This window comes from Gastrolobium bilobum, unplaced genomic scaffold (genome assembly GCF_033153095.1).
Source record: "Gastrolobium bilobum isolate Gb01-03AN ecotype WA unplaced genomic scaffold, APGP_CSIRO_Gbil_v1 utg1240, whole genome shotgun sequence".
Taxonomy (NCBI): Eukaryota; Viridiplantae; Streptophyta; class Magnoliopsida; order Fabales; family Fabaceae; genus Gastrolobium; species Gastrolobium bilobum.
Genome location: NW_026898998.1, coordinates 390,462 through 456,933, shown reverse-complemented (window position 1 = coordinate 456,933; position 66,472 = coordinate 390,462). Strand labels below are relative to the sequence as shown.

Here is a 66,472-nt window from a genome sequence, read left to right as displayed (position 1 = left end):
GATATATATCAAATCCTTCACCTTCAACAATGACATTGTTTGCAAACCTTTTTCGTGATTATATGTAAGAGTAGGTTCTAATTATTTGGTATCCATGCTTTAATCATAGTAACTAAATGTGGCTCTTATTCCTCATGGTTATGCATTAATAAGGCAGCATGTGCCAATGAAATAAGTGTCTGTTCGGATTTTTATTTTTAAGCTAGAAGCTATTTATAAGCAAAAGTTAAGCTAAATAGGTTTTGAGAAAAATTCTTATAATGAAAAATTATTTTTTATATAATGAAAAAAAAAGTTAAAAGGCAAAAGCTCCTCGGAGGAGCTTTTTTTAAGTTCAATTTTTCTTAAATTGTGTATTTTTTTTTAAATGAAGAGCTATAGAGATAGAGAGAAAGATAATTTTTTTAAAAAATGTGCTTTTAAGCTAAATTTTTTATGTAATTACCAAACAACTTTTAGCTTTTTTTAAGCTCTTTTTTTTAGGTTTAGCTTATAAGTTCTTCTAATTTAAAAGAGAGATGATCCAAACAGGCTCTAAGAAAAGAGGTGATAAAGGGTGCAACTCGTTTTGTTCCTCCTTGCTGTATTTTTACCATGTCTTAAATTGGGACAAAATTATTTAAGCAGAATCAAGTATATACCACTTGAATCAATCTCCTTTATTAGCAATTGAGAGGATTCTAACCCGTAGAAAAGGCAACAAAATTATTATATTGTCAAACTCATAATTTCTTTTTCAGGCCAATGGTGGAAATGAGATTTTCATATTCATTATTAAAATGAAACAATTATATAAATAAAAAAATACCCACAATATATTAATCACACAACATAAATCAATACAATATAATATAATATAAATAAAAATACAAAAATTAATTGGATTAACTATAAAATAAATTAATTTTATTTATTATATATTGATACTAATATTTAGATAGATAATAAATATATTTGAGATTGACTAAAAATTAAAATAAATTTAATCATATTTAAATATATATTTTTATCCAATTTTCAAATCTTAATTCAATTACTCTCATCTTGTTTATTTAATTATTATATATTGATATTTAGATAGATATCAAATATATTTAAGATGGACAAAATATATCAAACAACTCTTGCTGATGTCAAGCGTGGTTGCTCAAGCTATGTAAGCAATACTAGTTATTGGGTTTGAAAAGTTAAGGGGACGCCACCAAATTCGTGGATCAATGCATTGTTTCAATTTAACCAATTGTGTCAAGTTTAAGTTCTAGGTATGCAGTTATTATAAAAATTTGATAAGTGGAGCATTGTTGCCCTTGTGATTCTTGTTGCGGACTTGGCAAGTGCATCGGCTGTACAAGTAATAAAATGCACGTGGTAAGAGTATTGTTCCGACAAAGAATGTATTTTCAAGCACTAGTTCGTTAATTTTACTTAAATTGGATAATTCAAATGACAGATTTGATTTAAAATTAATTAATAATTAAAATAAAGATAAGAACAAAATGAAATATAGAAAAGCGTAGTTATGGACTCAATTTTCCTCAATCTCCCTTTTATATTCTGAATTATAGGTAGACACACTGAATGAGAGAAGGAGCTTGGGTTGTGATTAGTTGAATTGGATGGAGCTAAGAAAGGGCATAATACACAAGAGAAAGAGGAGCGGCGGTGAATGGAGTGCCGAGAAAGAAAAGGAAGTAAACGAAGAAGAAAAATAAGAACAAAGGCAAGAGAGAGAGAGAGAGAATGCAGTCATTGTAATCCCTCCTGAACCACATAGCACACGCAGAATGAGTCGCGTCTAGGGGTGAAACTGGGTCGGGCCGGCCTACAGGGGCTCATGGCTCGGCCTATATCAGGCCATACTTGACCTAATATAATTTGTATAATAGGCCGGGCTTGAGTCATAGAAAAGCTTGTTTAATAAAAAGGTCGTAGGCCCACTTTCAAAAGGTCGGGCCTATAAGCCTACAGGCCGGCCTATATTGTACTATTTATTTTAAATAAAATAAAATAGAATAAGTATGCCTTGAAGAAAAAACAAAAGATATAAATTTAATCAATTGGAATTATTTATAACTTAATTATATTCGATTATATTTTAATAGAAATCTTACTTTATTTCTTATATAGGAGGAATCAACATCTCAACATGTTTGATTGTGTATATGAATATATTAAAAGATTTTTGGGAAATGTTATACTTACTACAAGCATCATGATGTGTTTGTTGAATTCATGTAGTTATTTTAATTTACATAGTATGGATTTGTTTGTTGGATCTGATGAAATATATATTATTTAGTTTGAGCATTTTATTTTTGAAAATGAATTAAATGCATATTGTATGAGTTTTGTTATGATTAATGATTCTGTTTGGACGTTGAAATTATGATTTTTTGTGTAGCAACAGAATTTGAGTACTTTGTAAAGTTGATTCATGGTTCTGCATGGAATATAAAAATTAACAGGTTAACGGGCTAAGTCAGGCCATTTATATTTTTATAAACGGGCAAAGCCAGGCTAACAGTTAGACTCATACTAGGCTTGGGTCAGGCCAAATTGAAATTTTTTAACGTATGCTTGGGCTTTTCGGGACAAAGCTTAGCCCAGCCCAGCCCAGCCCATTTTCACCTCTAGTCGCCTCTTTTTCAGGTTAGAGTGGTGTCGCCTATTTTAGGCAAGTTTGGTGATTGGGTCTTACCTAATTTGGACGAGAGTGGTCTCATATTTTTTGAACGAAATTGAGTGGAATATATCCGTAAATTGATTCAAAACAATTATATTTTCATGATTTCTTATTAAAATAATAATATATTAATTTTTTTACCGACTTCTAACACGATAATTACAGTGATAATATTCTAACAATGAATTATATAATACAATTAGCTTATTTGATGATCAAATCTAAATAGTTATAGTACATTTTGCCATTTTGGTGTTTGCATCTAAGTCGGACGAGTTAGTAATTTTTACCAAATTGAAAACACTTTTTGAATTTTTAAAAGAATTACACAGTAGTTATATATACTTAGCAATAAGGGCTTTGACCCTTTTGCCCCTTATTAATTAATTAATGATCATTTTGCCCCTTACTCAGAATTATCTATCAATATGCCCCTCTTTAATCGATTAAATGGTCAAAACTGAAAAAAAAAATGGTTGACTTGAAGATTTAATCGATTAAATCTCCCTCTTAATTTATTTAATCGATTAAAACTTATATTTAATCGATTAAATATCTCAAATGAGCGTGAAAGCATCGATACCAACTCGTAAAATGGCAACTCTTAATAAAACGCAATCAGTTTTTATTAAATACAAAACACAATCAACTCCTATTATTAAATACAAAACACAATCAACTCCTATTATTAAATACAAAACGCAATCAGCTCCTATTAAATACAAAACACAATCAGCTCCAATTAAATACAAAACGCAATCAGCTCATATCAAATCGCAACAGGAACAAATGTCAAATCTCCTCCATAAACAAAAGGAGTTGATTGCGAGTCTTGAATTTAATGTAATACTTAGCAGAATCTTCAATCAGTTTTCCGTGTATTGGATGTTATTTGAATTTTGAATTTAATGTAATAGGAGTTGATTGCGATTTGTAATTAATAGGAGTTGATTGCGTTTTGTATTTAATAGGAGGTGATTGTGTTTTGTATTTAATAATAGAAGTTGATTGTGTTTTGTATTTAATAAGAGCTGATTGCGTTTTATTAAGAGTTGCTATTTTACGAGTTGGTATCAATGCTTTCACGCTCATTTGAGATATTTAATCGATTAAATATAAGTTTTAATCGATTAAATAAATTAAGAGGGAGATTTAATCGATTAACTTGAAGATTTAATGATTAAATCTTCAAGTCAACCATTTTTTTCAGTTTTGACCATTTAATCGATTAAATCTTTAATTTAATCGATTAAAGAGGGACAGATTGGTAGATAGTTCTGAATAAGGGGCAAAATAATTATTAATTAATTAATAAAGGACAAAAGGGTCAAATAACCTAGCAATAAGTCACAAGTAAATAATTATTTCGAGAATTTTTTTCTATTTTTTTTTTTAAATAAAATTTTCTTAACATTAAAAAATTAATATAAATACGCAATTAAACTTAAACTTTTTTGAAATTTAAATTGTTTCAGTCTTTCTGTTGAGGGTACATATAACTGATTAAAATAGGACAGACAAAGCAAATTAAATCAAAAGATTACGAGTCATGTAATTTAAAGCCGAGAGCTGACCCTTATCACTGGTATTTACATTTTTTCATAAGTTGTGCACATCTAATTGGCCGTGTTGTTGCAATCGTGTTTGAGACAATAAATAAAAGAAAAGAAATATATATATGCATGAATTAAGAATAAAATACGTCTTTTTCCTTCCCAATTCCCATCCATATATTCTTTACTTCATATATATATATATATATATATATATATATCACTGCATCATAACTATATATTCTAAGAATACATAATTATAATATTAAAGTTGTATTTTTTTCAATTTTCACCTTAACAGACAAGTTTATGAAGAGAGAAAAAAAAAAGTACAACTTTTAACAGTAGGAATATATTATTCTGCCTACTCCTATTTTGTCTATTTTTACTTACCTCCCTTAACACCGTTAGATTATAATATCATCTAACGATAGATATCGCTGATGTGGAAGAAGACGTTACTTGCACAACCCTTACGACTTCTCCGTTAACATGTCCCATTCTAAAAGTATAACATTTATAAATTATTTATATTAATTTTTTTATTTAATTTATCGTCATCAGGATTTGTTTGAACATTGATATGTGTTTTGCAAACTTACTCTCGATTCAGGTTAATTATAACCTAATTGGTCTTTGGATCTCAATAATGTGGACCTACGACTCACATTTGATGGGAGATATTAAGGAATTTAAGTATGAGTGAGTAAAGTCTCACATTGGTTAAAAATAAATTAAGCGAGCACCATGCACTTAATATCTTAAGATTTTAGATTTTATTGTGGTCTTCTGAGCTCATTTAATGTTGCTGCTCATTTGACCTATGGTTGACGGTATCTCCTTGCCATGAGCTCTCCGTGCACGGCCCAACACATTTGTCATCTTTATCTTAAAAAAACTATAAATATTTATTTTCTCTAACTATGAATTAAGGATTTTGCTATTAATGATGGCTTTTAAGTTTTACCCAATAGGTCAACTTTCTTAGTTTGTTCTTAATGCATTGAACCGAAGCACATATTGTGTGACTCGGAAATGGATCGTTTCGTGTTTTAATTAACATAATAATGTCATGCAAATGAATTATAATTATACAAAGTAAATTTACGATCATGATTTTGTAACTACTTATCTCAATATGTTTTCTATCTTGTATTATTCCTTTGTCATCGTTGATGCACCTTTGTATAATCATAATTTTTCATATAACATAATCATATTTATTAACACATGAGAGGATCCCCTCCCGTATAACTCATAAGTTATAAATTGGAAGGAGGCTAATTAATTAACAAAACAACTATTCCTTCGTAAATATTTTTTTTTAATATTAATTTGTAAAATAAAAGGAAAATTACCAGGTACATCGAAAGGAAATTAAATCCCAAAATGATACACGAAGTTGAACATGGCATATACCTATATCATGTGCGATAAATTTATTATTTTATTATTATTCTATTTTCACATTATAATAGTTATATAATTAAGGGGGTGTATTGGATTAAGATTTTAAAAGACTTTTTTTGTGATAAAAAATCCTACAGATTTTAAAAGATATTTTAGAATTGGAGAAACTTTATAGACTTTTTTAAAAGACTTTTTTTACAATCAAGATTTCATATGATTGAATTTTAAAGAATTTTAATAGAATTCATAAGATTTGAAAGGACAATATGAATTTATAAGATTTTAAAAGTTGTATGAATTTTTAACAAATATTCAAAATTACAAGAGTCAATAAAAACAAATAACAAAGAAATGCAAGGATATTAATAAAAAAATAAACTTTAACAACGAGTTGAAAATCATCTCAAAAATTACTAATATAATCTAATATAATTTTCTCAATGAGTTTGAGTTTGAGTTTGATTTGCGAAAATAATAACCATTAATTGATGGAAATCAACGGTTAAGATGTGGTTGTAAACAAAAATAGATTGTAAGTATAATATTTTCCATAAAAAAATAACAAAGAAATGCAATGAAATTAATAAAAAAAAGTAAAACCTAATATAATTTTCTCAATTAGTAAATCATAATATAATTTTTAACAAACATTCAAAATTACTAAACAATAGCTTTTCACATATCTAATGGTTTGAAAATTATCTTCTTCATTTGGTATCAAAGTTATGCATATATGATTATAAGACCCAATTTTTTAATTATAAAAATAATTCTAAATTTGCATATAGAACCTAAAGTTCATGATAAAATTTCGTTTGAAATTTTTTGCAATTGATCTTGAAAACCTTGGGGTTTTTGTTTTACGTGATGTGAGTTTTCTAACCATATATCATATGCATATTTTCATTGAATATTATAAGAAAGTTTTGAATCTGAAATTTTGGATTTAATTACATGAAAGTTTAGAAAATTTCTCAAAAATTTTCAGTCGATACATTGAAACCTTAAATTGCTTTGAGACTTTTGAGAAACAAGTTTTTAGTTATCTATTGACACAAAAATTATTTGAAATCGTTTCCTATAGAGAAGGAATTTCGTTCATGGATGTATTGTTACGAAATATAGGGTTCATATTATGAAAGTTTCAATCTTTCTTTAAATTGATATCGTTTCATTGATGTAAAACGAAAATTGGTTTGAGGATTTTAGTTCTCCTGTTATTTTTTTACTGTTTTATGTTATTTTTAATACAAAAATCACATTTTTTGTGCCCAAAAATGGCTAAAAAATATGTTATTTTTTAGATAGATTATATTAAAATCTCGTTGGTTTGTGGTTTCTGGGTTGTTTTGTGATGAAAATCGCTCAAAAATATTTATTTTTTTTAGTTTTGATGAAACTCCCATGGCGAAACCCAATTTTGAGCAGTCAACCTGCCAAAGGAAGAAAGAAATCCTAGGGATTAGGGTGAGATTGTGAGAAAGATATCCTATTTATTTTTCACTAAAAAGTCTCACGAAATCCACATAAATAAAAAATCCATTAAAACCGTCGAATTTTTGAATACCACGAGATTGTGATTCCATTGTTTAAAATCCTGATTGAATACCAACGGATTTGAACGGATTCTAAAATAATCCTTTAAAATCCTAATTGAATACCTCGTGACTTTTTTCAATCCATTAAAATCCTAATCGAATACCAACGGAATTTTTGTCCAAAAACAATCCATTAAAATTCTTTGAAATCTCAATCCAATACACCCCTAAGTTTAGATATTTACATTTTTGTCAACTATAATAATGGTACATTTTTTGGTTGGAAAACTAATGGCGTTTCTTTTTTTTCTCTCTTTTTTTTGGGGGGAGGGGGGATATTATTGGGATAATAATAATTATAAATACTAATAGAACAAAAATAAAATAAAATATGTAATAACAAATCAGATCCCATGCGTTCTAGTGTTGTTTCCAGCCTAGACATCCTACATTTGCAATTCATCAGTGGAAAAAAAAATAAAAAACAATTTTTAATTCGATTTAACAAACAAAAATTGCTCTGCATTTTCTTTCCTGTAGTCAAATTCCACTTCCAAAATCACTCTAGGACTCTTTTGGTGGACATAAAAAATAGGAATACATAAAATAAGAGGATAGATAGGTGTAGGATACGATATAGATCTAATAAGTTATATAATTTGTGTTCGATGTACATTGGATAAACATTATGACAGAATAGACTTATATCCTAAATAGATAAAATACCATTTTTTTAACGAAATTTCATATGATTTTTTAAAATTAATTTTTAAACTTTTTTTTACTTATTTACACATTAATTCTAATTTTAAATTATAAAAAAATTAAAATACAATTTTAAACAAAAATTATATCATCACCAAATTAATATTTAAATTGATTGTTAGTGATAGTTGATGATGATAGTTGGTAAGGTCGGTAGTCGATTGAATTCATGGAGGTGGTGGCGGTGAAAGCGTCGATAATAGCCGGTGAAAATTATGGTGGATGACTGATGGCGGTGGCTCGAGTTGTAGTGAAGGTAGATGAATGTGGTTGGTGGAAATAGTGATGGTGGCGGCGTCGATGCTGACTAGTGACAATTGTGATGATTGACTGATGGCGATTGTGGTGGTGGCTAGGGGCGGCGACGATGATTGGTGTGTGGTGACTGGGGGTGGTGGTAGCTGGTTGGCGGTGGTGGGAGTGGCCAATGACGATGACAACATGGTGGTGGTGGATAGTGCAATGGTGGTGGGCGGTAGCGATGGCATTGACGGTGACTGGTGATAATTGCGGGGGCTAATAGGTGATGGGGGTGGTCGTAGGCTTGTAGCAAGTGACAATAGTGGTGATCAATAGCTCATGGTAATGGCTGATGGATGGCATATAGATGGTGGTAGGGGTGTTCATCAACTGATTCAAATTGCGATGACTGAACCGAAAAACCGATAAACGAATAAATCGAAAACCGAAAAATCGAAAAAAAAATCGCAAATTTTAATTGGATTTGATCGATTTTCGGATGGGTTGATGAAAATCGATCCAATCCAAACCGATTCAATATATTAATTCTCCTCTACCTATTTGGGTCTTTCCTTAATCATAGCCCAAAAATTTCTAAACGCAAGACCCATTAACCCATCAACTAAACCCAAGAAAAAATCTAGTCACATCTCATCAACAAAATTTCATCTGTGTAAAGCTTTGTATCTCATTCCCAAAAAAAAATTATATTGTCGTTTTCTGATGCTTTTGTATTTCAAAAAATAATAATTTACAAAGCCTATTATACAAAAGATGTTATTTGCACAAGAACCATGAAGCAAATTTTAGGATTTTAAAAAAATCAAAAACCGATCCAATCCAAACCGAAAAAAAATGGATCGGATCCGATTTGAAAAAAAAATTCAAACCGAAGGAATTGGATCAGATGATTTTTGCTTTCAAAACCGATCCAATCCAGACCGCGAACACCCCTAGATAGTGGTGGTGATAATGGGTGATAGAGGTGTTGATGGCCGACACAGATAATAGTAGTGGTTGATCGGTGGCAAGGGCTGCCCCTCATATGTCAAGCAATGTTTGTAGAAGAAGAGCATATGATGTATGATTATATTTGGAATGAGAGGAATGTGACATTTGCTATCATATTTTGTTCATTTCTAACTCAAATTCCCCTCGGGATAGTTTAACCTACTAGAGATAAGATAAAATGGATCAATAGGATAAACTTATGATATCTTGTTGCTTCACCAACAATAGATGAGAACATGATATGATAATCTATTGTATCACATCCTCTCTATCCAGTCTGCCAAATGTGCCCTTAATATTAAGTGGTTATGATTCAGTCTAATTTAATTTGAGAACTCCTCCAAATCAAATTAAGTTTTTTTTTTTTTAAAAGAAAGAATTCTTAGTTCGGTTATTTTTTGTTTTCCAAGGATGTCCTCACTTATTTGGAAGAGATTAATTCTTTTTTTTTTTTTGGAGTTACCCAACCCTAATTACCTCTTTGAGGCGAGTTGGCTCCCTCCGGTATCCCCACGAGCTTCGACTCTTTGAGCCGGCTATGGGACTAATCCGAAGTGCGGGGATCAGTGATGGCTAAAGGTTCAGCCCCCTCCCCAAGAATGCATTCAGCAGGAATCGAACACATGTCCAACCCCACTAACTCAGTACCAAGTTACCAACTGAGCTGCACCCATTGGGTAAGAGATTAATTCTTTTGCGACAAAGTGTACATTTTTTTATCACTTGCCTAAAATGTTTTGCCTAAAAATTAAATAAGAAACCTTTTAGGCCTAATAATTCACTCCTTAGATACAACTTACTTATTAACGTCGATATTTAAGATCTGTTCGGATGAGCTTTTAAAAAAATGACCTTTTATGCATTCTTTTTTTAAAAGAACTTTTTCTAAAAGATAAAGTTATTTTACGTTTGGATGTATAATCTGAAAATCACTTTTACATAAAAAAGTTATTTGGATGTTAAAATTAAAAAAAATACTTTTTATATATAAACGTTTTAAACATATAAGTATAACCAATATTACAAAATATAAAAATTTAAATTAAAAGAGAAAAAAATTAAATTTTTCAAAAATATGTCTAATTAATACAAAAATATTCGATTATATTAAAAGCAATTCAATTCAATTCACCAAATATTTGATTTAGTAGAATACTTTTTGTATCAACTCATATTTATTCATTATAAATATGTTACAAATATAAAAAAATATGCACAATGAAAATAAAAGAATTTAAATAAAAAATAAAAAAATGACATTTTTCATTCTGAAAAAAAAACTTATTTAATCACTATAAAAATACGAGTTTTAATTTAATATATAAGAAAGAAATAAAACTTTCATTCTTTTGATGTAAGAGTAAAAAAAATACAATTTCCTATGTTGTAAATGAAAACTAGAAATTATTAATTGGAGAATGTGCACATCCTTCTATGCATGTTTTCCACTATTTTCTGCATCGAAAATTATTAAGCCTATTAATAATATTTTTTTAAGCTTATTAATAATATTTTTTTAAGCCTATTAATAATATTTATTATCATATAATTAAACTAATGAATGATCTTTTGATATTACCCAATTCAACTTCAACTATAAAATGTTTGATAGAATATTATTTATTATTATTTTTTAAATCTAATTGTAATAAATGAAAGTTTATTTCTGAGATAAAATATAAAAACCTAGACGCAACTATAAGAGCCTTTTTGTGTGGATAAATACAAAAACCTATTAAATGCTAATAGTTTGAGGTGGAAAACTGGGCTCGGCCTAATTAAATTAAAATTTCACCCTTCATCTTTTATAATTAAATTCCTAAATCTGATTTTAATTTTTATAAATACAAATTTGTAAATTTTCAAATACAAACGAGGCAAATCCTTGTAAAAAATAATTATTTATTATTATTTTTTAAATCTGATTGTAATAAACGAAAGTCCATCTCTGAGATAAAATATAAAAACCTGAATGTGATTATAAGAACATTTTTTGTAGATAAATATAAAAATCTATTGCATGCTGATAGTTAGAGGTGACAAACTGGGCTCGGTCCGGAAGGCCGGCCCACCAACACCTTTTTATAATTAATTAAAATTTAATCCTTCTTCTTTTATAATAAAAATCCTAAATCTGATTTTAATTTTTGTAAATACAAATTTGTAAAATTCAAAATACTAATGACATAAATTCTTGTAAAAAAATAATTTTTTACATAAAATGCTGATAGTTAAAGGTTGCAAACTGGGCTTGGCCCTGAGGGCCTGCCCGCCCTGCCTGCGAAAATGATTTTATAATTAAATTAAAATTTCACTATTCTTCTTTTATAATTAAATTCCTAATTCAGATTTCAATTTTTGTAAATACAAATTTATAAAATTCCAAATACTAACGACACAAATCATTGCAGAAAAATAAATATTTATTTATTTTCACCAAAAAATAAAAATAAAAATTTATTATTATTTTGTAAATTTAATTGTAATAAATGAAAGTTCATCTTTGAGATAAAATATAAAAACCTAGATGTAACTATAAGAGCCTTTTTGTGTGAATAAATATAAAAACCTATTAAATGCTAATAGTTAGAGGTGGCAAACTGGTCTCGGCCCAGAGGGCCGGCCTACCAACACATTTTTATAAATTAAAATACTAACGACACAAATCCTTGCAAAAATATAATTATTTATTATTATTTTATAAATCTGATTGTAATTATTTATTATTATTTTTTTTCTTCATGTATATTAATTGATTTTATTTTGTAGCAAATTTTGTGTACGGTTGAATCGATAAGACGGGATCATATTGAATAATAATGCAGAACAGAAGGTTCATTGGAAGTTAAAATTGAAGACTGAATTATTGAGTAAATAACTATATTCGATTTTTGAAATAATCAATGCCTCTGAATTGCAAAATTTTGTTTGTGGTTGATACTTACAAAGTTATGTGTGAATGTTGTAACCTTTTAAAGTTCAAAAATAGTAAGACAATTTTTTTTTATTTCAGATAATTCTCAAATAATAGTTTGTTTTTTTATTTTTTATTCCTTCATGTTTATACCTTTACCATAGTACTGTTCAGAGCTTGATAGCAAGATGAAAGTGTTAGATTTACCGGTACGATGATTAACCAACGACGGCGACAACAATTTTGTTATTTTTATCCCGGGCATCGCACGGATAATTTACTAGTGATATGATAATCTATTATATCACATCCTCTCTATCCAGTCTGCCAAATGTGCCCTTAATATTAAGTGGTTATGATTCAATCTAATTTAATTTGAGAATCTCCTCCAAATCAAATTAATTTTTTTTTTAAAAAAAGAAAGAATTCGTAGTTCGATTATTTTTTATTTTCCAAGGATGTCCTCACTTATTTGGAAGAAATTAATTCTTTTGCGACAAAGTGTACATTTTTTTATCACTTGCCTAAAAATTAAATAAGAAACCTTTTAGGCCTAATAATTCACTCCTTAGATACAACTTACTTATTAACGTCGATATTTAAGGCATCTTCGTATGAGCTTTTAAAAAAATGACCTTTTATACATTTTTTTTTAAAAGAACTTTTTTTAAAAGTTAAAGTTATTTTACGTTTGGATGTATAATCTGAAAATCACTTTTACATAAAAAAAGTTATTTGGATGTTAAAATTAAAAAAAATACTTTTTATATATAAAATTACAATAAAGGAGAGATAAAATAGCATGATCATAGTTGTTTACCAAAAAAAAAAAATAGCATGATCATGGGATAAGAAGAGATAAAACAAATATGATAAGATGATGTTAAAATTGTATTTTAAAAATTTATATTATCTTATTTCAAAATAATAAAATTATATTATCTTTTAATTTCGGATTTTTTCAAAAACAACCAACTACTAGTTAAAAAAATTAGCATTTTAATTTTAATTTTAAAATTTTGTTTTTTTTAAAAATTGTTATCCAAATATCTAAAAATTCTCAAAAGGATTTTTATTTAAAAAAAAACAATTTTTTTAGGAATAAAAACCCATCCAAAATAAAATAAAAGCATTCAAAATACATTATTCAAACAACAAAAGTATATAATTCGAAATTAAAAGAAAAAAAAAATAGCACACGAATGTATGTCCGAGAGACATACATTTATATATATCAAAATATATAGAGACAGTGTACCAAAAAAAAAATATAGAGAGACATGTATATAGTTTGATATGCCTGTTAACTAAACTATCATCGTACGGTAAAACACGAAGCTAACTGATTCACACGGATTGATTCAAGATTTTGAACATCATCGGCATATTCTATCTTTAATTTAAAACAGAATTATGCTCATAATAAATCAACTATCTATGATGATTTTCTTAATGGTGCATATATCCTCTTCATATCTTTTTAAATCCTTGACCACCAAGAACACAAAACCAAGGGTCTGTTTGACCTGGTAATACAAGGATTATCAATATGATTTTTTTTTTTTTGGGAGATAATATGTAATTTTAATATAAGGGAATAAAAAGGATTTCAAACGAACGGGTGTGATTGGGTCATATAGTATTGAAATCCATCAAATCAACGGTAGTGATTGAGCTCATTCCCACTTAAAAAACGACGTATCACCCGGGAAAAGAAAAAATAAAGAAAAAAAGAAAAAAGAAGAACGAAATGTATACGAAAGCACTCAAAGCGCATTTTAGCAAAGAGCCTTGAAGGCCAAACCGAACGTTAAAACCGCCCTCTTTCTCCTTTTCCCTCACTCATATAAAAACTTGCGTTTCCCGGCGAGTTTGCAGAACGAAACCATAATCTTCCCTTAAAGTTCTCCTCTTTCGTGTGGATTTTCCCGAGAAAATTCCCAGCTCGAGAAGCTCTCGGTAGGGCTTCTTGTTGAATACTTGGCGCGGTTGCCGGGTGTTCTTGGGTTCGTTGTTTTTTTGTTTTTCCGGTAAATGGTGTTTGCGGGTTCGGAAGAAGAGACTATGGCGATGGGACCCGAGAGATCGAAGCCTCTTCACAATTTCATGCTGCCGTGTTTGAAGTGGGGGAGTCAGCGTCACCTGAGGTGCATGAAAGTGAACCCCAACGGCGCCGACGCTTCCGACGCCGGAGATCCCCGGAAGAAGAGGGAATTGGAGCCGATGGTGAATAATGCGAGGGACTCTGAGAAGAGGATGAGGATGACGAAACCGCCAATTCACGGCGATGATGGGATCGATGCGGTGAGGGAGAAGCTGATGCTTGATCTGAAGACTGAGGCTGATAGGATCAAAGATGCGATTTTGAGGAAGGAGGTGGCGGCGGAGAATGATGATCATGAGGAGGCGGCGGCGGAGGAAGAAGTGAGGCCGGAGGCGGTGGCGGCTGCTGCCGGAGTGAGGCCGTGGAATCTGAGGACGAGGCGAGCTGCGTGTAAGGCTCCGGCCGCCGGAGATAGTGGAAAGGGGTTGAAGATTGAGGAGAAGAAACCCAACAACTCGTCATCGCCGTCGCCGTTGAGGACTAATAACGGTGCCGTGAAGTCGCCGAAATTGAGAGGCACTCCTGAGAAGACGAAGACGGAAAAGGTGAAATTTTCTTTGTCCTTGTCAAGGAAGGAGATTGAGGAAGATTTCATGCAGTTGCTGGGTCACCGTCCTCCCAGGAGGCCCAAGAAGAGGCCCAGAGTTGTCCAGAAACAATTGGATGTAAGCTGTTATGATTATGACTACCAATCTTTGGTTTTGGTTTTGGTTTCAGTTTTCCTTTTTCTTTTTTGTTGGTTTTCTTCCTGTATTGTACTACTACTGTGGAAGGTTGAATTGAATTGTTATTTGATTCTTGTGCAGACCCTTTTCCCTGGTATGTGGTTATCTGAGGTTACAGCTGATTCATACAAGGTTGAAGAAGCTCCTGAGAATGGCAAGGTATGTATATCATTTGGTTTGTTATTTGAGGTGGAAAAGAGGAACATAATTAAATTCTGGGATGTGTGTATGCGTTTTGATTTCTTCTGTAATTGCTTGTCCTGTTTGCTTTGATTTGAATTTTTATTTAATTGTTGTAAATTAAATGTTAAATGTGGTTTTTTTTTGCAGAGGTAGCATTGAGATTGGCAACACTGAAGGCACCTGTTGGCTGAATGCTGGTGATAACAGCTAATGAGTCTGATGTGGGATTTGATGGACGTGTTGGTTTTTCCCAGTAGCAGTTGATGTATGCCTTTGTTGCATTCAGATGCTATTTTTGATTCCTTAATGTTAGTTCATTCTTTTGTTTATAAGAATAATTCTCTGAACAGAGATGATTGTTCTAAATCCTATGATTGAGGAGAATACTGCAATTATCTGACTTTTTAGTCTTCTTTTAAAGAAGCTATCTAGTTTCAAGGACAAAGCTATAATATGACAATTTTAAACTTTCATTTCAATTCCTAGTATGGCACTTTTTCAGGCTTGGTATTCTAATCTCTTCTTTGTGTTAGTCTTGATAACTCTGGTGTTTATTTGACTTCATCTATCATTGAGTTTATGAGATTGCTGCATTGGACCCTTGTCACAGAATACTATTGCTCCTTATATTACTGCTCTCTCCTTTGCCCTCCAAAACCCTATGCATAAAAGGCTCTGTATGCTTCGGATGTGGTGCAGGTTTGCTATGAAGCACCGACTCCGACACGGCGTTTTCGATATATTCTCGATACGACCGTTAATTCGTCGATACGATACAATACGTTTCCGATACGTTTATCGGATACGCTGAAAAAAAAATTCGGAATATCGGTGCTTCATAACAGGTTTGGCACGAATCATGGAATAGGACCACTTTATATGTAGTCATATAGTTTCCTCTGCAGCCAGAAGCTATATAACCATGATTGCAGTTCATTCTATTGCTCACTTGAATTGCTATTCTCATCTGCAGCTATGTTAGTCTATAAAAGTCCGGTGTCCTGTTTACTTCCCTTGCTTAAGTCCTCCCGTTTTCTTCTGCTGTTATTAAATCACTAGGATGAACTAGTAGCTACGTGCATCTAAACTGATTTCGATTCATTATATGTATATTTTTATTTATTTATCAACTGAAAACCTTCTGCCTCTTGTCTAAGCTGGGGTTGAAAATTATATGCAAGAAAATCCTCCCCAATCCCTCCTCTTGCATGATCCTACAATTGCTCGAGATGGGAGTGGGCGTGGCCATCATGTCCATAAAGGTGTCGTTTAACGAAAGACACGGTGTCCAGTAGTTTAGCTAATGAGTGAATTGAAGTGTTCAAGGCCTTAGGAGGCCTATATGGTGGCCCAAGTGAAGTTATCACGCTTCTGTTCAACATCCATATAATGATTGCGTTTTATATTGCCCTCAACTCGACATATAACATCGATTTTTTCAAATACGGCGGCAAAATTCAGGGTGACTTGCTTTTATATAGTAAGAGCACAGAGGGATAGGCAAAAAATGAGCAACCTTTAAGCGCGTCTGCGTAAATATAAAACCAAGGAACGTTGGTTAATAGCGTAATAGAGTTTATTTTCCACATTGTTTATTGGCCAGAGGTTGAATCCGTTGTTTGAGAAATTTAAAATTTCCAAGAATTCGCCAAACTTAGAGATATTAAAATTTGCATGGACCAAGGAAGGGAGTGCACGTAAAGCCCAAAAACGTATCTGAATATTAAAGGTGTGCATTGACAACTTTTTCAAAATTAATTTTTTTTTTAATTTCTGTTTCCTGGAACAAAAATGGATAGGAAACTCGTTTGGTAAAAGCGGTTTATTTTTTTGTTCCCGAGATGAATCGATTTAATTTTTGTGCTAGGGAACAGAAAAAAGAATCAAAATATTTCTGTTTTTTTGTTCCCTGGCACAAAATGAGAAACATTTGTCTCTCTCAATTAATCTCCACCACAACCATCATATCGACACGACCACCACTACCATTGTCGTTGTTGTCGTCGTACCACCAATGTCGTTGTCACCACCCTCACGATTCCACCGCCACCATCACCACCACCACCACCTCCACCCATCACCATGTCACCACCACCATATCACCACAACCACCACCATGCCACCACTACCACCACCACCGCCACTATTGCTGCAGCCATTGCCGTCACCATCACCATCATGCCACCGCCGCAAATCACCTCCACCATCGTCACAGCCATTGCTGTCACCATCGCCAACTACCACCACCGTCGTCATGGCCACCGCCACCTTGTCATCACCATCACCACAACCATTGTCACCATCACCATAACCATTGTCGTCACCACCACCACTATCGCCACCACTACCACCACCGCCACTATTGCTCCAGCCACTGCCGTACCATCGCTACCATGCCACCGCCACCAACCACCACCACCATCGTCGTAACCACTGCCGCCACCACCGCCATCAACTACTACCATCATCGTCACAGCCACCACCATCATCACAGCAACTGTCGTCACCACCACCACTGCCGCCACCACCACCACCATCGTTGCAACCACTGTCGTCACCACCGCCACCAAATACCACCACCGTAGTCGTAGTCATTGTTGTCTCCAGCACCACCATGTCATTACCACTACCGCCGTCATCAACACCACAATCATTGCAGCCATTGTCGTCACCTCTACCACCTTGCCACCGCCGTCGTCGACACCACTATTGCTGCAGCCACTGCCGTCACCTCTACCACCATGCCACCGCCACTATCGTCGCAGCCACTGCCATCACCACCACCGCCACCAACTATCATCACTATCGTCGCAACCTCTGTTGTCTCCACCACTGCCACTATTACCACCACCACGCCGTCACTGTCGCAGCCACCACACTATATGGAAAAGAAAATGTTATATAAAAAAAATTATGCTTAACAGAAATTATATTTTATTGTATTATTTGTTGTGTTCTCAAACACAATTCTCATTCTCGGAATAAAAGTAGAACATGTTATCAAACACATTTTTTTTCTCAGAAACTGTTTCAAGGCACAGAAATAGAAAAGAATTGTTTCTTTTCAGAAACAGTGCCAAGGAACAGAATGATTGTCATGCACACCCTAAGTGACTCGCTTATTAATATCATATTAAAGGAGGTAACTTGTCTTATGCCATAGAGACAAAACATGAGGCCCGCTGTTTGTAAAAAAAAAAAGTGAACATCTTTTTATTTGTGTAGGAGATGGAACATTTTTTTTAACAACATGAGAAAAATATTTTCCCATAATAAAAATGCAAATCATCATTTGTACATATTTCAACATATTATATTTTTACTGAATAAAAAATCTTTCTTCCCACTCAATGGTGCAGGTCGTATTGATTAAAAGTAGTTGTTTGATCCCTAAGGATAAGAGTTCGATGTTTGGAAAAGCACCTTTGGGAATACCTTTGTCCTTCACCTTGTGTTGAGTCACAATTACATATACGAATTAGTCATTTTCACAAAATATAAAAACAACAATAGTCTTAGTCATCACTATTGTTATATTAAATCCTCTACTATCATTATTATCTTCTTCACATTATTGCTGGCTTATTGCCTATTTTGCCCTTGTTTTTTAATTTTTTTTATCACTTTGCCTCCTCCCCAAACAATATACTAATATGCCCCATTTTGACCAGCTGATTAACACTTACTTGAGTAAATGAGTTACTTGGGTACACGACTTCTGTACTCGAGTAACACACTTACTCAAGTAACACACTTACTCAAGTAAGTGCGGGAAAGTATATTGCTGAAGAGGCTTGTTTTAAAAAACCCATGGTTACACGAAAGGGATATTTTTTAGTGTCGCTCTTCTTCTCCTCTAAGTCAATTTGTCACCAATCGAAACAAATCTCTCCAAATTGTGTGAATTTGTGGCTGAATTGGTGTTAATCATCTTCAATCTCAAATTCTTACCTTGATTTGTCTCTGATTTTGGTTAGTATTTGGGCTCGGGGAAGATTCCTAAAATCGAAGTTGTTCTGTTTGAAAGACAGAGATGTCCAGCCGATGGCTGGTGTATTTTATGTAGGATCTAGGTGCCCTCTCAGGTATCTATGAATGAGATACCCTTGAGGGTAGGTTGATCACTGTGCACAACAATAATCGACATAGTCAAGGCGTGGGGTGTGTGCATAGTGACAAGCTAAGAGAGAGGGTTTATAGAGTGTTCGTACCTTATTGGTTTAACTCCTTATTTATAGATGGGTTACCTGAAGGAGTGTACTTCTGGGCCTCTTAGGAATATTGGGGGCCCAAATCCAACTACTTAGCTGTCTGGATAAGATTGTCATTAATAAGAGATTTTCCTTCCTTTTGTGCTATCCTTTATTGGTCCTTCTAGAATATGGGCTTTTTGTCAGGTCCATAACAGAAGCCTAACCCCAATCTAAGTTCATTGCATGTTTTCTTCCGAATTGTTGATTTTGTTCAAATTTTTGATGCGTTTTGGTTTTTGTTTACAGTTTTGTATTCATTCCACATGGTTGATGTATATGTGTCCCACTTCGAAGAGGCATTTCAAGAAAAAGCATGATGGGTTGTCATCATCTTGATCAATTGATCTAGAGTCGATTGACATGTCATATATATATTTGTTCCAAAATGATTCAATAGAGCATGTTCAGTCCTTATCGAAGTATTTGCGTTTAAGTATAGCCGAGCCAAAGTAATTGGATTCTATATTTTTCTTGATCGAGGGATTAGACAATGTTATACTTTTTGATCGTGCACACTTGAGGGTACTTGCAGAGATGTTATGCCCATATTCGGAGGTCACGATGAAGGTTTTCTACCAAAATTCACTACTGTGGTGTGGGGTTGTTGGCTTGCATAATACACACAATTTGGTGTGGGTTGACTATGGATGCACATATTTAGTTCTATATCATGAACCATATTATATTCTTGTGACCTCGTAATCGCAGGAAGATGGTGGAGACTGACCTAGTTATCATGTGGTCCATTCAACATAAAGTGCAGGTTAACTGGAGACACTACATCTGTTGCATTATGTAGTGTGCTGCTAGGAAGGGCGCACTTTCATATACCTTTCTTGTTAAGAGGATCTTGGAGCGCTTTAAGGTACCCATGGATGCTGAGACTTTCAACTTCAGGTTTGGGAAATGTGTCTTAAAGCAATGTGGAGGTGGCTGGTGATGGTGTTGCTGCTGCTGATGATGATGGTGTTGATGAGGAAATCCCTATGCTAGATGTGGATCCACCTCATTCTATTGGTGAGGTTGGATACACCCTTAATGATGTCATTTTTTGGCTCCCCTGATGTGATGTGACTTAATATTGGTGGAGGTGCAGGTGAGCGGACAAATTTTTCTTTGTGACCACAATATCGTTTCGTGCTCATATGTATCGACTGGATGGGTAAAGAAGATGATTGACCACAATCGACTTCAGCATATATCTCAATATATTTTTAACATATTAACCCAGATATGCATCGATCATACACTCTACTTCATCGTCATTGGCATCATTACCAAGGTATAGCACCCATTAGAAGTCTCATACCTAACTATCAAAGCGAGAAACACATTGGTTGCCTTAGAGCCTAATTTTTGTCGAACTCTCATCTTAAGATCACTATATGTAGTGTCCAGTTTAATTTGCATTATTTTTCTTTGACCTTCGAAAGTTAGACCATTGAGATCTTCGAATTGCCTACCATTGTGGTAGACAAATGCAACATATGTTTGGGAACTTAAGCTAATTTTTGTCACGGATTAGGGCTTGAAGATGTTCAAACTTTTGCACAAAAATTCAAAAATCTAAGGGTAATGATAATGATTCGATGAGGGTAAAGGTTTAGGATGTGAGATTAAGAATTCAATTGTTAGGTTGGAAGGAAAACGAGTGAGAGAAAGTGAAAAAAAAAATATGAAGACAAAAAAATGTAGGCAACGTCCCTATTATAAGCCTCTAACCGATAATCACTCAAGTATTTTAGTTAGTTACTCGAGTAATTGGCCTAGTTACTCGTAACTGAATGTCAACGACAGATTAAATGGGGGCAGATTGATATATAATTTAGAAAAAAAAGGAAAAATAATATATAATTTTTAAAGAGGAAAAGTGGTAAAAAAAAAATTAAAATGGGGACACAATGGTCAATCACCCCATTATAGTTTGTTTGTGTTTCAAATTATATTTGTGAAAGTATTTAATTACACCAATCCAATGAGAGCTTTAACTGTAATTAAGCCCTAACTTGGGATTAGTGTTATAGTGAAAAGCTTGTGAGAATATCCAGAGACTCGACTCGTCTCGAAAAAATAATTTGGATTAGTGTAAAATAAATAAATAAAAGGTACATATATATTAAGTGACATTTAATTTTGCAAAATGTAAAAATAACTATAACCATAATCATTGATATTACCATCACCATTATTATAAGGAAAAAGTGTGTGTCATTTTAAAAAATGTAAAGTTGTGTCATTTTAAAAAATGTAAATTTGTGTCATTTTAAATGAGAGAAAGAGATAAATAAATGTGGAGAGAGAGTGGACAAAATAAAAATAAAGATGTAGATTCCATCCCTTTGTGAGAGTGAAATGATATAAATTATATCATTTAAAAGGACAAATATTTTCTCCTTATTATAATCATCAGTGCACGTTACCTATACTTGTATTTTAAATTACATTTATTAATCGTTCTAATTTTAATAATTTGAATAGAGGTCTAATAGGTAAAACCCGAAAAGGTATGTATATATTAGGTGATATTTGATTTAGCATAAGGAAGATGTCTAATTGAAAAGAGAAAAAGAAAAAGAAAATGTATGTGGAGGGATGGAGTACAATTATGTTTAGTGACAATTATAGAAATGAATTAATTATTGCCTTGAGTAATCACCATTATTACCACTGCCACTCTGACTATTATCATACTGTCATGTATAAAGAAGGGATAGCAAAGTACATTTAATAGCAACTACGGAAATGAATTAATTATTTCCTTAAAGTGTTAAAGATAGTTAGCATGACCAGCTCATGACTGTTATCATGTTACCGTTGCTTGTATTTCAAATTTCATTCACTAAAATATTCAATTACTCAAGCTTTTCTACATAAAATGTTTATTTAGTATGATATATATAAAATTAGTTCCTCAATTATTTATCTCTAATTTTAATAAGGGAAATACATTTCTCAAATTGATAGAGAGAAGATTTTTTTTCTCTTGACCCATTAAAAAGTGTGTCATCAATTTTTTTTTTTTTAATTTTGGTGGATCCTATTGCTTTGAAATCTCAGAATAAGATAGAAAGTCCCTCTTATTAAAAGGGAACAGTGACCAAAGTGTCATATTTGGACAAAAAAATTATCAGACTGCCACGCCAACAATAAATTTTACCAAAATGCCACGCGGTGCCACGTCAGAACGCACAGAATCAAAAATGTCACATGTCAAATTTTGCAAAATTCGCTACCCTATGTAGCGAATTTTGCAAAATTTGACATATGACATTTTTGGTTCTGACGTGGCATATTTCGCTACACTGTGTAGCGAATTACTTGCATACATAATTCGCTACACTGTGTAGCGAATTATGCCGCGTGGCATTTTGGAAAAATTTACTGTTGGCGTGGCAGTCTGGTAATTTTCTTGTCCAAACGTGACAAAATGGTCACTCTCCCTATTAAAAGAGAGATATAAAGCCCTTTTAATAAATGAAAATTCATAATCATGTTGTAAGAAGAAAATTTTGGTTATGTTACAGATTCTAACTATGTACTATCCGTAGTACATAATTATAATATTAAAATTATTTTTTCTCTCTCTGCCACGTCAGCGGATTGCCTTATGCTTTATGAGGAGAGAAAAAAAAAGTTTTTAATATTATAATTATATACTACTCGTAGTATATATTTATAGTTTTTTGTAGTACCAAATTTCTTTTCAGCAACATAACATATTGAAATTCCTTTGATAAATACCAAAACTAACTTTTAATTGTTTTTCTTTTTTTGAAGATTAATAATTCAAGTAAAGAATTTTGAATATGAGCTATTAATTTCGCATGTGAGCTATTAGCTAATTCACCGCAAGATTTATTGGGAATTTTGCATCTAGAAATGCATCTTTGTTTTAGCCTTGTAGAGAGCAAAGCATTCATTATAAGATTTAGGGTTTATTTTTTCTGCAATAGATAAGTTATCTGTAGTGAGTCTAATACGATGTTGTTTTGGACGGAAATCGTGGTGTTTTTGTAATTTTAATTTATTTCAGGTTTATAATAGTCTTTATATTTATAATTTTTGAAGATTTCAATACAAAAACGACATTGTTTTGAGAATAAATGTAGATATCTTATCTGCAGTAACTGCAAAAATATTTTTCCGTAAAATTTATAATTCTTTTTCTTTCTTATTAGACCTTACTAATAAGGAAGGTCGTATTGCTCGCTTTGCTTAAGGGGATCTGGCTATGGGACTCAGGAGAAGAATTATAGTGCTCCTGGTCCATGGGATTTTAGATGCTCCCTCTCTCAAAATAGAGGGGCAAAATGGGAAAAGAAGAAAAATGAGAGGGACAAAAATGGGAGAAATTTTTTTCTTTTGTGAGAGGGACCACCAAATAATGAAGTGGGCCTGGACCACTTAATTATTTTTCGGGACTCAGGGAATGATAATGATGTATGTTATAGAATAATACGAATCGTTAAAAAGTTCTTCACGTAACACCTTAAAGTTTTGGGTTGAAATGGTTCTTTATATGTTATCAGAGCTTTAGTAATTATAAGGTTACGAATTCAATCCTTATCGCGGTCCACTTGTGGAATTAAATAAACATAAGATAAAACAAAAATAAAAATAAAAAATTGGGTCTATGCAATATCCACGTTTCAAGCCCAAAGGGCTCTTACATAAGAGGATGTGTTAGAGAATAATATAAACCATTAAAAAGGCCTTCACCTAATATCTTGACCAAGCCTGTTATCTGTTATGAATATAATTATCGGCCTATGGCTTGACTTATTTACAACAAATAAAAGCTTGGTTTAGCTTGTTATCCTGTTTAAAAAAAATAAGACAACAAAAATTTATCCAAACAGAATATACAATCAACAACACTAGTAATTCTATAAATATTTTTAATTTTATAAAAAATATAAAATAAATATTTATATACTAGGCCAGCCTGAGAGGCTCTAAGGCCGAGCTTCTAAATTAGAGCATGAGGCCTTTTTATTAAACGAGTTTTTATACAAGTCTAAGCCTGGTTCCAATAATCAATTTTAGACATGTAAGCTCAGGCTTTCACGAGCTGAGCCAAAGGCTCCTGATTCGTTTAGCACACTTACTGTCCCCCGCTTGTGGAATTAAATAAGCATAGTTTAAAACAAACAAAAAATTGGACCTATGCAATATCCACATTTCAAGTCCAGAAAGCTCTTACGTGAGGGAGTGTGTTAGAGAATAATACAAACCATTAAAAAAGCTTTCACCAACATCTTAAAATTCTTTACAATATCTGATTCAAATATCAAACCCTCCATCATAAACTTGCAAATAAATGTGTCAACCAAATAAATTAATCTTATAAAACATCACAATATTCATAGCTCTACTCCATGATGAGTAGTCCTACCTGTTAGATGGCATGAAACAATATAACTAACTAGAAGCGATGGAGGAGCCAAGGTTTTAACTTGGAAGTGCCAAATTAATTTCTCATGAATTCGCTAAACTCGAGGTAGAAAAAATGCTTGGACTAAGAAGGGTCTATAGGGTAAAGCTGAGAAACATTTTACCACAATACAAAAGTATACGAGTATGTTTGGAATAAAATATTTAGCAATGGTTAATAATAATTTTCGTCATATTATTGTTGCTTGTCTTTCAAATTGCATTTATGAAAATATTCAGTTCGACCAATTCACGAAGAGGACAATCAGCTAGGTAAAACAAAAAACACTTTACAACAATACCAAAAAGGTATGTATGTATATAACTAAGGTTATTGGTCCTGTGACGACTCTGTTAAATTTTAGGAATTGACCTATTCAATTGATAGTGAATTTGATTCCTCGAAGTCTCAAACCCGAAATTTTAGGATTTTGAATACTGTTTGGTATATATAAAAAAAGAAAAATGGGTAAATGACTTCTTCGGTCACTGAATATAAAATTATTTTTAGTGAATTCAAAACGATTGTATTTTAGGACAGAAAACAAGGTGTTTTTATAATTATAATATATTGCAGGATTACATTAGTTTTTGTCATTATAATTTTTTAATCTTATAATTTAAAATGAATAATTTTTATCTCATTGAAGATAATTTTATGTCAGGTAACTGAAAAAATACTTTTTCCATGTATATATTAAGCGACATCTGGTTTTGGAAAATGAGAGAATAACCAAACGTATAATTACATTAACTACAATCACTATCGTCTTGTTACCGTTACTAGTATTTCAAATTACATTTTTTGTAAAAATAAAATTGGCTAGAATTCAAGAAGCACCCTTCAACTATAAATCACATGATTTTTTGTTGTTTGTTTGAAACTCATCCAAACGACTTTTTAAATTTAACAAAATGTGATATATTGACATAAGGATTTCTTTTCATTCACAAGGAGGGTTCATATGCTTTGTTATGGTTATTTAATAAGGGAAAAAGAATTCTCGTTATAGGAGAAGTCTTTCTTCTACTAGTGATATATCATAATGTGTGCAACAACTTTTTTTATTTTTGTTTTTTAATAGGAGGTGAGACCTATCACATTTTGTGTCTATAGTAAAAGAAAAAATTATCCTACAACATGAGAAAAGAGAGACCCATTTAATAAAGTCGTGCTAATTTCAAAGTTATTTTAGTACGACTTAAAAAGTTTGAGGGGTCTATTTCGTAAAACTCAAAAACACTTTTTTTTTTTTTTTTTGTAAATAAACTCAAAAACACTTTGCAATAATACAAAAAGCTATGTATATGTACTTAAGAAAAAATGTTTCTGCAGTTATTACAGATAAGTTATTTGTATTTATTTTCAAAATGACGTCGTTTTAGTATTTAAATCTTAAGAAATTATAAATATAAAGACTATTATAACTCTGAAATAAATTAAAAATTATAAAAATATCATTATTTCTGCTCCAAAACGATGTCGTATTAGGCTTACTGTAGATAGCTTATCTGCAGTAACTGCAGAAAAAGCAAACCCATGTAATTATGAATCATTTTGGTTCTCAATAGAATGAAAAAATATGTTTTATTCAAAGGAAGAAAAATGAGGGTGGAGGGATGTAGTAAAAGTCTGTTTAGTAGTAATTATGAAAATGGATCACTAATTTCCTCAAAATGTGAGAACACTACATTCCACAATCACAATGATTGCGCTCATGAAAAATTTCAATCAATGATATTAAAATGAAGATACTGCTTATTTAGGTTCAGCTATTTAAATTGACTAGTGGAACTAAATTATGTCATAAGAATAATTTGTATGGCAAAAAAATTAAAATATTATATTTTTAATAATTAATTACGAATAGGTAGTAGTTTGAAAACAATATTCAAATTTATTGCAGTTATTCACGCTCAAATTAGGCGTGACTATTCACGCCTAAGATAGGCGTGACTCCCTAGGCATTCACGCCTAATTTAGGCATGAATCATCTAGTGTTGACACGTGACAAAAAAAAGTCAACTTACAAACTATAAAACTTTGAAAAGTCATAACGTTTGACTTGGGTATCCGAATGAGGTAATTATTTTTTTGATTCCACATAACTTTTCGAGATCTACGCAATGACATCTCATTTGATATATTTTATCTTTCACAAACACAATTCAAATTTGCAATAATTGTATTATATAGTGTATTATCAAAAAAAAATTAAAATATTATTATTAATAAGAAAAACAAAATAAAGATTTAATTTGTGATTTAAACTCAAAAATCAATTTGAAAAATCTGTATTAATAAAGAAAATAATTAAATAAATATTCTAAACACTTGTTTTTTTAATAAATAATTACAAATAAGTTGATTGCATTTTATATTTAATAGGAGTTGATTGTGTTTTGTATTTAATAGGAGTTGATTGCGTTGTAATTTTATAAGTTGGTTATAGATTGTCGCCAATTCAAATAAATTTGCTAGTGGTTATTTGAATTTTGAATTTAATGTTATAGGAGTTGATTGCGTTTTGTATTTAATAGGAGTTTATTGCGTTTTGTATTTAATAGGAAATTTGGTGCCATCTTATTTATAGATGAGTTAATCCACTTTGGTGCCATCTTTATAGTATTATTGTTGTAAATTTGAATTATGTTTGTGAGAGATAAAATATATCAAATGAGATTTCATTGCGTAGATTTCGAAAAGTTACTTGGAATCAAAAAAAGAATTACCTCATTCGAATACCCGAGTTAAAAGTTATGGCATTATAAAGTTTTACGGTTAAACTATTAATTTTTTGTGCCACGTGTCAACATGAGACGAGTCACACCTAATTTAGGCGTGAATGCCTTGAGCGTGAATGACTGCAATAAATTTGAATATAGTTTCCAAACTGCTACCTATTAGTAATTAATTATTAAAAGTGTAATATTTTAATTTTTTTTGTCCAGTAATTAATTATTAAAAGTGTAATATATTAAAAATGTTAGATTCAACATATTATAAGTTTTAATGAAAACAATCAATTGATATCATGTTTCTTTACAGTTTGTTTTGAGTGCTTCGCGGGATTGGTTCAAGCAGATTTGAGGAAATATCTTGATAAACAAATTGATGAAGAAGCTTTTTATTGGAGCAAAATATTAAGGGGTGTTTGGTTCAGGAAATTTTTTTTTTAGTAGAAAAATGTAATTACAAGGAAAAACATAGGAAATTAAGTTTGGTAGGAAAGTTTAAAAAAAATTATTTGGTACCGCAAAATATTACGAGAAAAATTGTATTAAATATGCTGAGTGTATGTTTGGTTGAAAATAAAAATTTGATGAGAAAATAGATAAAAATTACGAAAGTAACTTTTTTATAAAATTTTGAATGTTACATGTGGTTAAGAAGAGGGGTATTCTTGTCTTGATCTTCATCCACTTTTTCAATATCTCCAGTTTTTCAAAAAATACCATGTTGTGCACATATTTTACACACATTTGCACTTACATGGGCAAGTGTATTTGATGGATAAATGTCATGAAATCTTCAACCAAACAAGAAAAACAGAAATTGCGACATGCACTTAGATGAAAAAATATTGAGAACTCCTGAACCAATGGTGATGTTTGGATGGCTTTTTTCTAAGTCAAAAGTTGGTTTTTTTTTTTTAAATGCTTCTGGAATTTTTGTGATGTTTGGATGGTAGTTTAAAAACACACACACCAAGAATCAATAAAAATATCAAAATCTAACTTTTAAAAAAATATTGACTTTTGAAAAAAAAAAAGAACAAGCCAAAAACAATTGAAACACCTAGACATAGTTTACGGTTCTTTGACTCATTGGGATTTTTTGAGATTATAATTTATCAATATGATATTTGATTTAGGGTATTTATCAACAACGGTCGTTAGGTGACGTGAGAGGAATTCAGCGTAACTGAGTGACACTACCCTCTCTCTCGCGTCACTCACACAATCTTTTTTTTCTTTTTTCTTTTTCAATTTGCAACAATAGTTTCGAAAATAGAATATGTCAAATGAGATGTCATTGCCATTACGTATATCTCAAAAAAATTGTGAAATGAAAAAAGGGCTTACAATCTCTCATGTTGCATGAGAAATTCAAGTTTTTCTACAAAGAGAGAAAGGGGTGGGGCTCTCACCTTAAAGAAAAAAAATAAAAAAATGATTGACACAGATATCGAAGTGAGAGTGGTAGGAGAAAAGAAAATATCGTAAATTAAATAAAAAATTGAGAAAACTAAAGGGGTAAAAATCATAAAAGCTGTGAGAGAGCCCACATTTTACCCCTCAATTCCTTCGACATCTTTCTTCAATACTCTCCTTCTGCTTCGTTTTCATCTTTCACTTTGATTGATTCTCAAGAATAGTGGATTTGAAACAATGTGGCTACACAAACCTACAGATCTATTAACTTTGGAAATTAGAGAAATATAGAACAAAAGGAGATAACCATGTTGCTTCTCGTTGATTCGCTTGCGATGAAGATGAGCCACAACCTCCTCCTTCTTCGACCCAACACCTCCTCGCTTTCTGTTCATGCCTCACCTCAATCATACACTGCTCTCGGTGGCGTTGCCTAGGGTTATCTTCTCAAATCTCAATTCAAAATAAGTGTGTGTTAGATTGTGTTATATACTGGTTTGTGTCTTGTTCTCAAACAACGACAACGACAACGACAAGGACTCTCTCTCTCTCTCTCTCTCAAAGCACTTTCACGTTGTCCTTTTTGGTAATTTTATTCTTAATTTTTTTTAATATCTAAATAACATTTTTACTTGAAAATATTTTTTAAATATTACATCCAAATAAGTCTTTTTCAAATGTTCATCGAAACCAGCCTTTCTACTGATAAGGGATCAATTTTGAAACATTAAATTTAAATTAGATACTGGTTGAAAATTAAATGTTATGTGTTGTTTTGAGAGAAGATAAGATGCTAAGGGTGGATCAAGATATTGAAAAGATGGAAAAACAAAATTGAGAGTAAGACTAGGAGCATTTGGTAGAAGAGAAATTTTTTGTATCCGTAAATTATGATTTTCGAGAATATGATGGAAAATTTTCTTTCTCGTAAATGTTACCAAAAAATTATTTGTTAAGCCAAACTTTTATCGGGAATATTGAGTTAATTCTTCTAATGCTATGTTTAGTTGATTATAATATATGTTTGGTATGACTCATATTTCGCATGCTGATGAGGGCTTTTGTTGTCGGGGTCAGCAGAAAGACAACTAGGGTCTCGCTCCCAGGTGAGTGGGGGTCTGGGGGGCAGCGCTCCCTGGCTCATAGAGACTTGGTACTGTTGTGAATCTCTAATTTATTGTAAATTTTTTTAGTAGTTTGGGCTTGGGTCTATGAATATCTGTTGTTAGGACTTTTTAATCTTATTTATATTCTCCTTATAAACTGAGTGACCAATAACGAGTGATGGTGAGGTGAATATAGTACAAGCAAACTGGATGTAGCCTAAATTGGGTCAACAGGGTAAATCATTGTGTCTATTATCTTCTTTCTTTTTTTCGTTTGCGATTTGTGTAGTTATCGATTTTAAATAAAATATTGCCGGAAATTTCGATCAAAATTACAAAATTACCCTTGTGCCACCGCTCTCCCTCCACACAGGTGGAATAGAGGAGCTATGAGTTTCATTTCCCTGAGATTCTTCCTGAGTACGAGATGTCTCAATTTCGTTAATGTCATCACTTTGTTTAACACTAATCCTCTTTGCTTTTGCAGATTCATCCAACTACCATTTATAATGATAAATATAAATATAAAATTAAAAAAAAATATATAAAATACAAGCATTAGAAATGAATAACATAATTAACCTCCGACTAACCAATTTGTCTGGAGCAAAAGGTAGAGCTAGGATGGTGAAGAAAGTGGAGTTGAGAACAATTGCAAGGTGAAGGCAGGGTCATGAGAATGAGAGAGAGAGCGAGCATGAGGAGGAAAGAGACAGGGTCATCGGCGAAGAGAGCAGAACAAAGATTGGTGAATATAGCAGTGCTTAACCCTACAAACCCTTTGAGAATGCCCGAAACCGGACCTCTGTTACTCCCAAAGTTGCGTATGCAAGTAACCAAAACCGCAGTGTTCATCCGCGTTGTGCTATTGCCTCCCATACACAGAAACACGCACATCTGTAATTGGATTGATTGATTTACCTTTCAATTGGTTTTTATAACCAAATCAAAGAAATCAGAAAGAAAAAAAAAGCAATATTGATTGTATGGAAGGGGTTCGATTCTCTGGCTAACAATGAGCCCACTGAACACCATAGCCGATGAGGCCTTCAACGGAGCCAAGGATGAAGAGGGTGCCAGAGAGAGTATTTTGGTCCGAGAAATGTGTGAAAACTTTCCCATCGCATGGGAAAAAAAATACCATGCCTTGCATGGTATTTCTGGATAGACATCAGCTATGTAAAATAAAATCATGGAAAAAAAAAATTATGGGAAAATTTTCATGATTCTTCCTACCAAACCTGAGAAAATTATTTTTCCCAACCAATTTCCCAGTATTTAAAATAAGATCCTTGTACCAAACAGCACCTAAAGAAAGCAATATGCATGGGATCGGTTGGCAAAAGCCTATATTAAAATAAGAAAGAAAAGAGAGAGAGAGTAGAGGAAATTCTGAAAAAGGAAAAATTCAGAGGAGTACTGGAGAAAATATCAAACTATACATAAAGAGTCTATAATGCTATATATTATTCAAGATAAACGAATTAAATTTTGTGATCATTGATTCTCGGACAAGGCTTTAAACTGTTTTCAGGCTTTGATTTTCTCGTATTATTTGAGAAAATATGTTGTGAACTAAGTAGTCCATATTTATTAAAATAAAAAAGTTTTGCAGCAAATCCAAAGGTCACAATATGAGAAAATACTTCTCACATGAAGTGTTTTTTCCTTTAATCAATACTACTCTAATGATTTTATTTGCACCTTTTTACTTAATTTGAGAAGTTTGTAAGGTAATTTTAATTTTGGATTTTCTTCTAATGTGTTACGTGGTGTAGAGTTGCATCGAGTGGTTTGACCTATTATTAGAGTTAATAATAAGGGAGTAATTATCTTTTAATAATTAGGGACTTAATCTGGGCTTTAGGCTTAAGTGGGTACATCAAAATGTAGAATAAACTTTATTTATTTGAGGTTTTTGACTCTACTTTTAGTGGATTTGAGTTTGCTAACTGGAAGAGATATCCAATTGAATCAGTGATTTTTTTTTCTGCCGTCAAGCCAACAAAATTTTCCACATTAAGTTTTGTTTCTTGCTTTCCGCTTATCATTTTTATTTATGAAAAATTATAAAAAAAATAAGAGTTCGTTTTTTCTGCAGTTACTGCATATAAGTTATCTGCAGTAAGTCCAATACGACGTCGTTTTAGGGCGAAAATCATGATGTTTTTGTAATTTTAATTTATTTCAGAGTTATAATAGTCTTTATATTTATAATTTTTTAAGATTTCAAATAAAAATACAGGGTTCATTTTTTCTGCAGTAAATACAGATAAGTTATCTGCATTGAGCCCAAAACGATATCATTTTGGGTGCGAAAATCAAGGTATTTTTGTAATTTTAATTTATTTCAGGGTATAATAGTCTTTATAACTATAATTTTTTAATATTTCAACGTCACTTTGTGAGTAAATGCAGATAACTTATCTGCAGTAACTGCAGAAATATTTTTCTGAAAAATATATTATGTTGTATCTTTCTCTCACTTAAAATGAAACAACTTTATGTTCTTTAAAAGGACAAATATTTTTTTATTTTAAAAATGGAAAAAATATATGAACTATTTGATTATATTGTTATTATTATTTAAATTTTTTATAAGTTGGCACAAAGAATAAAAATCATATATAATTATAATTGAATGGTTGAATTAATAAAAATCATTTTATATATTATTTGGTGATATAAAAATATAAAATTTTGTACCAGGGCCAATTAATATCTCTCTCCATATCTATTTTTTTTTAAAGTGATTTCAGCCAAAGTAAACAATCCAACAAAGTCGTAATCTCTGGAATCAACTTCAATAATCAAGACTTGTTTTTTATTTTGAGATCGTTTTGCGACTAGTCCGATTTGGAGCGAGTTCCGGAATTAAGGTTTTAAACTCCCCCAAAAACTGTACTAGTAAGGATCGCACACATGCTCTACTCCCATCTGCTGGTACCAACTGGATACCATCATTTGATATAATTAAGATTTATTAATTACAAAAGTCTAATCGAGAAATTAATTCTGTAAAAATTCATAAAAAAGGAAGAAATATTAATTTGATAAGTAATAAAAGACGTATAATAATGTTACAATTTGGCCTTCGATGAGCGGCCGCTGTATCTAAAGAATGTGAAGATAGAAGAGAAGTGGGAAATTAAGAAACAGCTAGCTAAAGCCTTAAACTTAAAGGTCATTAAGAAGTGTAAGGAGGTAGACGAAGAGGTTGATAATATCACCATAGATGGAGATAGCAGCCCAGATGTAATCATCGTAGCTGTAATTTTTGATGAGGTTAGAAGTGTCATATACGATGAAACCACACATAATTAGTGCACCCAGGCCAGCATAAATCATTCGCCCCGTTGGTCCAAGAGGGAAAAATAACTGTTCAATGATAGATAAATTAAGAGTCACATTTAGATCCAAATGATCTTAATTATAAGACAAAATTAAATGAAAAGTACTGAGAGTTAATTAGTGAGATGAAATGCTTACTTGAATGAGTCCGAACATTAACATCACCATAAGGGAAGCAAAAAGGAACGGCCCTAGGAAACTGAAATCACTGCCTCTTTTAACAGCCCAAAATGTGTAGAGTGTCAGGCTAGCAACCACCACACCCGTCAGAAATGCAGCCTCTGCCACCACCATTGCTGTTGCAAAATTCACATAATTCAAATCTCTGCCATGCATGTCTAATAACATATTTATGAAAATTCTATTTACAGATTATTATCATTATTACACTTTTTTTTAAAAAATACCTCTAAACACACTAGCTTTTTCATTTTTCATTTTTCATAAACACGGTCATGTAAATTCTTATATTTAATTTTTTAGGTTTTTATTATGTATGTGTCTTCCTTTTTATGAAAAAAATGAAAGACGATTTATTGTATGAAGATTAAGATTAGAAAGGTGATCCATACCGTTGGCAAAAGCACAAGCGAATCCAACTGTAACAGACATGCCGAGAGTATAGAGGCCAAGAAGAAAGAGATTCACCGGGTGTTTATTGTAATATTTGCTCAACACAAACAAAACTGCATGTCCAAAACATGAAGCATGTGACAATATTAAGTTTCAACTCCAAGGATATGATTAAACTAAAACCTATAATATGAGTTTTAGTAAAAAAAAGAAGGAAAAAATGAAAAGCCTTGAATATTGAGAGGGTTTAACGTACGTATGAATGTTAAAATTACGGCTCCGAAGAAGACAAATAAGCGATAATCATTGTAGCGAGCGAAATCCTTTGCAGGTGGAAAGAAGATGAAGAAGGCGGCGAAACCAGCAGTGAAAAGCAGCTGAATAGAAACAATCACGTAAACCTTGCGGATGAATCCCCACCGTAACTCAGGTGACTCTATCATCGATGGATAGAGGCTGTTGCTATTGTTATTGTTACCCTGCACTTGGGATAACCCAGCCTCAATGTCACCCTTACCCATGGCGGTGATAAGAGAAACGCACACAACAAATTCAGAACACAAAGTTATATGTAATGGCTCTTCCAAGTTTGGTTTAGGTAAACTAACAAGAACAAGAAGAACAAGAAGATGGTGATAGGATGTTATTTTAATGGTTTTTTTTTTTTTTTTTTTTCGTTGCAACTCTGTTTTGGTTTAAACCGAAGCCCATATTGTAACGCATGCATATATAGAAATGTTTTGGTTTAATTTTGGCATTGGGCGTGAAGATGACACATGCAACTTGGTGTGTGGTTCTTTAGTGCATTTATAGGTTTTCCTTGCTGTCTTCAAACTATACATACTATTATTATGAGTATTGCTATTAAATGATTACCGATGGGCAATTTTGTAATTCTGAAAGTTTCGTATGACGGAAGCGCGATTTCATGCAAAAATTGATTCAGAAGTTTTGATTATGAGACTATTCAAAAACATTTAATCAATTAGGTAGTCATTGGAATACTATGTAAATCTTATTTTATTAATAATGTTGTTTGGGACAATTGGATATTGGTCGTAATTTCTTCAACTGATATAAGTATCATCAACTAGAAACATGAAAAAAAAAATTAATTTATTGTTTTTTAAATAAAAAATTACGAATTTATGACAGTTTTAAAAATAATTATACATTTATTATATAATATCACGTTCAATTTGGGCGACATCAATAATCACGCTTAAATTGGGCGTCACTCAAGAGGAAATCACGCCTAATTTAGGCGTCACTCATCAGGTGTTGACACGTGTCACATTTTTTATTTTTTTCAAAAAAAAAATTAACAATTTAATCGTAAAATTTCTGAAGGCCATAACTTTTGACTCAAGTATCCAAATCAGGTGATTCTTTTTTTGATTCCGCATAAATTTTCGAGATCTACGGAATGACTTCTCATTTGACATATTTTAATTCTCACAAACACAATTTAAATTTACAAGAATGGTATTATAAGAGCGGTTAAACCCAGAAGCCTCTGAGTTCTGAGTTTATGATTTAATATAAAAAAATAAATAAATATTTGATTTGTGATTTAAATTAAACATAAAAATATAAGTTATTATTAATAAGGAAACAAAATAAAGATTTGATTTGTGATTTAAACTCAAAAATCAATTTGAAAAATCTGTATTAATAAAAGAAATAATTAAATAAATATTCTAAATCTCAAAGGAAGAAGGATTTTATTTTTTTTAAACATTCATAAGCCATCATTAATTTCAGACCACGAATAATAACCCAGAAGCTTATAGCATTAATCATTAATTTCAAAAGTAATATCATTAATAATAATTTTTATTTTTAATTTTAATTTAAATCACAATCCAAATTTTTTTTTGTAATAAAAATAAAAAAATTTATTATTTTTTAATTTAAATCACAAATCAAATATTTATTTATTTTTTATATTAAATCACAAACCCATAACTTAGAGGCTTTTGGATTTAACCGCTCTTATAATACCATTTTTGCAAATTTAAATTATGTTTATGAGAAATAAAATATATCAAACGACATGTCATTGCGTAGATTTCGAAAAGTTATGTGGAATCAAAAAAAGAATTACCTGATTTGGATACCCGAGTCAAAAGTTATGGCCTTCAAAAGTTTTATGATGAAATTATTAATTTATTTTTTTGGAAAAAAATGTGACACGTGTCAACACCGGATGAGTGACGCCTGAATTAGGCGTGATTGCCTCTTAAGTGACGCCCAATTTAGGCGTGATTGGTGACGTCCAAATTAGACGTGATATTATACAATAAAAGTGTAATTATTTTTAAAACTGTCATAAATTCGTAATTTTTTATTTAAAAAACAATATATCCATTTTTTTGCCCTACAAACATATATATATATATATATATATATATAGTGTTGCTCAATAATGGAATATAACACAAATACCTATTGCATACGAGACATTAGACATCAATTTTAGTTTTCAAGTATACGGTGACCTAATTTAAGAGGAATGAAGTAATAGCACTGATAGTCAGAAAGACATCTACTTATTTAGCATAAGTTGGGAGAGGCTTCGGGCTTTAGAAGGAATAACAGTTTGGGTGAATGGGGCCTCTCTACTTGAAATTGAATTGTTCTAAACAATTTATATAAGTTCATATACCACACTGTGGATTGGTCGTTTTTATGGACCCACAAGTCCATTTAGGGATGCTGTTGAACATATGGTTGATGACCATCTTGAATGATCCAAAACATCTTTTGATGGAAATGGACAATCTTTCAGTTCCTCATTGTACTGTAAGACAGCTTCATTAAGCCAAAATTTCACTTCCTCTTTCTTTTCTTTCCTTTGTTGTTTCTTGACATAAATCAGGCTTCAATGTAACACTATTTACCATGGACAAATGTTGTAGGTCCTGTTTGTTCTTATAATGGACCGTAGTTTAGCTGTTTAGGACTAAATGCAAGCAAATATACACGCATAGACTCTTTTAATTGATTCTATTTAATTCTTTTGTTCTTAGCTTCTATCATATTTCTTGTTTAAAGGTTGTGAAGGTTTACGATTCTGTTTAAGGGGACCTCCAGGGGAGTTATGTCATGAACCCCATTCCCAGGCAAGGAAAAAGAAAACAAGTCATTAAAATAGTCTGATATTCCATAAAGTCATTCATTGACGAATTGTGTATTCAAAGAATGGGCCATGTTGAAAATAAAACAGAGAAAATAGTATAACCGTCTGTGAATTCATTAATTGGTTAAGACTATTTTCCAAGAATGGGCCATGTTAGGGTGGTTATGACTTGTGAACGATCGATCAGCTATATAAAAGAGATGCAAAAAATTAAAAAAGAACTATCAATGTAGATTGGCAAGCTAAAAGATAGAGGGGTATCTTAATTAATGATTTCTTTTTCTAACCTATTCTTTTTGACTGAACTGTTCTGTCCTGATAGCATAATAAAACCAAAAAAAACAAAATTAGGGGGGGCCCATTGGAAAGTTGATTTATAATATCTATAAGCCTACCAAAAGAAAGAAAAAAAATGGAGCCCTTAAAAAAGTCTTCAATCAGTGTTGAAATGAACAAAAGGCAGTCACATGTAATTATGAACAGAAAATTTCAAAAAGGATAGAAGGGGGAAACAGCATGGAAGAGACCATCAAAGAAGGATTCCTTGTTTATTTGTCTCCTTGGCCCTAAACATAGTGATATGCATGAATTATTTTTGTCCATTTCTATCCCCTCAACTGTAGTTTTCACTTTCCAAAATTACAATTGACACCCCTTATAATAATTTTATACAATGTAGTAAATAATCTTTTTGTTCCTTTTTTTTTCTCTCCTGAATTTACAGTTAGGCTCACATGATAGTACATGAATCAAAACCATATACAGGGTAGCAGAACCTATCTGCCATTAAGGAGAAATTAAAAAAAAAAAAAAAAATTTATTATGTCTTCTATTTCTTCTTTCTTTTAATCTTTCCATTACAGAATAGTGAACCAAATCCAAAGAATCTTGCAGTAGCTTTGGGAATATATGCATGTGGTAGATTTAAAACAGGACTAATTCTAACACCATTACCAGAAGATCCACAATTTTTCTTCATTGAAGGTTTTTGAGATGAACTAAAAAAATAAAATGTACTTGAACTTGAAGAGGATGATGATGATGACCTTCTACTTGAAGCAGAGGACTGTTTCTGAAACCTCTGCTTCTGGGTTTCTGTTTGCTTTGGATTTGGAACTGAACCAGTTGAGTTGCTTCGTGATAGGAACTGTAGCGATCGAATCAAGCTAATCCCACGAGTGGTATCAAAATTCAAACTGCTACTGCGTTTGAATTGCCAGAAGTACTTGGATGATGGCTTCTCATCTTCGTTATCTGCATCATCAGAGGCTGCAGAGAGGAACTCCTTGAGCCTCTTCTTTTCCGTACATCTTGTGCTCGAAGGTTGAGAGCGAGGACGTGCAGGCTTTGCAGGAAGATGGGGTTCATCTGTGGCATTGGAAACTCTCTTGATTTGCATTGGAACAATCTTGCCATTTGAGAAGAGTTCATCAGCTGAAGAGAGTTGTTGAGCTAACCCATTGGTGATACAGAAAACGAAGTCTGAGCTAGAATCCAAGAGGCACAAGTCTGATCGACGGTTATGATCTTCAATGGGGACTGAATCTTCTGTGTTCGTCAGATCATGTGAGAACGAGATGCGAGGGCTGATTCCTGTGATGGGTATCTCAGAGCACACTTCTATTGCCATGGCTTTTTCTGAACAGGGGAACTCTGTTTCTAGTTAACAGAGAGAGAGAGAGAGAGAGAGAGAGAGAGAGAGAGAGAGAGAGAGAGAATGTCTCAAAATGTTGGTTTTGATAGTTGGATTTGAGGGTAGCCGCGAAAAGTTTCAAAATTTACGAGGTGGGAGTGACGGTGTTGGTTGAAATGGTAATGGGTTTGGAGTCAAAGGAAGTGAAAGAGACACAGTATGTGTGTTTGTGTGTGTGTGTGTGTGTGTGGAATTATGGGGTTGAGAAGTCAGAAATTGCAGCTTTTGTTTTTGTTTGGGTGTTGTGTCTGAGTTCCAAAAGGGAAGGAACAATTATGCAGGATGAGGAAGATTAACATTAAAGCTGGATTGGACTAGATCCTTTTCTTTACAATCTGTTCATGAAAGGGTAAAAGGAAAAGCAGTTGAAACCAATCACCGAAAGGTTATAAAAGGATAACTCTTTTGGAGGGTTTCCAAAGAAGCTTTAGGAACAGAAGAGTGCCATGACAGAGAAAGAGAGGGAGAGAGAAGGGGGAATTGACATGCACCTCGAGATTTATTATAGGAGGGGAGAGGAGTTTAGCGAAAATATTACATACTATTATGCTCGATGGTAATGGTAGTATTAACTATTTAACAATAAGTTAGTCACAGTGAAGATTACTTATAAATTATTACATATAAAGTGGAATCTTTGCTAAGAAAGTAAAGAAGCAATCACTTACAAAGTTAAGAATAACAAAATGATACAATAAAGGGGTATAGCATGTATATACAACCGTACACGCTGTTCTTGATTTTTGATTTCTACCTTATCCTTCGAAAATTGCAGACTAAAACAGTTATTATGCTTTAAAATTATTATATTTATTTTGTCAAAAAGATCTAATAATATATATTTTTAAATAAAAAATAGTATCGTGAGACAATGATAATGAATAAGTGGAGGTAGAAGTTGTAAACAGTAGTAATAAAACTGATACTAACTGAGAGGTATTCTAGGTCAGCAAGAAAAAGTTTTTTGTTTTGTAAATTTTTCATACTTTTTTTTTAAAAGAAGTCACTAAATAACTTTAATTATAAAAAAATATATAATTGTATTTTCTAAATTATTCTATTAAAATACTTAAAAATTTATCATTGAACTAATATTTTCTCTAGTTTTCTAACTGCATTTTTCCAACATTAGAAAAACACAATTATTAATTGCTACTATAAGAATTCGGGGAATATATTTAGATAAGAATTCTGCATAACAGGAAAATTCTTGTGTCATCCTTGAAGAAGGAATTTTCTTCCTCCAAGAAAATCATAATATATCATTAAAACCATATTCGGACATGTATAAGAAGTGGGACTCCAAAATGGATGGTTTTGATTTTTAACGGAAGAATAAATTCATCCTTCAATAGGTGGAAATAATTTCTCCTGCGAAACAAACGTTACCGTCAACTTGCAATAGGAGGAAAATCTTTTGACTTTGCAAGTACGTATTAATGATTACACTAACGTTAGTTTAAACTCAATTATTTTAACTGTGCTTAAAACACAGAGTGCACGAGCTGGCTACGTTAATGGTCGATCTGATTAGTGATTACCATTAATCTCAATTTCGGATCTGGGCAGTCATCATCGTTAAGATACTTTTCTGCTGCAATTTTTGTTTTAATTTCCTAAAGTTTGTGAACAATTCCAACATTTTGATGTATAACTTAACTGAGGGCATTGATGTTGTCCTGAGTGGTGGAAACATTAGGTGCTTAGTTAGAATTATGTGGCACGCGATGTAGGGTCCATTTTAGGACAACAGACATAGGCAAAAATGATCTTCGTTCATAGGAAATTATTGTAGCATGACTAGGCACTATCACAGGAGTACTTGTACCACACCTTTAGTACTTGTTCAAGCAATGCTAACATCATGACCAAGATTATGCTGATAACAGAATGCTTCTTTTAAGACAAGAAAATGAACCTTTTCTCAAATTTGAAATATACAATATGGCACGGGATACAATTTGTTTTCCTTTGCCAGTATGAACAACCAGAGCATGAGAAAATGGACTAGAACAAAGGACAATTATAGTGTTGATATGAGGTAGTGTGAACGTTCCATAATGGTTCACAAGCACACAAACCCCGAAAGTTAGGAAACTTTTTCTTTTTCCCCCTTGGCCCCTTAAGAAGGTCAACTGAAATTTTGCAACATATGAATAGTTAAAGAGTGACAAGAATGGTGAAATTGGATAGCATATGTCGTAGGCTGCATTATTTACTTATTCTGTATATATATTAAATGGTCATTGATCTTGAGCGTCAATTACAAATGCTTTTGTTTGACTGGATGGAATCTTTCAGCTTGCAATTCTGCTGTTGATGACATATGCTGAGTAACATATTCTAATTTAGCAGCTACTTGGTTGGAAAAGTTTGTTTATTGTATAATGTTCTTGCGTTTCAATTTTTTTATGCAGTAGAAGAAAATTTTCTCATAGTGTACATACATCTTACGTAAAACCCACATCTATTAAAAATTAAAAATAAAAAAAATGCACAAAAATTAAAAAATCATTAATAAGAAAAAACAATTTTTCTAGAACTAGAAAATGTTTTCCCTTATAACTCATATGAGAAGAAGAAAACAGAAAAGGGAATCTGTATGGTGGTGGTCTGATTTGAAGGCATCCCCATATGTTTGTCAGAGTGTCAGAGTACTTTGCCAGCATTGGATCATTCTTCCTCTGTTGGCACGTGGGTAATGACCATCCCGATCAGATCATGGTTCATGGTGGCTATTGGATTAGATGCATTTGGCATCTCCATCATGTCCTATGAATTATTGTTGTTTAGATCAATGACACGTTAAAATTGATTAAGGGAGTTTCGCGGAAGATAATTTTTTTGTTGTTTATCCGATAATTACGATTTTTAGGAATATATAAAAAAATATGTTTTCTTAAAAATATTATCAAAAAGTTATTTGATAAGTTAAAATATTTTTGAAAATGTTGGGTTAATTTTTTTTTTCTTTTTTGAATTTCGGTCCACCACTGCCGCCCCTCAAGCCCACGCCCTTGGGAATCTTGAGAGGATGTAAATTACGGGATGTGCATGCAGGGCAGGAATCGAACCCGGGCACTTTGGTGCATTGCTGCCACGAAGACCTTAGGGCTTCGACCCAGGAATCGAACCCGCGATGTTAGGTTAATTTTTTTGATGCTATGTTTAGTTGTGTTAAAATTTTTCTTATCATAGGAATCTTAAAATATCACCACTTATTACCAAGTGGTGATATTTTTGGATTATATTTTTAAAAAAATTTACACACAAAATAAAATCTCAAAAAAATCAGATTCTCAGAAAAATTTTAAAAATCTCATATCAAATATAGGTAAATAAAATTAACATCTTCAATTTCTCAGAAATTCTTAAAAAAATCTTTTACCAAACACCCCGTAACAGTATTATACGTCCTTTTAGCGAGAAAAAAAAGGAACATTGACTGTACTGCCCCTTTTAATATAATATACTTGAATATCACGGAGTCAAAAAAAAATTCTAAACTGCCACGGCACCATAGTTACTGAGGTAGTCAGTTGCTATGGACATGACACGTGTCACTTCCCCAGCGACTGAAATACCAAAGTAGCTATCTTATATAGTGACTTTGGGTTGAATGAGTTGCGTGCCTAGTTGGTGGGGATATGACATGTTTCCAGTCCATAGTAGCTGACTATCTCAGCAACTATGACACATGGTAGTTTGAAAAAAAAATTGACTATGTAACATTGAGATATATTATATTTAAAAGGGAGTTATTAATCTCATGTTGCTTGAGATAGTTCTCTCATGTGTGTGAGATAAAAATGTGGGATCCACACTTTAAAACAAAAGGAAAAAGAAATAGAAAAAGTTGGCACAAAATTCAATGAATGTATAAAATGAGATAGTTATCTCTAACAAAATGAGAAAAATATTTCCCCATTTAAAAAGGGAGAGTACAGTAAATGTAAAAAAAGAAGAAGAGTAAACACCTTTTTTGGTCCCTGCCAATATCTACGAAATCTTTTTTAGCCCCTGACAATAAAAAATTACCAAATTAGTCCCTAACAGTATGAGAAAAGGGCTACGTTAGTGACGGAGGAGTTGACATAAGGACTAATGTGGCTCTTTTTTTATAATTTTAGGGACCAATTTGGTCCTTTTTTATTGTCAGGGACTAAAAAGAATTTCGTAGATATTGACAGGGACCAAAAATGGTGTTTACTCAAAAAAAAAAAAAAAAAAAAACCAAGTGATACAACATAGACTTGAACGTGTAGTTGACTGTTTGTAGCTTAGGTTTCCTTAGCCTTGGGTTGATCAATGAAAGTACAAGAACGGCAGCTTTCCTAAGGCAAATCCCACTCGATACCCAAGCATCAATTCAAAGTTACTTCAATTTTGGCGTTTTAACTCATTTAATGCGCAAAGAGAAATATTTTCGTTGGTTAATTGAAAAGACAAATATTAGGAGATTGTCGCTTTCAAATTGTGCATGGAGTGATATGTGATTAGTGCAAAAGTTTGTAAGGTGTGGTGTATTATTAAGTTGCATATCACTTCATGTGCGATCTGAACACACATATTTTACATTATCGTATTATCGTATTATTTTAATAAAATATTTAATTTTTTTTTTCTTAAAGCTGCAAATTTTGAGTTCAAATATTAAAATTCCTTGTAGACTATTTAAGTCTATTCAATACTAAGTTAACGAAGGAATTGTCACAGCAGAAGTAATAATTATTGTAGACATACCTTTTGGTCACAGATTGTCTAGTCGTGCTCGGAGAATTTGAATGTTCCACATATAATTTGACTCGGTTAACAAGAAAATAAGTTTTGTAACTTGGGAAATTACTAAAAAAAATTAATATCGGTTCGGAACTGAATAAACTTGTTACATAACGTAGTTATATAAGAAAAAACTTAAGACATTGAAATACAAAATTCAATGGTAGCATTGTGGACATAAATGACTCCGATGCTAAAGGAGTGGCTGCATGTTTTGAATCTGAAAGGCAACTTCCTTTGATGATCTTAATGACGTATTTGTACCGATGAAGAAATATCCCTAAAATTTTGCTATCCGCAGACCATAGGTACCTTAACATTCCTGAGAATTGGATGAACATGGAGTGCTTATTTCAATTTTCAACCCCAAAGTAGAATAGATAGATAGTGAAAAGAATGTCATCAACATGAACATGGAGTAGTACAGCTGCAATGTCACGTTGTTGTCGATAAAAAAGCATAAAATGGTCTAATTTTACTGTATTTGAAACCAATGGAATCGACATAACTGGAAAATCATTGAAACCAAGCATCAGTGTCTATTTGAGCCCATAATTGCTTTGTGCAGTTTTACAGACAAATTCTGGATCAGTAGCAGAGGTGAAACCTGTAGGCTGTCTCATGCAAGGAGTCTCCAATAAATGACCATAAAGGAATGCAAGCCTTTTGACAATATGTTGTCAGTTTTTCATCTGATGCAGAGAGCAATGGACTTATGGAAAAACATTATTCTGATTATTGTATGTTATGCCATAGGAAAGTAATTTTGACCAGAGTCAACACCTTGTTGCTATGAATACTTCAAAAAAAGAAGTTTAAAGTAACTTTATTAACAAATAAAAGCATATTTATCTTTAAATTTTAATAATTAACATTAAAACTATGATATATTTTAAATTAAATTACAAATATATACATTTTTACTTTCCTTTTAGACGTAAACTTATTTTAATGAACATCTTCCATCAAGTTCAATTACTAGTCAGTAGGGAACTTTGCAACTTTTTCTTTCGGCTTTAGTTGCATTACTCCAAAAGTGGATGGCCATATGGATTAGTGCTGCATACTACAAAGGAAGATAATGGACATATGCAAAGCAAGGAGAAAGATAATAAGAAATTGTTCTGGCCAGCAAACTATGTCAAGGATTCATGCCACCGCAGTCCTACCTATCTTGTTATGTTAGCAATTATACCCCTCCTTCTATGACATTGGCTTTTCAACGTAAGACACCAAAATATCTTATACTGGAGAATTCCCTCATTCTTTTGTCTCCTTAGGCACCCAAAATAGCATACTGGAACCATCCCCTCACATATCTCCTTGCACGGCGGCTGCTATCAGCATAGCAGCAGCTGCAAAGTGTCTTGTATCAAGAATGAAGTGCAAGATCAGACTATATTGGCTCTTTCCCATAATAGTTGGCTTATCCCTTCTCTCATCCTCAAGAGATCTATAAATACCTCCTCCATTGGCATAGTAAGGGAAGATTATGAACCGTTATCCTGCCAGCTGAAAGAGTTATCTGTAGCCATTCTCACCACAACACCTGGACCGTTTTGGATAATACTGGTCTGTATCATTGTTGCTAGAGATATCCCTATAGTGATCACAACACTTTTTGGGAATACATATTGGGCTCTCTTTGCCTTTAAAACGGTTCAAAAATAAAGCTAAAAAGGAATATTTAATTTTAATGAATGTTAAAAGTAAATTATTACGAAGGATAATATAATTTATGAAATTAATTTAAAAGAATGAGAATTATAGCTTATTTAAATAATAATTGTTTAATAAAAATAATAGTTATTCAATAAGACCAAATAATCATTCATTTACAAATACTATTCATTTGTAAATTTATTCATAACTTAACGTATTTTGCAACTAGAGTTTTATTTATGGTTATTAGCCATTAACAACAAGTAATAATTATTCAAAAAAATTCTTGACTTCATTACTTAATATGGAATTTTTTTTAATTATCAGGGTCTGTTCGAATCAACTTTTGAATAAAAAGACTTTTTATGGCTTCTTGTTCTCTTAAAGTCTTTCTCAAAAGTTATTTTGTTTTTGGATCAATATTTTAAAAATATTTTTAAGTAAAAAATTAACATTTTTAATATTTTTTTAGAAATAAGGACTATTAGCTTAAAAAATTATTTTATTTTTTTAAGTTGGCATCCAAACACAAATTAAACTGAGCATTTTTTTAAATAACGTTTTGAATAAAAAAATTATGCAAATGGGCCCTTAACAAAAAAGCAATAATGGCTATTTGTATATTTCTTCACAATTTACATATTTTCGTAAAAGGATAATAATTTATTACAATTATCTAATAAATTAAAACAAATAACTATTCAATCAGAACCAATAACTACAGATTTATAAGCCGTGAGAATTTTTTAACGTGGTCAAGAACCTCCGTGATCCTTCCACTAAAATATTGACATTTGAATTAATTAATTAATTAATTTATTTTTTTCTACTCTATCCTCAACTTTTTTTTTTCCTTTCTCTCACCACAGTCTCACCAAATGATTTCTGGTCTGGGACCACATAAACTTTGCTCTAAGTCGTGGCAACTATCACATTTCTTTATATGAGTATTTTTTATTACGTAAAATCTAATAATAAATCCATCTAAAATAAATTTTATGTGATTCTTTTAATCAAGTATAACTTTTTATGTCTTAAATTACTCTTTCTTTTTTAACTGTCTTTACATTAATTTTTGTTTTCTTAGATTGATTGCACAAAATTAAAAAAAAGAAAAAGGAAAGATTTGAGTTGATCGCAAATCAAGGGCACACCGTTCGGCGCATTGTTATTAAAATCTCGATTTATTATTATGTTTTTATAATATATTTTTATCAAAATGATTTTATTAATATTTCAAACACTTTTATATTTTTATGATTTTTTTATATTATAATTTTATGTTTTACGATTTTTTAATCCACATCAAATTTTACTTAAGATCTCGATTTTAACAACGTTGTTGGGCCTCTAGTTGCAGATTGGGAAAAATAAATTTTAAAACTTTAGAAGTCAAAGTTTAGTGTGGGCCAAAAGCGTGAAGCCCAAGTTAGTGTAAATAGAAAAACGACTTGAAGCCCAAGTTAGAAGCTGTAAAAGTCAAGCGAAGTCACAATCCGGGATAAGAACGTATACGTAGAGCCCAAAGAATCTTGAAACCAAGAATCTCCATATCCCCACCCAAACACAAAAATTAACGCTCGTTGATTCTGACACTCTCTGCTCTCTCTCTCTCTCTCTCCAACATTTGCATTGTCATAGTTGCAGACAAAACCCTAAATTCCCTCACACTTCCATTGGAATCCATTTTCCATTTTCTGTGAAAATATGCCGGCCAAGGACGACAGCTCCGAGAAGGAGAAGTGCCTCGATCTTTTCCTGAAGATCGGCTTGGACGAGCGCACAGCTCGAAACACCGTTGCCAACAACAAAGTCACCGCTAATCTCACTTCCGTCATCAACGAGGTATCCATTACCATCCACAATGTTTGACAATTAAATAATCCATCATTTTTTCTTTCTATTTGCGTGTTCACTTCCCGGAATGTTCAAATTTCCTTCATTTTTTATATTAATTGCAGTTGTTTTCTTTGGTTTTTTTTTTTGCTTTTTTAGGCTGGTGTTTCCGATGGGTGCAGCCGAACGGTTGGAAATCTTCTTTACACGGTAAGATATGTCTTTACATGCTCTTAATTCTTTGCCACACTCCTTGGATTTTTTTTTTTTGAATTATTTAATTGCGTTCTGCATGCAGCAAGACTCACTGAAATACATGAAGTCTATATTACTCGAGAGAAACTATCTTTTTTGATTTTTTTTATTATGGTTTTATTTTTTGTTAATTGTTGACATGGTTCATGCCATTGATTTATGTGGCAGGTTGCGACGAAGTACCCTGGAAATGCCTTGCCACATCGCCCAACATTGCTGCAATACGTTGTTTCTTCAAAGGTGTGCACAATAGATTGTTGGTTGCTGTTTATTTCATGTTTTTATATGATTACGCAGTATCTATTTTCTTGTTTGGTTGGCAAACTGCATCATAAAATCTGCTGCCGATTATTGGTTTAGATGAACTTTCACTCTTGAATTATTCTCTTTCTCATTAAGATTATTATTGCAGGTGAAAACAACGGCACAGTTAGATGCAGCACTATCTTTTCTTGCTAACACGGGTTTGGAGAATCTTGATTTGAACAAGTTTGAAGAAGCATGTGGTGTTGGTATGGTAGAAAGAACTTCAGTCTCATATAAAATTGACCTTAAGCTTGTGGTGTTGGTAATGTATAGTATAAAGAACTTTATTGTCTTATGAAATTGACCTTAATGTTCAATCCTTAGTTTAGTTGGTATTTTATTCTCTATGGCAGTTCGTGTGTGCTTATGTTCACTAGGAGAATTTCAGCAACTTGTATCTGCTTCTAATACTTTTTTTTATTTCACTTAGATTGGGCTCCAATATGTAGTTTGGAATTCTGTATTGCCCTAACTTTTCTGAGGTTGACAAACTTATCTTAAATCCTTTGCATATGTGAGCAGGTGTTGAGGTTTCAACAGAAGATATCAAACATCATGTTGATGAAGTTGTTGAGGAGAACAAGGCTACAATTTTGGAGCTACGCTATCGAATGAATGGTAGGTGCTCAGTTTTGGCTTCAAATGGATTTAATAGTTTAATTCTCACATTCATTTCATTGAAATTAAAAATTTAAATGATATGATGTGGTTTGAATGTCAAATTTATATGCTGTATATTGGTTACCATGCTGACCAATTTAAAACTGTAATTCACTGTTTGAATTCTTATAGACAAGTGCATTCTGTGGATGATTCGTTTGACTGTTGGTTGATGTATTCCTTATGTGATAATTTTCCCTTTTACTACCAATCTGTTCAGTGCTTACGAACTTTGATAATTTAAGTTTTATCTTGCCAGTGGGTGAGTTACTTGGGCATGTGCGGAAGAGGCTCCCATGGGGTGATGCAAAAGTTGCCAAGGTGATGGCTATGAATTGAACCTAATATGATGGATAGTTTGTTTATTTATTTCACGTTTTGTTGATACTGTTTAGTTGATTTAACTTTTTAATGTGGCAGCAACTTGTTGATGCAAAATTATATGAGCTACTTGGTGATAGGACAGCAGCAGATGACGAAAAACCTAAAAAAAAGAAAGATAAACCTGCTAAAGTAGAGGTGAGTTGGTTTATAGTTATTTCGCCGTTTTTCCATTACTGTTTAAGACATGGGTTACAGGTTTTTTGCAATTCCACTTGCTTGCATAGGATAAGGTAGCACCTGTTGCTACTCCTGAAAAGTCACCTGAAGATCTCAATCCATTTTTGATATTCCCTAATCCAGAAGAAAATTTGAAGGTATATAATTTCTTTATCTTGAAATTGAATTGCATCCTCTGTTCATGTTGTGAACCCAACGCTTCACTCTTTTAGTGTGCTTTTATGTTATATGGAGTCATTTTGATGGAGCCCCAAAAATACAACAACAAATAACTCTGAATGCAAAGACATTTTGTATTGACAAATGATATTGGAGACTAGCTCCTTACAATCCTACTAATAGAAATACAATAACAGTGCATAACAATGGCAGAAAATGAGACAGCAGAAAATAATACCAAAAGACCTCACTCACTCTCAAGCCTTACCTAGGCCAAAGAGATCCCAAGAGATCCTTTCCCAAAACCTCACTCCAAATATTCTGAATACATGCATACTCACACTTCCACACTTCCTACCTTTTATCCTATACTTCAGGAATATTCTAGAATAGTTACATAACAAACTAACTAATTCACTATTTTTAGGCCCATTGCCCATCACATTTCCAATTTACTGCTTGCTCATGACATTATGAGTGTTTACACACAGTGGTTATGATAAGAACCTTGAGGTGCACCACCTCAAAAGCTAGCTCAAAGGGCGAGAGTGCCCAAGGCCTTATAATAAACCTCACATTAGTTGCCCATACAACCAATGTGGGACTTCAAGTCCCATACCTTGCAAATGGGTCCTAACAGGTTAACTGGTTTGGGATATTGTACTTGCAAGGCAGTGTTTACATGCAGTGGTCTGCTTAGTAAATTTGTTGAACCTTTCTGGTCTGGGATATTGTACTTCCAAGGCATTATGAATTTTCTTTGATGCCAGTATTCCTGCTTCAGTTTTAAATTTGCATCTGCAACATGTCACGAGGGTCATGTTGATTTCAGGTGCATACTGAAGTACCTTTTAGTGATGGGAGCATTCTGAGATGTTGCAATACAAGGGTGCTTCTTGACAAACACTTAAAAGCAACTGGTGGGAAAGTTTTGACCCGCTTTCCACCTGAACCAAATGGATATTTGCATATTGGTCATGCGAAGGTATCTAATATGTTTCACATTCATATTGATGTGCTGATTAATTTTTTTTTATTTTCAGTTATGAATTATTATTCTTAAAATAATTAAGTGAATTATTTCTCAGGCAATGTTTATTGATTTTGGGTTGGCAAAAGATAGAGATGGAGGCTGCTACCTGAGGTTTGTAATTTCCCCCACTATATATTGTTAGTGTCATGAGGGCGAGTCTTGGAGCAGTGGTAAGTTTGCTCCTTGTGACCAGAAGGTTACGGGTTTGAGCTTGGGAAAAGGCTCTTTGCAAAAATGTTAGGGTAAAACTGCGTACGACCGACCCTTACCCCTACACTCACAAGTCGGGGAGCTTTGTGCATAGGGGTTTGTCCTTTTCACTTTCTATATCGTTATTGTTGTCTCTTCTGCTGAAAGAGATAGAGGATGCTCCTGGGGACATGAAACATTTAGAATTGTATATGGCTGTATTTGGCATCTTGGACATACCACATTTTTGGTAGGAACTTAAAAATGCTTAGTGATACATTGTGTGCTTGTAACAATCCCTCTAGATTTTCTATTAATAGCAAAGTATCCTCAGGATTTCTTGAGCATGCATATGTCTATTGTAGTCTTCCTTTGATGGTTTATATCTAGAACTTTTCTGGACATACAAGGAAATTCTGTACTGTATGAAAAGCTTGGTGGTACGGTACCTGTTCTCATTTTAGGAACTAGGTTGGAAGGAAGGAATCCCAGTTGCAGACAGATTTTTCTATGAAATTTAGAATTGAAAAAACTTGGTGGGACGTGCATCCCCTTTGTTACTATTGTCATATGCAGACCATTGACTTGTTGGCCCTGTTTACCTCTTTAACATTTCATGCACCAAACTGACCCCTCTTGTGAGATTATTCTTGGACCACGATGGAATTAATAGCTCTTCGATGAATGTTTGTAATGATTGACCAGTTTTGATTTAATGCATATATCTTATAAAATGTTGAACATCGATTTTCTTGTTAGATTGGTCATAAAAGATCCTAATTCCTAATATCAACCTACAAGTTTAATCTGTTAAATGAGCATATGACCTAAATGCCTTGGAAGCCTCCATTAGATCTTTGTGATTGAGCATTCAATATAATCTTATTTGTTCTAAGTTTGATGGCTTTTGGCACTTCTAGGTATGATGATACGAATCCTGAAGCAGAAAAGAAAGAGTATATTGATCATATTGAAGAAATTGTCCAGTGGATGGGTTGGAAACCATTCAAGGTATGTTAGTTTGTTTTGGTAGCACCTCTTGCGCTGTTCCTACCTACCATTTTAGAATTTAGAAGTTTAATAGCTTTGAACTATTTGCAGATTACTTACACGAGTGATTACTTCCAAGAATTGTATGAACTAGCAGTGGAGCTCACAAGAAGGGGTCATGCTTATGTTGATCATCAGGTTGGTATACAAACATCTAAATAGCATTTTACTGCAAATTTTAAGTGTTTCATTGGTTATTTCCCTTGGGTGGATGTAATGCATGCATCAGCTATTAATTGACTCATTCAAAGCAATTACTAAACCTTTTGGCAGTTTACTCTGGGCTATGTGAATCTTGATTGATTGGAATTATATCTTCAAGGATAAAATAATTAATGTGAATGGTTTATGGAGGAAGAGATAATTAATTGACTGATTTGGTTGTAGACACCTGATGAGATTAAGGAGTATAGAGAGAAAAAATTGAACAGTCCTTGGAGAGACAGACCAATTTCAGAATCATTGAAACTCTTTGAGGATATGAGACGTGGTCTTATAGAAGAAGGAAAAGCCACACTTAGAATGAAGCAAGACATGCAAAGTGAAAACTACAATATGTATGACCTTATTGCATATCGAATTAAGGTAAGCATGCAACTAGATGTGTTTGGTTACTCAAATTCTCAATGAGACAATGATATCTTATGGTATGAATACTTTCTACCTTTAGTTTACTCCACACCCTCATGCTGGAGACAAATGGTGTATCTATCCAAGTTATGATTATGCTCACTGCATTGTGGATTCACTTGAGAATGTCACACATTCAGTAAGTTTTCTTCCACTAAATGTCCTTCAGATGTTAATTCATTTTTCTTGCTGGCAGTTTGAGTTCTGATTTTTTGTTACTCATTGCTATTTCAACCTTCAATTAGACTATGTTAACCATAGATTGATAAGCTCTCTTATTTTTATAACTATATATTAATGGCAATGATCTTTCCAATTATGTCCCCTTAAGTAAAGAAGGTGATGATATTTAGATATCTTAAGATAGTGCCTAGGCAGCTAGAATTCCTAAATTATCGTTTAACATTGACATATTTGTGTTAATTTTTGTTGATATTTTTATAGTTTATTGGTTATAGAATTATTGAGTTGGAGTTATGTTTTCACATGTTTGCAGTTCTCTTCTCCATATAACTTGGTGGTTTGATGTACATATTCTTATGATATTATTCAAAAGGTAAAAAACTGATATATTATTCACTTGAGAAAATGTGTACAAGGTTACAATATTTATAGAGAAACTAATGGGCCTAAATGATGAATAAACCCAAATCCTAAATATAATCTGTCTAAATCCTAAACAAATCTGGCTAATAAAGGAAACAAATAATTACAGGTATTTTCCTTATTTACAACACTCCCCCTCAAGCTGAGAATGAATATTTATCATTCTCAGCTTGCCAATAAGTTCTTGAAACTTGTCAGTGGGAAGTCCCTTGGTCAAGACATTAGCTAGTTGACGACCAGAGAGAATATAAGGTGTAGAAATTAGTCCGCTATCTAGTTTTTCCTTGATGAAGTGGTGGTCGATCTCAATGTGCTTGGTTCTGTCGTGTTGAACGGGATTGTGAGCTATAGAGATGGCTGATTTATTATCACACAACAGCTTTATAGGTCCTTCACATCTTATTTTGTGATCAACTAGAATAATCTTTAACCATAATAAAATAATTCACAAATGCCTTGGGCCATGGCTCAAAATTCGGCCTTAGCACTTGATCTTTGCTTTTTACTTCTCCATGTTATCAGGTTCCCACATTAGCTAGTTGACGACCAGAGAGAATATAAGGTGTAGAAATGAGTCCGCTATCTAGTTTTTCCTTGATGAAGTGGTGGTCGATCTCAATGTGCTTGGTTCTGTCGTGTTGAACGGGATTGTGAGCTATAGAGATGGCTGATTTATTATCACTCAACAGCTTCATAGGTCCTTCACATCTTATTTTGAGATCAACTAGAATAATCTTTAACCATAATAAAATAATTCACAAATGCCTTGGGCCATGGCTCAAAATTCGGCCTTAGCACTTGATCTTTGCTTTTTACTTCTCCATGTTATCAGGTTCCCACAGAGAAACATGCAATAGCCTAAGTTTGACCAACAATTTGTTACAGACCCAATATAATCAACATTAGTATATATGATAGGAACCAGATCAGAGAAAAACAATAACAGAAAAGAAGAACAATGATTTTGGCCCAAAAAGAACACTTTCTGGATTTTCTGTATTATATGGAAAGGAAATTACAATAAAAAATGAAAGAAGAAGAACAACAGATAATCAACTCCATTACAAGGCAAATTCTACTATTGACTACTTTTACTATAAAAGAGGAAAATTAAGCTCAACACATTTGAGAGGTGTTGATCTCTCCCAATATCCAAAAGGATCCCAATATTTCCCAAATATCCAAGATACCAAGACTTTCCCTTCCTACTCCTATTTATATTGTGAATTTCCAGCCAATGTCCAAGTCCCTAACTGTTTTCTGTTTAGCTTTCTCTAGAATATTCTTTGTTAACAAACTTGCTGACTCAGCATGATTCTCCAGCCCACTTATTTCTCTTGCTTGCAAGGTGGGGTCGTATCAATACTTTCCCTCAAAACTTTCACCTTGTCCTCAAGGTGAAGTGAAGTCCTCAAAACCTACCGCCGAGATCCCATACATAATCATCCTTGCAATACTTAATCATCAAAACTTCATCTTTAAAACAGGATCCAGATTGCAATTCTTCTTGAGATATGTCCAGACTTACTATACCCTCTTCACAAAAGGATAACCTTTTTAGACTACCATAATACTGATGCAATATTTTGGTTGGAAATTTAAGAATCTGGGTATAGATTTGATGAAGAAAAATCCACTGCTGAAAGGAAGACTCAAATTGAATATGCTGGCTTTGCATTGTATGATATAAAAAGTACCTCCATTCCTGTAGCATTTTCCCTTTTTCCTGCAATTCTTCTAGCAACTGGTTAGTCTTCCTTGGAGAATTATATTTTGTTGAATGCCCAGTGCCTGATCTGCATCTCCAATTTGCTTGCATACTCCCAGTTTGTCTAGGCAGAATTTGCTCCCAACATGAACTCCAATCAGCAGTGTAAAACTCTATGGAAGCTAATTGCTTACAGTCAAGCAAGCCGTGAGACTTCCAAGGCCGCATAAGGGTAGCTGAACATGAACCCAAACCCAACCCATGCGTGAGGAGCTTGAACAGAACATGGTGGAGCATAGCCTCGTAGCAACACAAGACGGAGACGAGGGAAGGAAGTGGGAACAGATTTGTAACATGTATTCTATGTCTCATGAATGTAGTCAGAATTATGGGCTTAAATGCCCAATCATACCCAATAGAAGTTAAAGGATCAACATCCTTGGGTTGGGCCCGAATCCATTGAATATTAATTGGGTCCCAACTTCTTAAATCAAATAAACAGCCCACCTTTTCTTTTATTTTTAACTCCCATTTTTTTTCCTTATTAACTTGGGCTTGGCCCACTAGGTTAAAAAATTGACCCAACATTGGTAATTTCAGCACTGACCTTGCACATTTCTTCTTGTAGCCGTGTTCCATGTCCGCTGCTGCAACAACCAGATCCGCCTCCCTAATCTGAACCACTTCTTCTTTTTCATGATGCATACATAGATGACCTCTTCCAACACCATTAGACAAATGTCCCTGTTGCTTCTTCTCTGGACAGCGCCAATTTGGTGGTTTTGGTAATGGTGGAGGGTGCTTTACCTCTTTCAATGGTTGTTGCTTAAACAGATCATGTATCCCCTTTTCCAACACATTCTCCGCGTCTCTGGCTTCCTCAACTTCTTCTTCTTTTGTATTTCTTTCTTCCTCCTTTCGAACAGCTAATGGGTCCACCTCTTTGCAGATCACGTGGTGCTTCCCAACTGTTTTTGCTTTCTTTTCTCTTATGGCTTTTGACTCCTCCAACACAATTTCTTTTGGCAACTCTGTTTCTGGTTTTGGAAGTTCTGATTCGACCTCCACATTCTGAACCTGTTCATTTTTTTGCACCTTCTCTAATTTTGCAGATTCTGGATCTGCATATTTGAGCAGTCCTTGAACCTCCTCCCTCATCTTTTCATCACCTTCGATCGTCTCCTCCTTCAACGTTTTATTTTCTGGTTCTGGTTCTTCATCTACCAAACAAATCTGAGGTAGATATTTTTCTATGAAAGCTCTCTCAAATTTCCTCCAGCTTACCTTAGGATTAAGCCAACTCCAACAATTATACCATCTCAGTGCAGATCCTCTAAGCCCTTTCACAGCCTCTGTCCGCCTCTCATCTTCATGAATTCTTTCTTCTTTGAAATATTTTTCTAGGTAGATTAGCCATCCCCAAGCTTCATCACCTTCTCCATAGAACTTTGGGACTTCCCTTCTATTTCTGAGGCAATTCTTCATCTCAACAAACGGTAGAAATTGTTGGACTATATCCGCTCGGAATCGTGACCATGTAAATTCCTTAGTCTGAAGCTTCCACCAAAAATACCAGTCCCAAGCTTCTCCCAGCAAGGCTTTTCTCACTTGTGATAGCCAAGCAACTTCTGATCTACCATTCTTGCGAAAATACCACTCTATCCAATTTAACCACTCATATATATCTTCACCAGAAAATACTGGGATCTTCATCCTATGAAATTGATTTTCCATTTTTTTTTTTTGGATCGGTATCCTTCAAAGCCCCCTAGATCAGAGAGCTCTGATACCAATTGATAGGAACCAGATCAGAGAAAAACAATAACAGAAAAGAAGAACAATGATTTTGGCCCAGAAAGAACACTTTCTGGATTTTCTGTATTATATGGAAAGGAAATTACAATAAAAAATGAAAGAAGAAGAAGAACAGATAATCAACTCCATTACAAGGCAAATTCTACTATTGACTACTTTTACTATAAAAGAGGAAAATTAAGCTCAACACATTTGAGAGGTGTTGATCTCTCCCAATATCCAAAAGGATCCCAATATTTCCCAAATATCCAAGATACCAAGACTTTCCCTTCCTACTCCTATTTATACTGTGAATTTCCAGCCAATGTCCAAGTCCCTAACTGTTTTCTGTTTAGCTTTCTCTAGAATATTCTTTGTTAACAAACTTGCTGACTCAGCATGATTCTCCAGCCCACTTATTTCTCTTGCTTGCAAGGTGGGGTCGTATCAATATACTTCCAAGGATAGATTTCCCCCTCTCCGGAATAATAGTCCTCTCCAGAGAATTCTGTCTACTGCGTGCATGTGTTTCTCCTTTGGGTCATGCACGAACTAACTGACAATGCTAACTGCATAGGCTAGATCAAGTCTAGTATGAGCAAGATATATCAATCTTCTCACTAGTCGTTGGTATTATCCTCAACTGGAGGATTCTCCTCTACGTTCCCGAGTTTGTGATTTTGCTCAATTGGGGCACCAGAAGGTTTACACCCAAGCTTTCCCGTTTCTTTAAGAAGATCAAGGATATACTTTCCTTGACAGATAAAGCTACCTTCCCATGAATGAATAAACCCAAATACTAAACAATATTGAAAATCATATAAGATATATTTGATATAATGTGTGCTAATATTGTTCGGTATATCATGTACTGTTCACTATAGCAGTTGGAGCTTTTTTTGTTATAAATGTCCAATGTTCTATTGATAACTATTTCAATGCAGTGATGTAAGAAATTGTGTCTGGTCTTCATATGAAAATTTAAGCATTACAATATGCTACACCAATTTGTTTGGTTTTTTTATCTTGGACTGTAGACCCGTTGATTTCAAGCTGGGTTATGGCCTTGATTGATAAAGTTGGGGGGTGTTTTAATTCATTGACCTATGTGATTTTACTTTTGCTGCGTTGAATTTTTATACAAGTATGCAATTTTTTTTAAAGAACCAATTCAACCAAAAAGCTTAAGAACCAATTTTTTTTTATATGTTGTTAATGCATCTAGCAAAAAAAAAGTTTGATGCCAAGTTCCTATTTACATCACTCATTGTGTGCCCAATGACTTTTATGTCTAATCTAATAAGCTTCATTCCTGACAAGTAGCATTCAGATTTCATTAAAATTTACCAATTGTGTTAATGCATGCTGTGGCTGATAGCTTTGTGTGTGTGTATGCACGCGCATGCGATTGAATGCATATACTCTTGTGCCACCTCGGACTCTTGTGGTTAAAAGTGGTTTCTTATTATATGTTCTTTTTAGTTTGCTGGCAGTCCTTACCTGCTAGTTTTTCAAATCACTTAGTTCAGGATTAATTGCAAGAAATATAATTCTGTAGTTTTTATATTGTTAATGCATCTAGGGGGAAAAAGTTTGATGCTAAATTCTTATTTAAATCACTCATTTATTACCAAAAATTAAAAAAAATTCATATAAAAGTCATAATATATAGATTTAATGATCAAGATAAATATATGATATTTAGCTAATCACATTGTCATAAATTTGAATACTATTTTATTTTACTTTCTTGAAGTTGATCTCAACAAAGTATCGTTAATTCTCTTATTTTTAATATGGAGATCTACTTTTAAATTAATGGCGGAAGAGAATTAGTCGAGGCACTGACATTAATACTACTTAATTACAATATCAAAGGAAATAATCAATTAATTTGATCATAAAAACAAGAAAAACCTCATCATATCATCAGTACGATGATAAATATAGCAGAGTATCTACTATGCATGATGCTCATGGGCAAAAATTCTTCACCTAAAGTTGACAATGCAGATTTTACCGAAAAGGAAACATGATTTTACATAGATGATCTTCATACTCAGATGGTCAACGGGGACAGTGTGAAAATTGGAAACTTCAATCTAATCAACTGGTGCAAAATCATAATTAAATTAATAATAGTCATTGTGCAAGTAGCAGTTTTTTAATACTAGTTTTCGATGTTGTTTCCTTTTTTTTTTTTTTTTTTAACTTGATTTCTTTCTTGTTTCCTATTCCTTAAATCTTTATGAAGGATGTTAATTTCTTTGTTTTTTGGAAGATTTGTAAAAGTCAAGCAGTGTCCCTTTGATTCTCTTTCTTTTCCTCTACTTGCACTTGCATGTTATGTATTTATGATAGATTGTTGTCAAGGGTTTCAATTTTTAAACTAATATATGATTATCTCATGCAGCTGTGTACACTTGAATTTGAGACACGTCGTGCGTCATACTATTGGTTGTTGCATGCGTTGGGCATTTACCAACCTTATGTATGGGAATATTCAAGGTTGAATATCTCTAACACAGTTATGTCCAAGCGCAAGGTGAGGCAACAATTTTGGGCATTGTAAATTGTTTTTGAGTAATGCTTATAATTTTCCATTCCCTAATTATATATTCTTTGTTGAAGCTAAATCGTCTAGTGACAGAGAAGTGGGTTGATGGGTGGGATGATCCTCGTCTGATGACATTAGCTGGTTTGCGGCGTAGAGGCATGACTGCAACTGCGATCAATGCTTTTGTCCGAGGAATTGGAATCACCAGAAGGTAGCATATGAGTTTCCTATACACTATTTGTGAGAGTTCTGCAATTGGTTGTATAAGAATACTACTTCCCAGTTATTAATGCAGAAAAGTTCTTGAGACCATGCACTTTGGTTTGCAATCCATATCTAAGTTGTTCTAAATCTCGTTTTGCCTCTACCTCTCCTAAGGTAGCAAAATTTTGAAAGTTTTGTGGGAATTTGTATTTAATAATGCTTTGTGATTAGATCAAATTGATTGCTATTTAAGTCTCTTTCAACCTCTGATTTTGAAAAGTTATCACTGAATTTGAGTTATGATTGTTATAAATGGATGAATTCTCTAGATTCACTAATCAATACTAGTTCCGTATTTGCATGTTAATTTTGTTGTGGACATCTTTTTTCCTTTCCTTTTTAAAATAATTTTTTTCTGCTGTAGTGATGGAACTTTGATATCTGTGGAACGCCTTGAATACCATGTTAGGGAAGAATTGAACAAAACAGCTACTCGCACAATGGTTGTCCTAAACCCTCTCAAGGTATATTGTCTGTCTGCATTCTTTCTACAGGATTTTGTTTGACTTAACTAGCTAGACTGATAGATTCTGTCTTCGAAGGTTGTTATTACTAATCTTGAAGCCAACTCAGCAATTGAGGTTGATGCAAAGAGATGGCCTGATGCTCAAGCTGATGATGCATCTTCTTTTTACAAGGTGAAATTGTGCTTGTGAAAACTGATATCTTTAGGTAGTACTAAGGTTTCGGGAAATCTTGTTACATTAAACTAATTTGGCCAAACTGATGTCCCCTGGTGATTCTCTGTCTAATTAACTTTTAATATATTGTTAAAGCTTTATCACAATATATAACTACCTCATGGTGTTGGTAATCTTGTGTTTTTATGTTTCTAATTTTTTTTTGTTATGCATTTGTTTTTAGATTCCATTTTCCAAAGTTGTATATATTGAACGTTCGGATTTCCGGATGCAAGATTCGAAGGATTATTATGGCCTTGCTACTGGTAAATCTGTGATACTCAGGTAAGTAGAAGGCACAGATTAATATTGTGCATGAGAAGTTGTTGGTTCAATATTCAAAAGTTGTTGTTTTGCGCAGATACGGATTTCCTATTAAGTGCACTGAAGTTATTTTAGCTGATGATAATGAAACTATTATTGAAATTCGAGCTGAGTATGATCCTTCAAAGAAGACAAAGCCTAAGGTTTATTGACTTGCTAATCTGTTGGTTAAAATTAATGTTTCCAAAGAGTTCGGAAGATCAGTTTGGTGATATTTGCAAATTTTTTGTTTATAGGGTGTTCTCCATTGGGTTTCTCAACCTTCTCCTGGAGTTGATCCATTAAAGGTGGAAGTCAGGTTGCTTGAGAGGCTATTCCTATCAGAGGTTAGCTATTGTTTATGTCTGTACTCTTTCACATTTATATTCTTGTTTTCTAATATTATTTCTCTGCTCCGTTTATGTCAATCAATCCAATAGAATCCTGCTGAACTTGACAACTGGCTTGGCGATCTAAACCCTCATTCCAAGGTGGTAATTCCGGATGCATATGGTGTGTCCTCACTCCAGGATTCGAAAGTTGGGGACAGTTTCCAATTTGAAAGATTAGGTACTTTACTTTCACAACTTACTGCATGTGCCTTAAATTGATCCGTATTTCATCCTTGTTTGCTTAACGTATGATCCTTATGTCTGCAATTCCAGGCTATTTTGTGGTCGATCAGGACTCTACTCCGGAAAAACTTGTTTTTAATAGGACTGTCACCTTAAAGGACAGTTATAGTAAGGGTGGAAAGTAGGATTCATGAATGGAGGAGAATAGTAGTAAAATCAAGATGGCAGGCAGGTGGGCACGGAATACTTGTTCATATAGAATCATTTTTTGGGGGGCGTGTACACTGTTTCTGGCTGCTTATTTTTGGTGACCAATCAGAAGTTCCACTGTTGTTTTATTACCTCTGGTGTGGTTTTGTAGTTTGAATATTATATTTAACTCCCGGTGAAATAATACTATCGTTGCTGTTATTCTCTTGCCACTCTGGTGGTGTAAAAATTACACCATTTCAGTCCTGGAAGAGTGTAAAAGAAAAGCATGTAACTAAATATCAAGCTAAGTTTTTGCACTGTATTCGTGTGACATTGTCATTAACAGTGATGTATATACCGAATTGACTTCAAATGTTTAGATTCAGCGTATTTTGTGACTGTAAAAATGTATATGGATATTCTAGTTGAATGGTTTTCATCGATCGTTGTTAGTATGGTGTATTGTTGTATCCTTGTCATAAATTTCATGCTATCTTATCATATATCATGCCATATTTTGACCAAGGAAAATCTAAAAGTAGATACAACAGAAGAATCTGTAAATATGTGTGAATGTATCATTTCCTTTCATTACTATATAATTGTATTTCTTTTAGCCCAAATAAATAATGAAATGGACCAGAAGCTTAAGATAGGTGCCAGTAATGTACCGCGATAAGTAGATAGGTTTCCTCGGTGGGTTCCTGTAATACAATCTCAAATTGAGCTTTAGCTTAGTAATCAACAGTGAATTCACTTACAGTTGGGTGAAAAAGATGGCAATTTGAGACTAAGTAGAGCCAGGTCCTGGGACTTTGATTTCGCTTCTTTCTTCTTCCTTCTTTCTTTTTTATATTAAAAGGAGAGGTTAGAAGTTATCTTCAACAAAGCTATACCATCTTAGCAATGGCAAAGGAAAGTATGATTTGGTTTTAGATTTTCAAATGAATGTATGTTTTAGATACGTATACATCTCATGTTTGTATTGGGTCAACATGAACTTTATATGATATTTTGACTGAAGATCGGATTAGAATTGAGTTAACCTGATATTTTAATAAAATATATTTTAGATAAAATTAAGGGGGAAAATATCTAATGTTATTTTAGACAATTTTGTCTAATGTTCACTTAAACGATATCGTTTCGGAGTTGAAAAATTAAAAAATTAAAATGATAAAGATTGTTATAATCCTGAAATAAATAAATTATAAATTAAAAATGAACCGTAAAATCAAAATTAAAGATTGTTTTCAATATATTTTTAAAACTAATTATATTAATATAAATATTTTTGTATGTAATGCGAAAAATAAATATTAAGTGACTTGACCTGTTTAAAAAATACACTTTAGACCAATTTTAAAATCCACATTCATCCTAGTTAACTTCGTGGGACGGGTTATTGGCACAGTATTGGGACGGGACCGGATGTTGAGTACTCAAAATACTAACTATTACTTCTATGGTTTTTGCAGCTTTTCTTTTGTCAATGTTTATATTTTGTCATAATTTGGCTGATTATTTGTAGCGTAATTGATCTCGTGATCATCAATCCCTGCAAACTAAATATTATGTTAGTGTACTGCATTTTCCTTTCTCTATTGCAATTTGACGGATGGTATGTGGGTTGATGAAATACTAGTGTACTGCATTTGTTTTTCTATGGGATGAAACTACCACCATGATTAATTCTGGGACGAGACGAACTAAGGCGAAACTGAAGGAGCTTGCTAGTTAATTACAAGTAGTTTGATGTTTTGCTTCTGGTGCCGGAGTAAAGAGAGAACAAGAAAGGAAGAACAAAAAATAAAAATAAAAATAAAAATAAAAATAAAAATAAAATCATAAATAAAGGTTTAAAAATAATTGCCTATAATAGGATGGTTAACAAATAAATAACAAGAAACTGGCAGTGGCCTATAGTACCCAAGTAAATTCAATGGAGCATCCCTGCTCCATAAGTTTCTAGGAGCATGTTAAGCCTCTCCCAAATGGAGATGTCTATTGGCTTAATTTTTGCTATTTCAATATATATATATATATATTTTTTTAATAGTGGTCTGTCCAGAGATCTCTGCCAGTTGCCTTTCGTTAAATACCGAACTTGTACTTAAATTTTGAAAGGATTACAAGTAGCTTGGGATTTGATTATTAAATTTCTGGTTGTGGAAAGTGACTAAGCTATTGCGGTTGAGTTTCCAGTAGGAACATTTCCGACTCAGATTACCAAATGATGTGTTGCATCAAGTTCAAGGAGTGGCTTAGCAAAGACTGGCAGATTCAGATTGCCCACTCGAAGAGAGAAGGAAATATATGTGTTGATTGGTTGTTGTTTGATTGTCATTTTGAGAACAACGTGTGTGAACATCTTGATATCCCTAATGATCTGGGTCCTGTTGACCCATGATGTCTGTAATTTAGTTTTTTAGTAGTTTTTCTGAACTTTGCGCCTTTGTTGTACTAAAAAAAAATACCGAACATGTTAAGTTTTGGGGTGAAGGTAGGTCGGATTGACTCGTTTAGTCACGTCATAAATAGTGGTATTGAGTTGAAATTCAAACCTATCAATCCTTTTTAATTCGCCCCGCATAAAGGTGGATCAAAGCGGGTTCAATTCGTCCTAGGCGTGAGAGACCCAAAAAATTTTACGATGGAGAAAAAAAATTAAAGATTAAAGTTACAAGTATTATTAAGACTAATAGAAGGGATTAACTATTACAAGAGCTTTTTGGGAAGGGGTCAACTATTAAGATTAATAGTCTATAATTATTAAAAAAATCTCATTATATATATATATATATATATATATATATATATATATATATATATGGGATAAGATACTGTTACTAGCAAATAATATTACTATCAATGTTACTATCATATCTTAACCGTTGATTTTCGTCAATCAAAGATATTATTTTCACAAATCAAATTCATTAAATAATTATTAATTCACAATAAATAATAATTGTTGATTGGCGGAAATCAACGGTTAAGATATGATAATAACATTTTTTTTTGGTAAGCTGGGTAAAACACACCACAACACAAATACATAACTGAAATACGACGAGTTCTACAAATAGAAGCTAAATCTGCATCAAACAGCAGACCAATTCCAAGGGGAGGAGAATTAAAAACACAAAAATCATCAGAATTAACATCCATAAAAGGAAAATTTGCCAGCCAATCCGCACAACAGTTTCCTTCTCTGATAGTATGAACCAGATGAACTCTCCAGTCCTTTTGAATCCATGTCCGTAATCGAGAAATCAGATGATTCTCGCGGACTGCATCACCATCACTTCAGGTTCTCAGATTCCCGGTGAGCCTTCACGAGGCAGGGATGCGACCCGTGGGTAGAGGTGCTACGACAGACCGAATTTTGAGTAGCTGTAGGCTACTGCTATTTTGGAGTGTATTTATGTTGTTTCATATTCCATTATTTTGTGGATCATGATGTCTGATCCTTTATTTTGTATATGGCTTGTATATGATTTGTACATGTTTTCTGTTTTGATGCATGTACAATTATGTATTCAGGCCTGTTTATATTTCGATGTAGTATTCAGTTTTATGCTTACTTGTTGGATTTGCATGCTGCTAGACATAGTGGCACGGAGCCAAGTTATGCATGCGCCCATGGTTGGGTATATAGTCCTATATGGATATCTGGTGTTTCTGAAATCATATATGGTATAAACTCTTTATCAGGAACCCTTGAGAGTGGGATTTGCAAATCCCCAGATGTCCGATTTATAGAAGTTACTCTGCCTGGTTTTTGTCTTCGTCAAATAAGAATTAAATTAGGAGAAGTATGCAATGTGAGATATAATGTGAAAACGAAATAAAGAAAAAGAAAAAGTTAGCTCGTATTTTCATAAGTTAAGTTTTCCGCTTTTTCTGTTTGTATCATATATATGTTAATTGAACTAGCTCGAGACGGGGATGTTACCACGCCTACCTGGGGCGCGTCTGGTTGCTATAGATCTGTAAATTGGTTTCAAAATGTTATATTTTCGTAATTTCTTATTTAACCAAGAAGAGGCAGGTTACCTTTACAATTTTTGTTTGTTTACAACTATTACAATCTTAACTATGTATTATGGGAGTACAAATACTTGAGAGTGTACTCCCTGGAGTTCATAGTTAAAGTTGTAAGAATTGTAAACATAACCTTCCCATTTAATAATATTTAAATTTTTTTGCCAGTTAATGTTGCATTAATTCTACTCTATCCTTCAAGGAAATATCACCCATCCTACCCATAAACAAGTTAAAATATCAAACTCAGTTTTCTTTATTATTCCACTACTCGAATTATATTAGATAATATAAGGTGAATTTTTTGAGATTGTTATGAACCTATATAAGAGGCCCATGCTATATAAAGCCCAATAGTGGGCAATAGAAAGAGAAAACTAATATGATTAAAGGAAAATATCAATATATGATACTAATCCTAATACGACAGTAATGAACCTGGACATGGGCTTGTTAAGGAAGCATCAAAGGTCAAGAATTCCATTATCCAAAAGTGAATCCTATAAATAAGAGATAAAACCTATAGATATGGAACTTACTCTCTCTTTACTGTTATGTTATCACTGTACACACACGACCCCTTTGGCTAATGTCGTTTTTATCAGCGTACAGTGATCTGTTATACTTAAAGGAATCTAATCCATAGATATCTGAAAGAGCATCTAGATCCAAGATCAATCCACTAATCTTTTGACTAGATATTTCTATCCCTATAATAGATCAGAGACAAATACTAACTAACATAACTGCGAATGTGTGGTTTGGTGCATTATCATAAACTCAAATTTTACCGGTCAATTTTTGGGACCAAGCCGACCGGATTGAGAACTGAGAAAGTATTGCAAATGGACATGACTTTAATTATAATACCCAGAAAGACAGAAAGGTCACTTTCTCCAAATTGAAAAACCACCACCATCAGTACCTTTCTTACAACAAAGAAACTATTTTAAAATTATGGCCAACGATGAAGTGAAAATGTGGTGATTCTATGTAAAAAAAAAAAATAAAAAAATTAGGGCAATTATGTCTACACACGCGATTTTTTTATTTCCATTTTAAGATATATTTGTTCAGAAATTTCTTACTATTTTTAAAAAAGTTTTTCCTTTCGATTCATGCATCAGTTTTAATGTATGTATCAAAAAGTTAAAATAGAATAGAATAATCAATGAGCGTAGAAAACGTGACAACAGAAATGAAATTTTTATTTCATTTTATTCTATTATTCCGATTTTCATTCCCACCAAAATCAATCAGTAAACCAAAAGTTATTCCGCTATTATATCACTAGGGGCATCTTGAATTTTATACCATCACCTAGCGAGCAGATAGTTGATATGTGTTTCAGTTAGTTTCTATTCAGAACTTCATGATGATTAATTATTACCATATGATATACATCAGTACTTCCCACGTTCACGATTCCCCATCATAATAAAAACCTTATCCAAACCAGACTATAAACCTGCTTATTGCATATTCTTAAAATAAGCTAATAAGAGAACCTTAAACTAGCTGCTACCTGCTATTATGCCAAAAGCGTAGGCAACAAATTTGGCATTGCAATTTTCATTAACAAACAAAAATTTATTCTTATAGTGAAGTGAAAGATGATTTAGTGACGTTCCCTTCAATGGGACTTATCCCCATACTCCATATGCTGCAAATGTTCACTTGTGCACAATTCTCGATCTTTTACTTATATTAAGCTCAATTATTAGGAAAAGGTATATTTATTACTTATTTTCATTTATAACTTCTTACAACTATATCTTAACCGTTGATTTTCGT

The 66,472-nt window shown here is 32.9% G+C and overlaps 4 protein-coding genes across 4 annotated transcripts; 2 read left to right on the top strand and 2 right to left on the bottom strand.

Annotated features, from left to right (window-relative positions):
• The first annotated feature begins 14,011 nt into the window (after positions 1-14,011).
• Positions 14,012-15,624, top strand: LOC133286149 (uncharacterized). Its single transcript, XM_061483516.1, has 3 exons — positions 14,012-14,883; positions 15,025-15,102; positions 15,276-15,624. The coding sequence occupies exons 1-3, from the start codon at positions 14,149-14,151 to the stop codon at positions 15,315-15,317; spliced, it is 855 nt and encodes a 284-aa protein (XP_061339500.1). The 5' UTR covers positions 14,012-14,148; the 3' UTR covers positions 15,318-15,624.
• A 17,626-nt stretch (positions 15,625-33,250) lies between these two features.
• LOC133286131 (protein LIFEGUARD 4-like) lies at positions 33,251-34,518 on the bottom strand. The gene is made up of 4 exons (XM_061483488.1): positions 34,254-34,518; positions 33,997-34,110; positions 33,563-33,720; positions 33,251-33,451 (listed from the first exon to the last, which is right to left on the bottom strand). Exons 1-4 carry the CDS (start codon positions 34,516-34,518, stop codon positions 33,251-33,253), a joined length of 738 nt encoding a protein of 245 aa, XP_061339472.1.
• Positions 34,519-37,968: 3,450 nt separating this feature from the next.
• Positions 37,969-38,769, bottom strand: LOC133286130 (uncharacterized). Its single transcript, XM_061483487.1, has 2 exons — positions 38,186-38,769; positions 37,969-38,137 (listed from the first exon to the last, which is right to left on the bottom strand). The coding sequence occupies exons 1-2, from the start codon at positions 38,767-38,769 to the stop codon at positions 37,969-37,971; spliced, it is 753 nt and encodes a 250-aa protein (XP_061339471.1).
• An 8,071-nt stretch (positions 38,770-46,840) lies between these two features.
• LOC133286110 (glutamine--tRNA ligase) lies at positions 46,841-61,090 on the top strand. The gene is made up of 23 exons (XM_061483458.1): positions 46,841-47,118; positions 47,269-47,319; positions 47,533-47,604; positions 47,777-47,876; positions 48,193-48,288; positions 48,590-48,651; positions 48,751-48,849; positions 48,939-49,028; positions 49,883-50,035; positions 50,139-50,194; positions 51,193-51,283; positions 51,374-51,460; positions 51,710-51,907; positions 51,993-52,091; positions 58,474-58,605; positions 58,692-58,828; positions 59,246-59,345; positions 59,424-59,519; positions 59,746-59,846; positions 59,923-60,028; positions 60,122-60,211; positions 60,305-60,434; positions 60,530-61,090. The coding sequence occupies exons 1-23, from the start codon at positions 46,981-46,983 to the stop codon at positions 60,622-60,624; spliced, it is 2,379 nt and encodes a 792-aa protein (XP_061339442.1). The 5' UTR covers positions 46,841-46,980; the 3' UTR covers positions 60,625-61,090.
• Positions 61,091-66,472: the final 5,382 nt, after the last annotated feature.

Coding starts and splice junctions, on each gene's coding strand:
- LOC133286149 (XM_061483516.1), top strand. CDS start 14,149: ATGGTGTTTGCGGGTTCGGAAGAAGAGACTATGGCGATGGGACCCGAG. Junction 14,884..15,024: donor TTGTCCAGAAACAATTGGAT/GTAAGCTGTTAT, acceptor ATTCTTGTGCAG/ACCCTTTTCCCTGGTATGTG. Junction 15,103..15,275: donor AAGCTCCTGAGAATGGCAAG/GTATGTATATCA, acceptor TTTTTTGCAGAG/GTAGCATTGAGATTGGCAAC.
- LOC133286131 (XM_061483488.1), bottom strand. CDS start 34,518: ATGGGTAAGGGTGACATTGAGGCTGGGTTATCCCAAGTGCAGGGTAAC. Junction 33,721..33,996: donor CGCTTGTGCTTTTGCCAACG/GTATGGATCACC, acceptor ATTTTGCAACAG/CAATGGTGGTGGCAGAGGCT. Junction 33,452..33,562: donor TAATGTTCGGACTCATTCAA/GTAAGCATTTCA, acceptor ATCATTGAACAG/TTATTTTTCCCTCTTGGACC.
- LOC133286130 (XM_061483487.1), bottom strand. CDS start 38,769: ATGGCAATAGAAGTGTGCTCTGAGATACCCATCACAGGAATCAGCCCT. Junction 38,138..38,185: donor TCCTCTGCTTCAAGTAGAAG/GTCATCATCATC, acceptor TTATTTTTTTAG/TTCATCTCAAAAACCTTCAA.
- LOC133286110 (XM_061483458.1), top strand. CDS start 46,981: ATGCCGGCCAAGGACGACAGCTCCGAGAAGGAGAAGTGCCTCGATCTT. Junction 59,520..59,745: donor ATGCATCTTCTTTTTACAAG/GTGAAATTGTGC, acceptor ATTTGTTTTTAG/ATTCCATTTTCCAAAGTTGT. Junction 60,435..60,529: donor TTTCCAATTTGAAAGATTAG/GTACTTTACTTT, acceptor CTGCAATTCCAG/GCTATTTTGTGGTCGATCAG.